We start from the raw sequence: 72,089 nt of genomic DNA on the forward strand, positions 1-72,089 counted from the left end.
TTTTGGGGGCCCCTTTCTTGGTCTGTCTTTTAGATGAGAGGGTTCTAGATAGAGAAATTTCTTTATCACACCCTGATTTTACGAGCCAATTCTCATGCCTGCACCACAAACGGTGATATCAAGCTTTGCTTTAAGCCATTACCGGGCCTCTTGTTGGAGCATACTCCTGAATTCCTGTTTGGAGAACTGTAGGCGTTGAGTTGTACGTGTCCAGCATACTTTAGAAAAATAGATGTATACAGCAGGCAATTTTTCTTAGCTAGATACTTAAGAAACTGGCTTCAGCTTGCTAAAAATGGAACACATCACACAATTAGTATTTTCAGATGCAGTTGTGGGAAACTCAGTATCAGGAAGCAGATGGGGAGGGGGAGGGGGAGAAAGGGTATGAAGTGCTGTTTGTCTTGTGTGGACAAGCAAGAGAAAGAAGAGAAGGAGGGAGAGAGGGAGGAAGGGGAAGGAGGGAAGAAGGAGGGGAGGAAAGGAAAGAAGAGGGGGAGGAAAGGAGGAAGGAAGGAAGGAATTGGCTATCATTTTGACAATCATTGCATATGAGTATAAAAATAACGGAGATACACACAACTTCAGGCTCCTCTTACTTCTGGATATTTTGTCTCTAAATCTGCCACTTGAAAGGGAAGTAACGGTGTCAAAGGCTAGTCCATCTAAACACTGGTACACAGCGAATGGCATATATATGCTAGATGCCAACAGCAAAGAGATTTTCTTAAAAAGTAGAAGCAGCTTCAGTGTACAACTGCTAATAACAGAAGACTGTGAGGGAGAGAGGATTTGCTGCCCGTCTGCCAAGGACTGCTCTGGTTGATATGATAGCAGTTCCTGGACTTGGTAGTAGAGAAACACATCTCTGGGAATCAAAATAGAACCTAATTATGAGTGAAGCCCAGTAGATTTCCCCTGGTGACCTGGTCCCATTATTGGCGATGGCTGCCTCTTGCTATCCATTAGGACTTTGAAGAGCCAGCTGCATAATCAGGATTTCGTGAGCTCCAAAAATTATAAGATGTTTGGCATCTCTGCACTTACATCTTCCTGTAACAGCGTATTTTTATTGTTTGACGAAAGAAGGAGCACATTCATTTTAAGAAAAAGTGGTGAAAGCTTTTAGTGATCTGTGTGGTTATGTGTGCATACACACATGGCAAACTCCATTGCTGGAAAACTCTGGGCGGGGTGGTAGTAGCTACTCCCTGTTTCCTCCTGCTCACTTTTCTCATCTTGCTGCCAGTAGTAGTGTTCCTTCTCCCTTTTGAGCCCCTTTACTCCTCCTTTGGAAGAATGGAACATAAACAGAAGCTGACCACCCTGTCTCTTGGGGTGGGGGAAACCCTCCCCCCCCCGCCCCCAAGAAAGGGATGATTGACACACATAGGGGTAGGTGAGTTGGCGGCTATATTGTGAAGGTGGTCTTAAAGAGAACCCAAACAAGGCAGTATCAGGCAACTGGTGTCTAATCTTGCCAGCTCCAAAAGGCACTGGGATCAGACTGTTAAGACATCATCAACTGCAGCTGCTGTTTACCCTCAGCCCCTTCCTGCCTCTAGTCGTGGTGAGGTAGCCAGCACATGAAAAACCCAGGACAGCCCTGTTGCTGCACGGAAACCAACAAGCCCCCAGTTCAGCTCAAAGCCTCAAGTAGGCGCTCTAGCGCCAAATGCAAGCACCTGTTCCCTTCAAGCTTGCCGAGGTGCCTGGTCACAGCAGGTTTAAATGAAGGAGTTATTAGCCTGTGCGTTTTCTCCTGTCTGTGGACTAAAAGGCAGTCCATTGGCACTGTAATTCTAACAGCAGTGAGGATGACGGTGGTAGCCATGGAAGCTGCAGCAGCGGCAGTGGTGGTGCTGTGTGTAAATATTTATTGCAAACGTATTCTTCACCTAGGAAGTTCTTGGCAGGAATTTACAATGTAAGGGTTATAAACTCATAAATGTGTTTTGAACAGTGCCAGCTTTGCAGTCAAGAGAGGGCAGTACATGGCACTATTAACGATAACAAGAAGAAGAATTCTCTGATGGGAACTCTAATAAATGTAGTAGCATGCTGTAATAAAGAGCACTAGAAAATGGATGAGGTATAACAAAATTATTCATAAAGAGAAATGGAAAAGGATGTCATGCTGAGTGGTTACATGCAGTTATATAGACACTAACAAGGTTATCACTAGAAGCTGAGTGCTAGTACGTTCACATATGTTTTCTAACTAGCACAAAGAGAGACTGTTTTTATCTTGAAGAACAGGAGAGCCTGGAGTTAGAGGTGTGCTAAATCTTGCTACTGATTTTTAATAATTCAGAGCCAAATAGCAATAATGGTTCATGTAGGGTCAGTTTAATGAACAAAGCAACCTCATTTCAGGTTGTTTGATGGAAGGTTCTCTGCCGAGTTGCTAACTGGTATACTTTACAGCTATCTCCAGGGTTCTTTTTGATATGATATTATCCTCCTCCCATACTGCGCTTTCTATACACCAAAATATAATGTGATGCCACGAGCTAGGATGAAAACACTCAAAGAATTTTCAAATGAACCCACGGCTCTTGTTCTGCAGCCTCAGTAATGCTAGAAAAGCAGCGAGCTGCCCGCTCACTGAGCTGTCAAGTAAAGTTTTGTAGGAACCACAGTAATTCAAAGAGTTAGCTAGCAAGACTTCTGACAATGCCTTGGAGCTGGGGAGGAACATTTACCCACAGTATTTTCATTATCTGATTCTAATCACCATGAAGCCAGCCACAGATTTTTGTGATGTTAAGTGGGTAGGCTGATTGTAATCAATTCAATGACTACATTGATAAGCAACCATTTATTGACTTGCAGAACCTTGTATTCTTTGAATTTTCCTTTCACAATAAATTTAAGTGGTGCTTTTATTACACCAATGTGTTTTAATTTCAACACTTGGGAAGAAGTTTTAACTTAGAGATGTGAGGCATTCAGACTTTTTTTTTTAGATCAAACTCATACCAAGACACAGCTAGGAGTATTGGTGGCAAAGCCTTAAGCCAATAAAAATCATTGCAAGTATTTTTCTAACTGAAATTGACCCTTGGGGATTCTCCTTTAAGATTCCATTTTAATGGAAACTGGGAGCCAACTGTATAAGAAAGGAGGCCAGAAAACGCACCCCCAGCAGAATTCCTTGCACTGTGCTGCAGCTTTGGCAATGCTACATTCTAGACTGGCTTGTCTCAGTCCCTCTCCTCTCCTGAGGCCCACATGCTCTTTGGTATAGCAGTATTCAGTGTTTCAGCTTCCAGAATAGTTCCTTCTTTGCTCTGCTCTTCTCTGCCATCTTACAATCGATACTCACACATTTTGAAAATTCTCAGGAAGCAGACACACAGATGTGAGTGAGCAGACTCCCTCTGGGGCCTGGTCCTTGAGAACTTTGTACCATGAGGGCTTCCCTGAGGACTGGCGCCCCCTAGATGTCATCCAGGGCCACACAATACTCAGTTCGACTCTACCCCTCTGACCTGTGGTTCCTAATGAACTTGAAGTGTGCTCCATCCCATCCCAGGGCCGCTTGCCCTGGTTTTATCTAGTAGGGCAATAGGCCTGGAACAGAGACACGAATCTCACTTCCAGAATGTAAATTCTATCATTGTGTGTACACTGATCCTCCAAGGTAAGCCACTGACCCAGGGAGGGTTGGGTTTCTTGGAGACTTTTCACACCAAAAGTATGAAAAACTAAAGCATTTATGAATTTTCACACTGAAGATACGAAGAGCTAAAGCATTTATGAATGGAGAGAATGGGGTCAGGCACTGGGTGTGGGATTCAAGTTGGAAACGGAGCATTTGTTTCTGAAATCTTGAGAACAAACCATCCTTTGCTTTCTGGAAAAGCCCTGCACATGACATACTGGAGAGTGTGTTGTGACCTTTGCTCCGTCAGTAGAGAAGGGGTTAATTTCTCCCAACGATCAGTAATTAAAACAATATTATACAGCTGGAAAATTTACAATTCACTAGCAAACGCACCTACTTCACCTAACCTGAGCCTTTTAACACCACAGAATATTTATTGTCAGTCCCATTTCATAGGTGGGAAAACCAAGGTTTATAAACCATGAGGCTTGTCTCCCAGATCCTGTGTGGGACAGTAGGAATGGAATTGAGACCTTCCCTAAGCCCATTGAGTTCTGCCTCAAAAATCATGTATACAATTGTCTCCATTTACATGTGGGGCATTTTCCAAGATCCCCAGTGAGGCCCAACACCATGAATAGTATCAAATCCTATGTATACTATGTTTTTTTTCTATATCTATACAGGTGTGATAAATTGTGTTATGCCCAGAAATGAACAATAACAAAAATATAACAGTTATAACAATACACTATAATAAAAGTCATGTGAGTGCTTTCTCTCTCTCTTTAAATATTCATTTAATATTTTCAGACTACATTTTGCCACAGGTAACTGAAACGTCAGACAATAAATAAGGGGAGACCACTGTGGATTTTTTGTGAGATATGAACTTTACTTAGCTACTTTCATAGCTGGCTTTGGAAATAAGAAGCAGACATGCATGGATGGGATATAGGTAGGTGAGCTTGGAAGGCAGCTGGCACACTGTGCCTTGACATCACATCGTGGAGGAGGGCCTGGGTGGATTTCCAGACCTGAGGGAGTTAGTGCACAGGGCCTCGTGGAAGGAGAAGACAGTGAATGCTCCCAATAGGAGAGAGGAGGGAGAGGAGAGAGGGGAGGGGCTCAGATAAGCTCCAAAGACCAACTCCTCTTTCCCAAGTTTGCCTTGGGGAGCAATAGGAGGAGAACCGATTAGTGCAGGCCTTAATGCTTCGTATGTGAAAGTGAATAAGACTTATTGAGGGGAGACTAATGCTAGCAAAGCCTTCGTTTCCAAGGAGTGATTAAAATTCTGCTTGCAAAGTTTTCTGATTCCCTATCTTCCTGGGTCATGCAGGACAACAATATGTGGGAGACCCATGATGCAAGTTCTCCTGGAAAGCCCGAGTCGACCAAATGAGTATCACAGGTAGAAAAAGTGGGAGACACCAGGAAATGTTCCAAAGACACTGCATCATTGTTACTGAGAGGAAATACTGCACCTAACTTCACAGTAACGGTGTGTGTGGTGGAAAATCAATTCTGAAAAATGGAAGCAGTGGCACTGTGGGGCCCTAGCTAGGCTTTAAAATAAACCTCCCGTAAGTAGGACATAATTATTTCCTTTGGTTTCCAAAACATTGGCTTTCAAAAGCAAGAAAAACATTTATTTAATGCAACTGACCCTAACCTGTTTACCAAATGTAGCCGTAGCCCTAGACGTGAAATTCTGGTTCTGGCACATGGGCAAATGGGCGATGTCTGTTCCAGGTGGAGGTCATCTCTTGCCGAGACTCACTGGGGAAGGAATTGCAAGGATAAGATCGCCAAAACCATGCATCCCTCATTCTCCATGCTGAATCCTCATCAGCCTTGCCAGCCACATTTTATCTATGAGACAGATTTATGTTCTAAAATGCAGAACACACTCATCAAATGAATTTATTTTGAATACTGAAGCCAAACTGGATTTTTTTCATTGCATCTGTGACTTTTTACATTGAATCTGGATATAATTTCATACCCACTTGCAGTCTGGAAAAAGATCTGTCCCACAAAGATGAAGTTTTTGGTGTACCGGTCTTCTGTGCACCCCTGTGAAGACTTCAGCCCTCCCATTTTAGGGAATCGACTTAAAATCTGCATATTCTCCAAGTCTGAGGGGGTGGCTTGCTAGTGTACTCATGTGAAGAGTTGTCACCCTCTCAAGAATTTTCGGCCTTTACACTTACTTTTACCTGGTGAAAGGAAAACAGAGGAGACATTCAATAAAAGGTTTTGGTTATACATGATGAGCCCAACAGTCACTTTGCAACCTAGGTTAAGTAGTGGAAACATAAAATGTAGGTATTTTGCTCAAGCAATGCATTTTGACATTGGCAATGAAGAACTACTTGGTACAGAAAACAAGTAAGTAAGGTAGTGTGATTTTTTAAAAAAAAATTATTATTTGAAAGGAGGAATTACAGAGAGCGAGAAGCAGAGGCAGAGAGAAAGAAGTCTTGCATCCACTGTTGCACTCCCCAAATGGCCGCAATGGCTAGAGAGGCTCTGGTCGGAAGCCAGGAACCAGGAGCTTCTTCTGGCCATCTTCTGATGCTTTCTCAAACACATTAGCAGAGAGCTGGATTGGAAGTGGAACAGTCAGGACTCAAACCAGTGTCCATATGGGATGCCAGGACTGCAGAGAGCAGCTTCACCCGCTACGCCACAGCGCTGGCCCCGGTATTGTGATTTTAATCTTAAAAGAAGCTTGGATTTTTTTTTCTGTTTTTGCCTTCACTATTGTAAATTACACATACACACACAAACACAGAGAGAAAAATATACAGCTCAATGATTTATCACAAAGTAAACAGCCCCGTGACCAACCCCCCTGGCTTAAAGAGTGTAATGCATATTAAGGTAATCCTTCTAATATTCATTAATTATTTCAGCAGATACTTCTAGTGTCTATTTGGTGCCAAGCACAGCCCCAGGCATACTTGCAGTAAAGTAGGAAAAACATACAAAAGCGAATAAATATGTAACATGTTGGTAGATAGGTGATTTGGGGAGAAGCAGAGCAGGCCAAGGGGCATGGGAGATTGTGCAAGATGGGTGGCTGACTTAGCTCTGGGGTGTCCCCAGGGAGTTGGTGAGCACGGGAGCCATTGTTCTTTGAATTTGTGACTCTGGTTGCTTTGCCCACCATACCAGCTCATAAACATGTGGTGATAGAATCAAGCATTCGTGATGGCACAGTCACAAAAACTAACAGAAAAGAGCAAAAAGAGAATTGGCAATTAGCTGGCTTTTTGAACAGCATGGCTCACAAATGGCATTTTGTCAGGACAAAGACAAAATGGCCATGAAATCTTAGCCAGGGTATTAGGCCAGGAAGTAGGAGTCATGTTTAGCCTCTTCCTTCTGAAATTATTGCTCTGAACTATGAGGTTACAAGTTCAAGAGAACTTACAACATAAATGCTGGACTATTAAATAGGGAGCAAACAAGGTTCGTCTAACCTGGCTTACTTTCCACTTTCTTCAGTCATAGGCTCAGGCCAATCGAGAATGTTATGGTGAAACTGTGAAACCCTAAAGGGATTATAGTGTGAGTAGGCTCTTTCTCTCTCCTTGGCCATCCTCTGAATTTTGTTCCTTTTTATATCCCTTTCAAGTTGAAATTCCAAGCCATACATACATATATACATACATATATATATATACACATATATATATATAATTGTCCCTCAATAAATGTGGCTTCATGATAGTGATTTTACTAAATTGATTTCCCATGTCCCTTTTAGTGACTCCTAATAATCCTCATAATTAAGCTAGATCAATAGTAACACAAGTGTGAAATTCAGCACTTAAAAAACTCGTGTAATCATTCATGTTGTCCGTCCATAAATATTAATTGCATTTCAGGCAGGGTGCTTAGATGTTGGGATTTTAGCCACAAATAAGACCAACATGGTCCTTGCTCTATGGATTATAAAAGTTAGCCACACACTATTGTCACTCTATCATCATCACCATCTTCTTCTTTTCCAACACCAGCATCATGACTGTCCTCACTAACACATATTGAGAGCTTCCTCAGTGCCAGGCACTCTTTTAGCATTTAACATATTTAACATGAATTACTTCCTTTAAGCTTATGCAATATTATAGAGGTAATAGCATCAGTCCTAATTTTCTTTTATTTAAGATTTATTTATTTGAAAGGCAGAGAGAGAGAGAGAGAGAGAGAGTAGCCTCCATTTACAAGTTCACTCCCTAAATGCCCAACTGCTCCAGGCAAAAGTCAGGAGCCAGAACTCCATCTGGTTTTCCCACAAGGGTGACAGGAACTCAAGCACTTGGCCCATCTTTTGCTGTTTTCCTATGTACATTAAGAGGAAAACAGATTGAAAACACAACAGTCAGAATTCAAACTGGCACTCTGACGTGGGACGCTGGTGACATAAGTGGACCCCTTCTTTTCTAGTCATTAAACTAAGACACCAAGAAATGGAGAGTTAGCTTCAATACTATGTTATACTTGTTACAAACCATGTATGGTGATTAAAACAATGCCCAAAAGCAGCTATCTGGTTACTGAAAGAGGATTGGGATGTCTTTTCTCCTATACACCCTCCTTCTGCTATTTAAGACAGAAGTCTTTAAATATTTTTGATTTCACTTTCACTTTTCTGACTTTCCATAGACAGAATGATTGGTGATGATGGTTAGAGTTGTTTGTATGCCTGATGTTTGGGGAGTTCTGCATTCAGATAGAGAAGGCAACACAGATTATGTGATGGGATTCAGAGTTGTCCACAATGAGGGGAAAGGGCAGAGATGTAAGCGAAGCAGCTCCTTGGGAATTTAAAGCCCTGTTTCATTTTCTGACCTTACTACATAGACTCTCACATCATCCAGGCCTGCCATTGGATAATAACTGTGTCCAGCAACCCCTGGGACCCAACCAATTTATCATCTACTCTGTTGGAGAGATTTTGTGGTTCCTTGCATCCTGTCTTGTGCTGTGGGGTCTAGCAACGCCGAAGGGTTGCTAATTGCCATGTTAAATTCTCCTGGCCTCAGCTCTTCTCTCCCTTGTGTCTCTCAATCTCTCAGTCCAATTGGAGATGTCTGTAGGAATTTATCTGCACGCCAGGAGCTCAAAAAGCATTTACTGCTACTTTGTCTATATCAGCAGAGGAGAAAGGTGGTTTCAGTCTGGGTGGCTGTGCTCTGCATTTTATGATGCTATTTCATAATAGGAAACTGTAATCTTCTTTCTGCAGTAAGATAAAAGGGAAAGGAATTCACAACAACTTGTGTTTGGGGAAACATTTTCTTGAATTTAGGGTTACCCATCAAGATAACAGTTATTACGAATGCCCTTATCTGATGTTGTCTAAATAAAGTCCATTAACCAACTTTACATTCCCCAGTCCAGTTGCTATAACTTTATTATAGCCGTCAATAGCTTGTTCAAAATAATAATTCTAGCATGGGTTTCTACTTCTTTGCTTACAGATACTCTGACATCTCCACAGAATTTCTGGATTTAAAACATTTGTGACATTGGGTGGAAGATTTAAAACATTAGCATGCAAACAAGAAACTTGAGGTGAGCTTCCTTATACAACATTTTAGATGTGTCCCACAAAAATATAGAATGAATGACTTTGGGTGAATTTTTGCCTCCACTTTCAAGTTTAAATATGTTTCTAGACAGCACCAAATGTGTTTGCATCATTTCCACACACCCATCATATAAACCTAGAGAAGCCTGTTGAACAATAGTTGGCAAGGACACCGTCACTGATCTTACCCTTGCATTGTACGATACTCGAGAATACAAAAAGTAAAGCAAAACAAAACAAAAACACCCTCTTCCTACAGCAGAATCAAGTGTGAAATGACACAATCTTTTAGGGAGAGTATGTTTGACATATATTTTATACAGAATGCGTCTTTTTCCCCCTCAAAAATCAAAGGGAAGAACAATGTTTTTGTCTCAATAACCAAGTACAAGATCAAGAACTTTTTATTCTCTGGACAGAAATAGGAGAGGTAGTTGGGTTCTGTCAAGTCTTATTATTATATGAGGGTAACTCAAAACATTCATAGAAAATGGAATTAAAAGATGAGCTTATTTTGGTGCAAAACATTCGAAATTCATGCATTGAAGGATTCTTCAAAAAGTTCACGAAAACACATTATGAAAAGAACTATTGGTAGACAAGAAAACTTGCAATTCTTGATTTTCTGCCCCCATGACCTTACTGAGCTGCCCCTGTATCAGTGGCAGTGCAGTGGCAGGTGTTTATGCCGGCACTGGTGTCCCGTGCAGGGAAGGTCTGTTCCAAACAGCAGGGAGTTACAGGACGCGTTCTGGCTCTTGGTGGGGCCCACCTGCTTCTTTGGTCTTCACATGGTTCTTATTTACACAAGCCAAGTGAGGGGGACTATTGTTCACAGTCATTGGGTAAATGGTGTAGGGGGTTAGAATTTTATTCCTGAGCAAGTCATATCTTGTTGCCTTCCCATGTTATGTACTCTTCTCCTTCAGACTGGATGAAACTCATGGTCTTTTCAGAGGCCACTGAACACTGCAGAAAGAACACCCACTTTGGAGTCAGAAATGCCGGAGTTGTGCTCCTGAATCTCCTGGTTCTGACATGAATAAAGTCTGAGATTATGGGCACATTATTTCAACTTCTGGAGATTCTGATACCTCATATGAAAAATGGAAACAAGTTGCCTATCAAGCAGAGTTATTTGTAAAAAAATTAATGGCCGGCGCCGCGGCTCACTAGGCTAATCCTCCACCTTGCGGCGCCGGCACACCGGGTTCTAGTCCCGGTCGGGGCGCCGGATTCTGTCCCGGTTGCCCCTCTTCCAGGCCAGCCCTCTGCTGTGGCCCGGGAGTACAGTGGAGGATGGCCCAGGTGCTTGGGCCCTGCACCCCATGGGAGACCAGGAAAAGCACCTGGCTCCTGGCTCCTGCCATCGGATCAGCGCGGTGCGCCGGCCGCATCGCGCTGGCCGCGGCGGCCATTGGAGGGTGAACCAACGGCAAAAGGAAGACCTTTCTCTCTGTCTCTCTCTCTCTCACTGTCCACTCTGCCTGTCAAAAAAAAAAAAATTAATTAAACCTTACAGATACAGTGTAGAGCGTCATATATCTTACAGACCCAATGTATATAACCCTATATATAGCTATATATAACCCAATATAAATCAACTAGGGACCCAATTATAATAATAAAAGGACATGAGGCCGGCGCCGTGGCTCAATAGGCTAATCCTCCACCTTGCGGCGCCGGCACACTGGGTTCTAGTCCCGGTTGGGGCGCCGGATTCTGTCCCGGTTGCCCCTCTTCCAGGCCAGCTCTCTGCTATGGCCAGGGAGTGCAGTGGAGGATGGCCCAGGCGCTTGGGCCCTGCACCCCATGGGAGACCAGGAAAAAGCACCTGGATCCTGGCTCCTGCCATCGGATCAGCGCGGTGCGCCGGCTGCAGCGGCGGCCATTGGAGGGTGAACCAACGGCAAAGGAAGACCTTTCTCTCTGTCTCTCTCTCTCACTGTCCACTCTGCCTGTCAAAAAAAAAAAAAAAAAATAATAATAATAATAAAAGGACATGGGGAGATAAATGAAAACATAGGGCATTATGATCTGGTATTTGTATTTTTCTTTTCACAGTGGTTGCAATGTCACCTTTGAAGAAAATATTACTTATCTAGTAAAAGAAGAATGAAACCAGGGCTGACACTGTGGTACAGGGGGTTAAAGCCCTGGCCCGCAGCACCAGCATCCCATATGGGTGCAGGTTCGAGTCCTGGCTGCTCTACTTCCGATCCAGCTCTCTGCTATTGCTTGGGAAAGCAGTAGAAGATGGCCCAAGTCCTTGGGCCCCTGCAGCCACGTGTGAGACCCAGAATAAGCTCCTAGGTCCTGGCTTTGAATTAGCTCAACTCTGGCCATTGCAACTATTTGTGGAGGAAACCAGTAGATGAAAGACCTCTCTCTCTCTCTCTCTCCCTCTCTCTCCACATCTCTCAGTAACTCTTTCAAATAAATAAAATAAATTAAAAAAAAAAGAAGAGTGAAACCAAAACCAAGATGAAACATCACTTCACACCTGTTTAGAATAGCTATTACCCAAAAGGCAGCAGATAAAAAGTGTTGGCAAACATGTGGAGAAAAAGGACTCTTTGTGTACTCTATTGGTGAGAATGCAAATTGGGGCCATCATTATGGAAAATTGTGGAAATTCATCCAAAAAAATTAAAAATAAAACTATCATGTGACCCAACAATATCATTTCTGATTTTATCAGTGGTCTTTTAAATGTTCATGAAACTGTACTATGAAAAAATTATGCATGGACTTCAAAATGTTTTGCACCAAAAATGTATCTTTTGATTCCCTTTCTTCACAAGATTTTTGTCTACTCAAAGGAAATAAATTCTGGATCTTGCAGAGACAGCTGCATCCCCATGTTCATTGTACCATTATAAAATAGTCAAGACAGGGAAACAACTTAAGTGGTTATTAGTAGAATGATGGAGAAAGAAAATCTGAAAATATATATACATATATATATATATATATACACATACATGGATATTATTCAACTTTAGAAACAAGGGAATGCTGCTTTTGTGACAACAGGGGTGAATTTGAAGGACATTTTGCTAAGCAAAATGAGCTACACACTGCATGCTTTCACTTCCATGTGGCTTCTAAATCTCATAGAAACAGAGAGTAATCGCATGGTTCGTGGTTGTCAGTGGTAGAGGAAGAGCAGGTTAGTAAGAAAGGAAGAGATAGTGGCCAAGGGCTACAGCGTTTCAGCAGTGCAAGATGAATGGGTTCCGGAGATCCAGTACACAGCGTGGGGACTGCGGCTAACAGTCTGTATTGTACACTTGAGATTTTCAAGGAAGGCTTTTCCAAAAGGGTAGATCTTAAACATTCTCACCACAAAAGAAAGGATGGGAGGAAGGAGGGAGGGTGGGAGAAGAGGAAAATAATAGTAACAATGTGAGGTGATAGATATATTAATTAGCTTGATTGCGGGGATTATTCCACAATGTTTGCATATATCAAAGCAATAAGCCAGGGATCGGCGATCGTGTTGTGGTAACATGTTAAGCTGCTGCCTGTGATGCCGGCTTCCCGTATTATCGCGGACTGGAGACAAGATCAGGGTGCTCCTCTTCCATTCCAACTCCCTGCTAATGTGTCTGGGAAAGCAGAGGAAGATGGCCAAGTCCTTGCGCCCCTGCACCCACGTGGGGAACCTGGAAGAAGTTCAGGGCTCCTGGCTTCGGCCTGGCCCAGCCCCGGTTGTTGAGGTCATTTTTGGAGTGAATCAGAGGATGGAGGATGTCTCTGTCTTTCCCTTTCTCTGTAACTCTGCTTTTCAAATAAATGAAAATAAATCTTTTAAAAATCATTAATCTGTGTACCTTAAATGTACACTATTTCTGTGTGTCAACTGTACCTCAATAATGCCGAAAACATTTTCTTTTTAAAATAAAAGGAATTGGTTTTCAGATGCTTTCCTCTTTACTAAGTAGTTTACATCTGTTTCCTGTTTCTCAGGTTCTTTGATGTAAACACTGAGTGGGCTAGTAGGAAAATTGAATCGCTGCGTGAGTCCAATTTTTTTTAAAAGATTTATTTATTTATTCGAAAGTCAGAGTTACAGAGAGAGGAGAGGCAGAGAGAGAGTGGTCTTCCATCCAATGGTTCACTCCCCAGATGGCCACAACAGCCCGAGCTGTGATAATCCAAAGCCAGGAGCCAGGAGCTTCTTCCAGGTCTCCCATGTGGGTGCAGGGGCCCAAGGCCTTGGGCCATCTTCTACTGCTTTTCCAGGCCACAGCAGAGAGCTGGACCAGAAGAGGAGCAGCCAGGACTAGAACCGGCACCCATATGGAATGTCAGCGCTTCAGGCCAGGGCGCTAACCTACTGAGCCACAGCACCGGCCCCAACAAGAGTCCAGTTGAAAAGTTTAATGTTGTCATTGAGTTTAACGTTCGTGTTTAAGGAACATTCTGAACACCAGTCAGCTGTGCGAGTTTTGTCATTTCACTCATGAAGCCACACTTCAAGTCCCTGTAACATGTAAGGTGAAGGCAGCCTGCAGTCTTAGCGTCCATTAGTTTCTGAGGCATTGTGATTCCACGGCCTGCTGGTGGGGAATATGTTCCTGAGCTCGCTGAACCCGGGAAAGGACCCTTTTTCCGGTCCCTTTCAGTTGTTTGGGGATCACAGAAATCACCTGTGGCTCACCCACTCATGGGCGCTGCCTTAGTCAGACTCTGGACAAAGCAGAGCCTCCAATTTATCTCCGTTTAATTGTTTCTGAGGATTGGTGTGCAGCAAGTCATTTACCTGGAATTATTTTGGTCAACAAAATTATAATATCATTCTACAATTCAACAACCCAGATTCAGCATGAAAATCGATGACAATGTGATGCAATGAACTTCCTTGGAACTTTCAGTGCTGTAGTTTGAGTGTATCATCCCCAAAATTCAAGGGTTGACTTATACTGGACTGTGTGATAGTGTTCTACACTACAAGGACCTCAAATAAAAGACTGCACGAAGCCTGTAGTTCGTTTGCCTTTCTGCCTTCTGCCATGTAGGACAGGGCGGTCCTCCCACAGCAATGAGGTACCATGCTGGAGGCAAAGAGCAGCCCTCCTCAGACAACCACACTTGCCCACAGCTTGATCTCAGACCTCCCAGCCTTAATTAATTCCTTCATTTTCTTTATAAATTATCCAGTCTCAGGCATTTTTTTTTCCTAATGGCACAGAGACATTGAATCTTGGTTATTTATTTTATTGGCTGTACTGCCCCAAATGTGTTAGCCTATCTATCCTCTGCTCTTTCATTTATAAAAAGAAGGCTCTAACTAGGCAATATCAGACTTTCTCCAATAACAATAATTATAAGAAAGGAGAGAATTAATCCAATATTATGATTATGAAGGAGGCTCCCAAGTCTGCCTAAATTAAAAATAAATAAAAAAATAAATAACAGCTTGTGTGACCCTGGGCACTTTCATTTTCTCAGCTGTAGAATGGAAGCGTGAGTTATATGGACATCAAAAGGCAGTTTCGAGAGTTAATTGAATAATATACATAAAGTGCAGGCCACAGCTCAAGAATGAATGTCGGCAGCAGGAGTGACAGTCGTGCCGGTGACCAGAACAAGCTCCTTAATTCAATTCTCACAGCCTGCAACCTTATAGGGAATGTCAGTACTTTATAGTAGAGGCAACTGAGATTCAAGATTAGTAATTTTTTTTTATTTGACAGGTAGAGCTACAGACCGTGAGAGAGACAGAGACAGAGAGAAAGGTCTTCCTTCTGTTGGTTCACCCCCTAAATGGCTGCAATGGCCAGCACTGCGCCGATCCGAAGCCAGGAGCCAGGTGCTTATCCTGGTCTCCCATGCGGGTGCAGGGTCCAAGCACTTGGGACATCCTCCACTGCACTCCCGGACCACAGCAGAGAGCTGGACTGGAAGAGGGGCAACCAGGACTAGAACCTGGTGCTCAAATGGGATGCCAGCGCCACAGGCGGAGGATTAACCAAGTGAGCCAAGGCACCAGCCCCAAGATTAATAATTTTTGAAAGGTCATTGGCTATAGAGGAGCATTCAGATTTTGAAATGAGTTCTGTCTCAGTTTAACCATATTATATATATGGCATATATATAGCAATATTACATATAGTATATTATCAGCTTCTATTATTCTATGTCAATACTATTTTGATTAGAATGATGCTTAATGAGTTAGTTACTCCACAACCTTTTGCTCCCAAATCTTTTTTTTTTATTTATTTATTTGACAGATAGAGTAAGACAGTGAGAGAGAGAGAGAGAGAGAGAGAGAGAGAGAAAGGTCTTCCTTCCGTTAGTTCACTCCCCAGATGGCCGCAATGGCTGGAGTTACGCCAATCCGAATCCAGGAGCCAGGTGCTTCCTCCTGGTCTCCCATGTGGGTGCAGGGCCCAAGCACTTGGGTCATCCTCCCCTGCCCTCCTGGACCACAGCAGAGAGCTGGACTAGAAGAGGAGCAACCTGGACTAGAACCTGGCACCCATATGGGATGCCGGCACCGCAGGTGGAGGATTAACCAAGTGAGCCACGGCGCCGGGCCCCCCAATCTCTTTATACATATAGCTAGCAAAGCATTCATCCTGTCTTATTACTTTGATTATTTTTTTAAACTTGTCTCTGACCCACAGCAGACAGGGAATTTGAATACAAGGATCATGGTTTACAAGGTTAAGAGATGGGAACCCTGGCAAAAAGGAAAAAAAGAAGTTTAAGAAAACATAGAGTCTATAGCAAGAAAACAAGACAAAAACACTTTCATCAGGCTAGTTGGGCTTTATGGAATGAAGACAAAAACAGAGAAGGGAGATAGCATTTCATCAGCACAATCCAGTAAACAGGCATTGAAGGACTGGTACTCTTTAGGCTTGAGGGAGGAAGTGGGTTTTATTTTCAGGTACTTCCTTCTGAAACAACTGCTCTCAGCTAGGGTTTTTCTGGTTCTTGCAAGACACATAATTGAAATTAATCAAAATTTTTATATGCAGAGTACTTTTCAACTTATATTCCTGACTTTTAAATTTTGGCCAAACAGAGATTGTTCTGTTTCAAAGACATTCTAGGAGAAACTCACTTACAGTTGATGTTTCATATTAAAATGTATACCATCCATCATCCTAATAGATTATCCGTGTGATTTGTCCATCACTTTATGAGAACAAAATGCCATCTTGTCTCCTTGATACTGCGTCTTAAAAAAAAAAAGGAGCAAAGAGAAGAAAAAGAAACACCGCATTATTCCTTTTTTAGTTTTTTTTTTTTTTTTTTTTACTTTGAAGTTTTTCATAGCACACAAGGTCTGGCATTGGGAGTAATTAGAGTAAACCATGCAGAAATCCCCACGGAAGCTGGCAGGTAGGATAATGTTTGCTGCATTAAAAACTTAAAAAGAGAGCACAGTGTTTTAGAGGACAAGTCGGTGACTAAATCCTACTGAGGAAGATTAAATGGGTGAATCTCTTTTACTCGTCTCCATCAAACTTGCCTGGCCGTATTCTCAGATGCAATCATAATTATGGGAAAATTTTGAGGGGGAATTTTTAGTAATTAACAAAGTTGCACCCATGACAGGAGCCAACAGCTTCTGAAGGTTACAACCAACACTGGTTGTACACTAGCTCCACCCCAGACCAAAGCTGAGCTGAACCCCCAGGCACCCGGAATGGGCCAGGCCTCTGCTCCTGACAATCCCCCTGGAGGCTGGAAGGTTCTGTCTACCATTTGAGGATGCCTGGCACACAGAGCCCTGTCATAAAGAAAATATTTTCTTCAAACAGAATTCTAATTGTCTTCGTTAATTTAGTTGGAATCAAATGTGTCACATGCATGACACTTCCATAATTCCTTCCTTATAGAGGAAAAATGATAAAAATTATGTAAAATTTAAAATACCATGAAAATAGGTTCCTGAATTTAGCAAACAAAAATGTCCCAAACATTGCATGGGACACAATTACAGTAAAAAAAATGATTCCTTGTTTACATCAAATTTAAATGTTACTGGCTATCATATGTCATCTGTCTACTCTATCCAAAAAGATGTTAAGTCACAACAAGTGGCCCCACATGTGAAGTGACACAGAGATAGAAACTACATTGGTCACCTAAAATAATATACTCTGAATGAATTCTAAAAATAGCTCCTTTGTTTAGAAAATAAAATGCTAAGTCAACCTTAATAATCTAACAGCCTCCGTTACAGACATTTTTATTACTTTCCTTAATGTACCTTTAATTCAGTGCAGTCAATGTTGTTGTTTGAAGAACGAGGTTTCTATTCAGGGAAAAGAGTCTGAAAGAAATCCGACTGCCTTTCAAAGTAAAAGTTGTGCTTCGTTTTTCATCCAAACAAGCGGAGTGGCTCTTTCACAAAATTTCCAGTACTGAAATGGACACAGCTAGCAAGACCGTCAGGAAGCTGTACAGAGTAGGTGACTCTGATAAGCCTTTCTCCCCAACTGAGACATCTCTCCATGTTCTACACAGGCAGCAGGTGCGGCCACAATCTGAACAGATGTTTCCACCTGTGGAAGTTGGGGTTGGAGTGTACATTTGCTGCCCTTGCCTTTTCCTTTGTGTCACTCACGGTGGTGATGTGTGCGCTCAAGCTGTTCAACTCCTTGGCCTGACTTTATGCCTCGATTTGGTAGAGCTGTGGGCTGTGGTGTGCTATTTCTTTCTTGCATATTTTTAGATGATTGTGAATAACTTTTTTCTTTTCTTTCTTTCTTTCCTCCTTTTTTTTTTTTTTTTTTTGGTCTTGCTGTTTTAAGGCTTCTGATTCAGACTTTCTGGTCACTGTTTTAGTGCATGAATTTATAGCAGATACACAGAGAGAAGGGAGTGGGTGGGAGAAACAGAAGAAGCATTATTTTTGAAAGGGTAAAAAAACCTCAGCTAAAGGCAGATGACCTTGCCCTTGTTCTGCTTTGACACAGGAAGTTGAACTGCCCCAGGAAGTCATTAACAGAACTGTTTTGTCAGGTCTTATTGTTTAATTAGATCACAACTTAGATCCCAATTCTAAAATCCTTTTGGCACATGCCATAATTCTCATTCCTGAGCATCAAATACTTTCTAACAGCTGCCTACATAAAGCAAAAACCAAGTAAATTCAATATTTGAACCAATTATATATGTGTGTGTATATATACTTAATAACAGACTCTTAGAGTAAAAACTTTCTAGTGGTCAATCACTCAAACCTTTTATGGAAGTAGTTGTACCCTGCAGCTCTCCAATGCTTAATTTAGCTATAAGGCTTACCTTGAATCCCCCAGGGGCTCTGCACCATATTTGGAGAACAGCAAGTCTTTGGTCTTTCCTGGTTTGAAGACGCTTCTTTGTGTTCATGCTTAGTAACTGACCCTTATCCATACACAAGTAGAATCAAAATTCTCAACTGCAAGCATTTGGCTCTAACAGCTCTGTTCCATCAGTACTGGGCTTTCTCAGGACAGACCACAAAAATGAATACACGCAAAAATACAAAAATTAGGAGCCAGAAAGAAAAAATGAATACATAATATCCATTTAACCAAGCTCAATGTGTTCTGTTAATGTTTTTCTTTGCATTTCTCTCTCCATTTCCTATGTCCATAGAGTTGTGGTTTAGTTTTTCCAAATGTCTTATTAGCTTTCAGTATTTTCCCAAAGTATGAAAGTATTACACAAATTGAATTAAGAGTTTGGAATAAGAATACTTTGGAAAGCTAACAGGGGATTTCAAAATGGTGGAATGGCAACAGGATTGTCCAAATCACACCAGGCAAAATTATTGTTTAATAAGGGTTGAAACTACATGCCTCAGACAAAGCCATGGAGAATTCACAGCAGAAAATCCAGCGAGAACAGTAGAGATTGTCCATGTCCATGCCAAAAGAGCAAATAAGAAAAAAAAAAAAAAAAAAAAAAAGAACAGGAGAGGGGGAATGGTGGAAGCTCCAACCTGGAGAGGAGAATGGAGGACCCAGCAGACCAGGTAAGAAGGGGAGGGGAATTCACGGATTTTCAGAGCTGTAGACTCACACCAGGGCATCCTGCAGCTACGATGAGAAGGGCTGGTCACACCAACAGAGGTAAACACTCTCCTCTACAGACATCCAGAGGAGAGCTACAAAGCTCCACAGGGGCCTTACTTTGGATACCTGCTCTATTCTGGAATACTGAAAAAAGCAACCAGGCCACACCCACCACATGACTCCTGGTACTCATTGAATATAGACATCCCACTAAGCCACACAAATGCCCAAAATCAAAGGAAAAAACTTAAATAAGGATAAGAAAGATACTATGAGTCCCCTAACGTAACCCTGCAACACTTCAATAGCAGAAGATGAAGATGAAGAGATTGAATATATCCCAGGAACAGAATTCAGAAAATTAATCATCAGACTACTTAGAAGCAACCAAAAGCAAATTCACAAACTAAATGGAATTTTTTCCAACAAAACTGAGATATTAAAGAGAAATCAGAATGAAATACTAGAAATGAAGAACTCTATAGTTCAAATAAAAATGCAGTGGAAAGTCTTAGCCACAGAGTAGATGAGACAGAAGAAAGAATATCAGAACTAGAAGACAATTTCAGGAAATTTTACAGTCAGACCTCCCCACCCCCAAAAAAGAAGAAGTTAGAAAACTAAAAGCCACTGTTGGAGATCCATAAGATGCTATCAAATGATTCAACATACAGGTGCTGGGAATTCCTGAAGGTGTAGAAAAAGAGAAAAGATTAGAAGGTCTTCTTAATGAAAGAATAACAGAAAACTTCCCCAATTTGGAGAAAGAAAAGGATATCCAAGTACAGGAAGCACATAGAACTCCCAATAGACATGATCAGAAAAGATCTTCAACATGACACATTGTAGTCAAACTCTCCACAGTAAAACATAAAGAAAAGATTCTAAAATGTACATGAGAGAAATGCCAGGTCACATTCAGAATGTGAATACTATATCTGCAAAGCTCTCATTTATAAACAAAAGTGAAATAAAGATCTTCAATAACAAACAGAAATTGAAAGAATGTGTAACCACCCATGCAGCCCTACAAAAAATGCTCAAGTATGTGCTACACACATAAACATGGTCATCACAATGAAAAGAGGTGAAGCCAGAAAATTACCCCATAAAAATACAAAGGTAACCCAAAGTAAAAAAAAAATAGGACTATTAAGGGAAATATGGAAGGGCAAAGTCATTACTGAAAAATAGTCACCCTGAAAGTAAATGGTCTGAACTCTCCAGTTAAAAGACACAGATTTGCTGAGTGGATTAAAAAAAGAAAGTCCATTTATTTGCTGCCTAAAAGAAACACACATCACCAACAAAGCTGCACAAGGACTGAAAGTGAAAGGAGGGAAAAGATAATCCATGTTAACAGAAACCAAAAAAGAGCTGGTGTAGCCATCCTAATATTGGGCAAAATAGACTTTAACACAAAAACTATTCCAAGAGATAAAGAAGAGCACTATATAATGATTAATGGAGCAATTCAACAGGAAAAAGTTACTATTATAAATGTATATACATCTAATTACAGGTACCTGGCTATTTGAAAGAATAGTTAATAAGGTCTAGCACTGTGGCACAGTAGGTTAATGCCCTGGCCTGAAGTGCCAGCATTCCTTATGGGCACTGGTTCGAGACCCAGCTGCTCCATTTCCCATCTAGCTCTCTGCTGTGGCCTGGGAAAGTAGTAGAGGATGGCCCAAGTCCTTAGGCTCCTGCACCTGTGTGGGAGACCCAGAAGAAGCTCCTGGCTCCTGACTTTGGATTGGCACAGCTCCGGCCATTGCAGCCAACTGGGGAGAGAGCCATCCTATGGAAGACCTTTCTTTCTCTCCCTCTAACTCTCCTCTCTCTGTGTAACTCTGACTTTCGAATAAATAAATAAGTCTTTTTTAAAAAAGGATAGTTAATGGGCTTAAAGGGAAACATAGACTCAAAAACAATAGTAATAGGGGACAGATCAACCAGACAAAAAATCAACAAGAAAACAACAGACTTAATTGACACTATAGACCAAATGGACCTATCAGATATCTACAGAGCTTTCCACCCTACAGCCAAAGAATACACATTTTTCTCACCAGTGCATGGAACTTTTCTCTAGGATTGACCACATGCTAGACCATAAGGCAACTTAAAGCAAATTCAAAAAAAATAAAAATCATACCATGGTTATTCTAGACCACAGTGGAATGAAGTTGGTAATCAACAATTCAGGGATCCCCAGAACATACGCAAACACATTGAGACTGAACAATATGCTCCTGAATGAAAAATGGGTCATCAAAGAAATCAAAAGATTTTTGGAAACAAAGAAAGTTGACAATTCAACATATCAAAATTTATGAGATACAGCAAAAGCAGTGTTAAGAGGAGAGTTTATAGCAATCGGAGCCTACATCAACAAACTGGAATGGCACCAAATAAATGAGCTATCAATGCACCTCAAAGACCTAGAAAAAACAACAGCAAACCAAATCTAGTAGGAGAAAATAAATATTTAAAATTAGAGAAGAAACTAACAAAATCAAAACCAGTAAAATAATACATAAGACACGAGATCAACAAAACGAAGAGCTGGTTTTTTGAAAAAGTAAACAGAATTGACACACCATTGGCCCAACCAACCAAAAAAAGGAGAAGACCTAAATTAATAAAAAGAGATATGAAAAAGGAAATGTAACAGCAGACACCACAGAAATAAAAAGAATCATCAGAAATTGTTATAAAGAACTGCATGCCTACAAAATGGGAAACCTAGAAGAAATGGATAAATTCTTGGGCAGATACAACCTACCTAAATTGAGTCATGAAGACGTAGGAAACTTAGACAGACAAATAACCAAGACAGAACTTGAATCAGTAGTAAAGACCCTCCCAACAAAGAAAAGCCCAGGACCAGATGGCTTCACAACTGAATTCCACCAAACATTTAAAGAACTAACTCCAATTATTCTTTTCAAGCTATTCAAAGCAATCAAAAGGGAGGGAATCCTCCCAAATTCTTTCTATGAAGCCAGCATCACCTTAATTCCTAAACCTGAAAAATATACAACAGAGAAAGAGAACTAGAAACCAATCTAATGATGAATATAGATGTAAAAATCCTCAACAAAACACTAGACAATCAAACACAACAACACATCAGAGAGATCATCCACCCAGACCAAGTGGGATTTATTTCTGGTACAAAGGGATGGTTCAACATTCACAAATCATTCAATGTGATACATCACGTTAAATTGAAGAACAAAAAGTGGATGATATCTCAACAGATGCAGAGAAAGCATTTGACAAAATACATCCTTGCATGATAAAAACTTTAAGCAAATTGAGTATAGAAGGAACATTTCTCAACACAATCAAGGCAATTTATGACAAACCCACAGGCAGGATCCTATTGGACAGGGAAATGTTGGAAGCATTTCCACTGGAATCTGGAACCAGACAAGGATGCCCACTCTCATCACTGCTTTTCAATATAGTCCTAGAAGTTCTAGCCAGAGCCACTGGACAAGAAAATAAAAATCAAAAGGGTAAAAATTAGGAAAGAGGAAGTCAAACTATCCCTATTTGCAGATGACATGATACTATACACAGGGAATCCAAAAGACTCCACTAAGCAATTATTGGAACTCATAGAAGAGTTTGGAAATGTAGCCAGATACAAAATCAACACACATAAACCAAGAGCCTTTGTATATGTAGACAAGGCTACAGCTGAGAAAGAGCTTCTAATATCAATCCCATTCACAATAGCTACAAAAATAAATCAAATACCTGGGAATAAGTTAAACCAAGGATCCAAGATCTCTACAATGAGAATTACAAAACATTAAAGAAAGAAATAGAGAAAGATACTGCAAATTGGTAAAACTTCCATGCTTATAGATTGGAAGAATCAATATCATCAAAATGTTCTTCTGAAAGCAATTTACAGATTCAATGTAATACAAATCAAAATATGAAAGACAATCTTCTCAGATGTAGAAAAAATGATGTTGAAATTCATATGGAAACACAGGAAACTCTGAATAGCTAAAGCTATCATACAACAAAAACAGATCCCTAGGCATCACAATACCATATTTTAAGATATACTACAGGCTGGCGCAGTGGCTCAATAGGCTAATCCTCTGCCTGCAGCGCTGGCACATCAGGTTCTAGTCCCGGTCGGGGCACCGGATTCTGTCCCAGTTGCCCCTCTTCCAGTCCAGCTCTCTGCTGTGGCCTGGGAGTGCAGTGGAGAATGGCTCAAGTCCTTGGGCCCTGCACCCCATGGGAGACCAGGAGAAGCACCTGGCTCCTGCCTTTGGATCAGCGTGGTGCGCCGGCTGCAGCATGCCGGCCGCAGCGGCCATTGGATGGTGAACCAATGGTAAAAGGAAGACCTTCCTCTCTGTCTCTCTCTCTCTCTCTCTCACTGTCCACTCTGCCTGTCAAAAAAAAAAAAAAAAGATATACTACAGGGCAGTTATAATCAAAATAGCCTAGTACTAGTACAAAAAGGGATGGGTAGACAAATGGAACAGAATAGAAACACCTGAAATCAATCCAAGCATCTATAACCAACTTATCTTTGACAAAGGAGCTAAAATCAACCCTTGGAGCAAGGGCAGTCTCTTCAACAAATGGGCTTGGAAAACTGGATCTCCACATGAAGAAGCAGAAACCTTTACCTGACACCTTGCACGAAAATCTACTCAAAATGGATTAAAGACCTAAATCTATAACCTGACACCACCAAATTATTAGAGAACTTGGGGGAAATCCTATAAGACATCAGCATAGACAAAGCACTTTTGGAAAAGACCCCAGAGGCACAGGCAATCAAAGCCAAAATCCGCAAATGAGATTATAGCAAACTGAAAAGTCTCTGTACTTCAAAAGAAACAATCAGCAAAGTGAAGAGACAACCAATGGAATGGTAGGAAATATTTGCAAACTATACAACTGATAAAGGATTAATAACCAAAATATACAAAAAGATCAAGAAACTCAACAACAACAAAACAAACAATCCAGTTAGGAAATGGGCAAAGGACTTAAACTTTCCTTTTTAAGAAAAGGAAATCCAAATGGCCAACAGACACATAAAAAATGCAAATCAAAATCACAGTGAGGTTTCACTTCACCCCAGTTAGAATGAATTTCATACAGAATTCAATAAACAGCAAATGCTGGTAAGGATGTGGGAAAAAAGGCACACTAATTCACTATTGGTGGGAATGTAAACTGGTACAGCCATTATGGAAGAAAATGCGGAGATACCTCAGAGGTCTGAATATAGACATGACCCAGCCATCCCACTTCTGGGAATCTACCCAAGCGAAATGAAATCAGAATATGGAAGAGTTATCTGTACCTCCATATTTATCACAGCTCAATTCACAATAGCAAAGACATGGAATCAACCCTAATGCCTGTCAACTGAAGGATGGAAAAAGAAATTATGGGATATGAACATCATAGAATAATATACAGCAGTAAAAACCACAAAAAGAAATCTGATCATCACAACAAAATGGATGAAATTGGAAAATATCATACTTAGTGAAATAAGCCAGCCCCAAAGGGACAAATTTTATATGTTTTCCCTGACATGGGATAACTAATAGAGCACCTAAAAGACAACATGTAGAAACAAAATTGACACTTAGAGAAGCAATGATTATGAACAGCTCTCCTCTTGATTGTTGAGGAAAGCTCTTATTCTATATCTTTGTTTATCTTTTCTTTTATCATATTTTTCTTATCTTTTTCTCTTTCATATGATTCATTGAATGCTATACTTAACATAGTTAATCATATACATATAAAGTTAATTGAAAATAAATCTTAGTAAAGAATAAGTGTGAGACTAAGAAAGGGAAGAAGAGGCGGGTGGGAGTGAGGGCAGGAGGGTGGGCACAGTGGGAAGAATCACCAAGATCATAAAGTTGTAATTGTGAAATGTATGAAGTATGCAACTGCAAAGCAGTATAGTCCTACATATATTCATATGGACCTACTTCTAAGGGTACAACCTAACAACTAGCCGTAAGACTCCAAAATCCCTTAAGTTGACTGATAAAAATAGCAGCTTAAGTGTTACAAAGATCAAATGAATAGGAACAAGTGGTAAAGTGATCTTATACATACGATCAAGAGTTAAAGTGATCACATTAATAGAACCAAGTGTTTGGAAACAAAAATAGAATTAAAAAGGAGTGAAGGTTCCATCATGGGAAGCAGTCCATACAGTGACTCATAGAATGACAATCACTTTAAGTTGCACTCTAACCTCAGAATTGGCCCTTAAGGCATTCCAGTCTGCCTGGAAAGCCCAGTGGGAGCATTTCAAGCATGGAAAGCCAAAGCACTCTGGGGAAAAAAAAAGTCTAACATAAGGGACTCCTGCAGTTGAGAACCCAGTGGAAAGAAGTTGCCACCAAAGAAGGAGGTGCTTTTCTCTGAAGGGAGGAAAGAACTTCCACTTTGCTTATGGCCTTGTTGAGCTACTGGATCCAAAAGGCTTCCATAGCTGAGTCAGCTCATGCCAAGAACCTTTGATGATCAACGATGTCATATATGAGTGTTATTTGTTAAATAAAAAAGAGTCACTGTGCACTAACTTCCCATGCAGAACCTCTGTCCACAAAAAATTGTATCATGAGACTTAATAATAAAACTTTTTCTCAAGAATCACTTCCTTGGGGCTGGTGCTGTGGCATATTGGGTAAAGCTGCCCACTGCAGTGCCAGCATCCCATATGGGTGCTGGTTCAACTTCTGGCTACTCCACTTCTGATCTATCTCTCTGATATGGCCTGGGAAAGCAGTGGAAGATGGTCTAAGTACTTGATCCCCTGCATCCGTATGGGGGACCTGAAAGAAGCTACTGGCTCCTGGCTTCGGATAGGTGCAGCTCCAGCCATTGTGGCCAATTGGAGAGTGAACCAGCAACCAGCAGACCTCTCTCTCTCTCTTTCTCTTTTTCTCTCTTTCTCTCTTTCTTTTTCTACCTCAGCCTCTTTATAACTCTGCCTTTCAAATAAAATAAATAAATCTTAAAAATGAATCACTAACCTTTAGTGTATTGTATGAAACATTGAATACTATGTTTCATAAGTATAGTCATGTCTAAGAGCTTACAAAAGATGCATCATCCTTGGGTTATTCTTTAAAGACAATTAAGTTTCAAAAAGGAAAGAAGGGAGAGGAAGTAAGGGAAAAGAAGAAGGGGGAAAAAAGCAAAAACATCTTCAAGAAGCAATAACAAAGAACAGCCCTTCTTTAGACTGTTGAGGAACAATTCTCTTAATTTTTTTTACTCCATTCTTACCCTTCCTTCCTTCCTTCCTTCCTTCCTTCCTTCCTTCCTTCCTTCCTTCCTTCCTTCCTTCCTTCCTCTCTTTCTCTCTTTCTCTCTTTTCTTTTCTTTCTGTTTTTTTTTTTCTTTCCCAGACCAAACACCAGAGGGGAGAGGTGGGGGGGGGGGGTGGAGAATCACTGGGAAGACAGGCATGGTGGGAAGAATTACTATGTTCCTAATGTTGAATTTACAATATACAAACAAATAAATAAATAAATCAAAAGAAAGGTAACAGTTCATATCATTGAGATCCATTGAGGTTTTTGGTACAAGTAATATTTATGCTTAGTTCTTTTTTTAAACTTTTAAAATTTATTTTTATTTTTTTAAATTTAACATATAGGGGCCATTGCCGTGGCTCACTTGGTTAATCCTCTGCCTGCAGTGCCAGCATCCCACATGGGTGCTGGGTTCTAGTCCTGGTTGCTCCTTTTCCAGTCCAGCTCTCTGCTGTGGCCCAGAAAGGCAGTGGAGGATGGCCCAAGTGCTTGGACCCTTGCACCCACGTGGGAGACCAGGAAGAAGCTCCTGGCTCCTGGCTTCAGATCTGTGCAGTGCCGGCCATAGCGGCCATTTGGGGAGTGAACCAGCGGACAGAAGACCTTTTTCTCTGTCTCTCTCTCTCTCTCTCTCACTGTCTATAACTCTACCTGTCAAATAAATAAATTTTAAAAAATAAATTTAAGGTATAAAAACTTCATAAAGTTCATAATAGAAATTTAGGAACATAGTAATTTTTTTCCACTCTACCAACCCTTCCACCCTTTTTTCTCTTTCTGCTCCTATTCCCATGCTTATTTTCTACTAAGATATATTTTCAATTAATTTTATACACATAAGATTAACCCTACACTAAAGAAAGAGTTCAACACAAAAACTGTGCCTCAGGAGTTGAGATAAAACTGTTCAAATAATAGAATCTCAAAGTGTCAATTTCACTCCTATAGATTCCCTTTTAGGTACTCTATTAGTTACCATGGATCAGGGAGAACATATGTGTTGCTGTGGATTCATTCTGAGAGGAGAAGCGCAGTGAGGGCAAGAGGCATGGAGTCACCACACAGATGCTGGGAGTTGGGTGAAAGCAGGCTAGAGGTGAGCAGCTTACAGACTTGTTTATTTCAGTTGGTGCAGCAGCTTATATAGCCAAGGCAGCCAATCCAGTCAAGGGGTGGTTTATGACGTAAGCAATCACTGCCTGTTGCCAGGCAGGCTCCTTTGCCAGGCGGTTTTCAAAGCCATTTCCTGAGTAACTGACACTCGCTCACCAGTGCCATCTTGGCATGGCCTTCTCATTCCACCACACATATGGTATGTGTCTTTTTCTGAAAGACAAGAATTCTAGTAGAAAAATGGACAGGGAGATCTTCCTTGGCTGAGGAAACATCTATGTATAGGGCCTGAGGGGAGTGGGGAAGGGGATTAAATTAATGAATCTCCAAGTATTAAAAAGAAAAGAACAGGTCATCAAAGAAGGAGGTACCTTTCTCTGAAGGGAGGAGAGAACTTCCACTTTGACTACGACCTTGTCTAAATATGATCAGAGTTGGTGAACTCAAAAGGCTTCCATAGCCTTGGCGACTCATGACAAGAGCCTAGGGTGATTCCTGATGCCATAAACAAGAGTGTCAATTTGTTAAGTCAACAACAGGAGTCACTGTGCACTTACTCTTCATGTAGGATCTTTGTCCTTAGTGTGCTGTACATTGAGATTTAATGCTATAACTAGTACTCAAACAGTATTTTTCACTTTATGTTTCTATGTGGGTGCAAACTGTTGAAATCTTTACTTAATATATGCTAAACTGATCTTCTGTATATAAAGAGAATTGAAAATGAATCTTGATGTGAATGGAAGGGGGGAGGGAGAGGGAAAGGGGAGGGTTGTGGGTGGGAGGGAAGTTATGGGGGGGGAAGCCATTGTAATCCATAAGCTGTACTTTGGAAATTTATATTCATTAAATAAAAGTTAAAAAAAAATAAGGTAAATTGTGAAAGTTAAGTGTTAAATAATAATGTAAAACAGAAAAGCAAGGATCAAATCATAAAGAACATTACACATTCCAAAAGTGTCTGGTCTTTATCTTAACAGGTTTTAAGAAGGATAATGACAGGATTGTTATTTTTGAATGACACTCTGACAACATGTGTACAATATAATGGACAGTGTGGGTGCAAAATAAAGCAAAGGAGAACAGTTTGGAAATTAGTTTTGTGATCTGAGCAAGAAATAGCGATGGAAGTAGCACTAATGTAAAAAGTAGGCAGATAGAGTTCATATACCTTGGTACTAGTTCAGTAGTGAAGGTGAAAGAGACAATGGAAAATGAGTCCTAATTTTTAGGTAGGGAAAACAGATGGTTTTAGGAATGATTCATTATTTTACTGAAAAACAAAATGCAAAAATGACAGTGTCTGTCTGCACAGGAAGTCAGTTCTCTCTTGGATATACTATGTTTGGGAATTCCTATTGTACATTCAGGTGCAGATATCCAATAAACTGATCAGGTCATAAAAATGGGATTCATCAGTCTAAACAAGGTAATGAAGTCTTGAGAAAAATGAGATCACGTAGGCTGGTTTTGAGTCAGAGAGTTCAGGATAGAATCCTAGAGAGGACCTACATTTGAGATGTGGAAAAAAAGAAAATTAAATCATGAATGCTGGTGACAGAGAATATACATAGAGTTAGGAATAAACCAAACAGTGGAGGAAATTGGCAAAAAGGGGAAGACAGAACTTCAAAAAGCACTTGGCGTTCGCAGAGAAGTCAGTGCCGGGCGGATCACTGCCTTCAGTGGTATGGCAGTCATTAGTGACCTTGTCAAAAGTGGTTTCATAGGAGTGATTGTTGTCGATGCCAGTTGTGATAAGGTTAATTTACTCGATTGTGCTCATTTGTGTCTTTCAAAGGATTTTCTCATTTAATCAAAGTTGTCATATTTATTAGCAGAAAATTTTGTATAATATTCTCTTCTTATCACTTTAGTCTTTATAGGATCCATGATGTCCCTAATGATCTAATGATGCTTTCTAGATCATTCAGGACGTTGCTAGTTTGTCTCTTTTTCCTTTTTTCTTCTTTTTTTAAAATAATTATTTATTTACTTGAGAATTAGAGGGAGAAAGAAAGAGAGAGAGAGAGAGAGAGAGAGAGAATTCCCGGTTGCTGGTTCACCCACAAATGTTCAAGATGACTTAGGCTGGGCCAGGCCAAAGTTGAAAGCTGGGAATCCCAAACAGGTCTCCTACATGGGTGGCAGAAACCTAATTACTTGAGTCACCACTGCATGTTAGACTCTACATTAGTAGGAAGCTGAAGTCAGGTGTCACAGCTGGGTAGGGAACCCAGGCACTCTGATGTGGGATCTGATGTGGGATACAGGCATCTTAACTGTTAGTCTACTGTTAGTCTACTGTTAGTCTAAATGTCTATTCCTCTTCTTTATCTTGGTAGCTATTAGTTTATCAGTTTTGTTGATTTTTTTTCAAAGAAGCAAGATTTGGTTTCACTGGTTCTACTCTTTTTCCATTTTTAATTTCTTATCTTCTTTATTATTTCCCTCCTTTAACTTATTTTGGGCCTATTTGCTCTTTGTTTTTAGTTTCTTAATATGCAGCTTAAATAATTGATCATGCAGTTTTCATTTTATCCAGTATAAAAATTGAAACTATGAAATTTTCCCCAAACTTTCACTAATGCCATGATTTTGACATGGATCTCACAAAGAAACAAGAATGAAAGAAACTAAATATGTGGGCAAACAAAAAGGCTTTTTTTAAAAAAATTCTTTAAAATATCATTTTTAGGTGTAGGCACTTGGTGCAGCAGACACGATGTTGCTTGGGACACTCACATCCCATGTTTGAGTGCCTGGTTAGAATCCAAGCTCTTCCTCTTATAATTCAGCTTCCTGCTGTTGCACACACTGGGAGGCAACAGGTAATGTGTTCCTGACACCCACATGGGAGATCTAGGTGGAGCTCCTGGTTGCTGGTTTTGGCCTACTCTAGCCCTGGTTGTAGAGGGCATTTCAGGAGTGCACCAATAGATGGAAGATCTCATCTATCTGTTTCTGTCTTTTAAATACAATGAAAATAAATCAATTAATTAGAATTGATTTAATACCACACAATAGTAACATATATAGTGGAAATTATGTTGATTTAAGGCTCTTACAAAAGAGAACAAAGTGATCTACCTTATTCCTCTGAGCTTGCAACTTTCCTGGTTTTGGTACTAAAAGTTCTGAATTATGAGAACTGCCCACCTGTGTCCTCACATTTGAGCACACAGTGGTGATTAGTCATTTGAAATGGAAAAGCACTTGCTATAACTTATAATGCAACCACTGAAAAACACCATAGCTGCTAAGTAAACAGTAGAGGCAAAATTGAATACTAAAAAATACTCAATTAATTCATGAAAAGGTAGGAAAATTTGGAGTTACTTTCTTTCTGGTTATTGAGCTGCATTTAACAGTTCCTGTCGTTCATATCTGCTGGCAACCAATATCCTCAGTTTTTTTTTTTCTTTTCTGCAAAACAATTCATTTCACTCCTCCTTCTTCAAGGATCTATTCATTGAGTACAGAATTATAGGTTGAGAATATTTTTTAAAAGATTTTATTTATTTGAGAGGTAGAATTACAGACAGAGAAAGGGAGAGACAGACAGAAAGGTCTGGTTCAAATGCTGGTTCATCTCACATGGTCACAAAGGCCAGAGCTGGGCCAATCTAAGCCAGGAGCCAGGAGCTTCTTCCACTGAGAATAGTTGTACATAGTTAGGATGAGCCTCAAAGCTGGATCTGAATGTTTTAATAAGGATGGTTTTAGATCACATATAATATAGGAAGAGAATATTCTATAAAGGAAACATGCTTAAAAATGCTTAGAGTGAAATAGGTTATGGTTAGGAGACTACAGGACATTTGGCAACTGTTACTTAATTCCCAGGCTCCCTGAAGGGTTCTCAGAGAAGGTCCTTACAGATTGAAGTTGGAGTTTAGAGGTACAGGTTCAGCACATGTCCAGGTCTCTGGCTGGTTGAAGGTGCTTGCAGCCTTCCTTTAATTGGTTAGCAATACTACGTTCTTTACGGAAGTTTGATGATGGCAACGTAGGCTTCAGTTAGGTGGTGATTATTTTTTGCTCAGGGCCTGTGGTTCCTAAAAAAGAAACCCCTCAAGACCAGACCCAACATCAAGATGTTACCTGTAGGTGAAACAGATGACTTTTTTTTAATAACACTTTCTGTTTTTATTTATTTTTTTTAACTTTTATTTAATGAATATAAATTTCCAAAGTACAGCTTATGGATTACAATGGCTTCCCCCCCATAACTTCCCTCCCACCCGCAACCCTCCCCTTTCCTGCTCCCTCTCCCCTTCCATTCACATCAAGATTCATTTTCATTTCTCTTTATATACAGATCAGTTTAGCATATATTAAGTAAAGATTTCAACAGTTTGCTCCCACACAGAAACATAAAGTGAAAAATACTGTTTGAGTACTAGTTATAGCATTAAATCTCAATGTACAGCACACTAAGGACAGAGATCCTACATGAGGAGTAAGTGCACAGTGACTCCTGTTGTTGACTTAACAAATTGACACTCTAAACAGATGATTTAAGAGTTCTGTGAACAGGGACCCTCTAGGGGAGGTTGCACCACTCCCTCAATTCAGTGAGTGAATTTTAGAGAAAACTGGGCAACAGAACCTTTAAGCTAAGAGAAGGAGGCTGGATGAACTTGGTAGATGAAGACCTGATGGTTTCTAGCATCTGATTCAGGGCACTGTGTAGCGGCCCTGTATTGAAAGCCACGGAAGTGTTCACAGAAGTGGACCAATGTGTAGGCAATATGTGGAGTGAACTGGGTGAGAGTTTATCAGATCAAAAAGGTTTCATGATCCAAGAAAGAGACACTGGTGGGCTGAACTGGAGTTGTGATGGCAGGAATGGAGAGGAAAAAATGGATTTGAAAAATAATAATAATTTCTCTCACTTCTGAGCATTTACTACATTCCAAGTTCAAAGTATGTTACATAACAGTAATTCATTTATGACCCTCACAGCTACTGATAATGCAGATACTACTGCTAGCCCAATTTATCGATGGGTACTGAATATGGCATAGTTAAGTAGTGGAGATTACATAGCCAATAAGCAGGAAAACCAAGACTCAGTCTCAAACAGCCTGCTTGCAATTCTATATTGTCAGTAACTACATTGTACTGTTTCAAGATAATTACTTGGTCTTATAGTCACCTACTTACATGTCTGACTGCCCTTCTTAAGTGGAAACTCCCAGAAAGCAAAGTCTATACCTTGCTCTTTATAATGTGTCCAGAACATACAGAAAGAAAATGGAGACAAGAGACCTACTGCCCTGAGAGCAGTCAAATAAAGAAAACAACGAAAAGACCATTTCTCAGGTGCTATGATCAAATAAGACAAAGTAAAATCAGGTAAGTCAGTTATTTGGACAGGATATCAGGGAAGTCTTCTCTGAGGATGAAGGAGCAGTAAGCTTGTTACCCAGTGGCTGGGGTGGCCTTGTTCTAGAAAGAGAATGGATGCTTGTCTGGCAAGAATAGTGAGGGAAAAAGGAAAGGGTGTATGATAACATCACAGAAGAATATGAAGCCAAATCCACTCCAAGAACAAGTCTTGTAAGAAATCTGCATTTCATTTCAGCACAATGAAAAGTCAGTGGAGGCTTTAAGGAGGGGATGGAGAAGATAGTAAGATCTGATTTAAATTTGAAAGGAGACACTGGAAAGTGAAAGGGAAGGGAGTGAAAATTAGAGAAGGCAAGCTTAGGATTTGAGGTATGGACAACTCCATAAGGACACAAAGTACTACCTGATGTGTTTGGGAATCACTGGAGTTTGAAGGTAGAAGAAATTTCAGGTCCCCATGCGAGGCTTTGGAGTGAAAAACTTTGAGAATGATCATTGTTGACGGCAAAGAGATGTGCTGATGCTACCCAGAGAGGGCTAGCTTTTTTCCATAAAGACTTAAGAAATGGAAGATTTTGGCATAGAATTGTGATGTGAATGTGAAGAAGATGACAGAGGAGGAAGAATTAAGAAATAGTTGGGCAAATCAGTGACGTACTCGTGTGCAAAAGGTAGAATAAAGTATTACAATGGGTATTAGGAGGATAAAGTATAGTTTCAGTTAAGCTAGGGAACTCAATGAAGTATTTCAGGAAAATGGTGAGTTTATGTGTGCAAACAAGACTAGTGTCTGCTAATACTAACTGATAGAATAAAAAAGGGAGAGAACGATCCAACATGAGAAGCGGGATACACAGCAGACTCATAGAATGGCAGAGGTCCTAAACAGCACTCTGGCCTCATAATCAGCCCTTAAGGCATGTGGATCTGGCTGAAAAACCCATGAGAGTATTTTAGGCATGGAAAGCCAAGACACTCTGGCAAAAAAATAAGAGAACCTAAATGAAAGATTTCTGTGAGTGAGGTCTCAGTAGAAAGAACGGGCCATCAAAGGAGGAGGTACCTTTCTCTGAAGGGAGGAGAGAGCTTCCACTTTGACTATGACCTTGTCTAAATAAGATCGGAGTTGGCAAACTCAAAAGGCTTCCATAGCCTTGGCAGCTCATGACAAGAGCCTAGGGAGATTACTGACGCCATAAACAAGAGTGTCAATTTATTAAGTCAACAACAGGAGTCATTGTATACTTACTCCCCATGTAGGATCTCTGCCCTTAATGTGTTGTACTAAGTGAATTAATGGTATAACTAGTACTCAAATAGTACTTTACACTTTGTGTTTCTGTGTGGATGTAATCTGTTGAAATCTTTACTTAGTATATACTAAATTGATCTTCTGTATATAAAAATAACTGAAAATGAATCTAGGTGTGAATGGAATGGGAGAGGGAGCAGGAGATGGGAGGGGTGCATATGGGAGGAAAGTTATTGGTGGGGGAAGCCATTCTAATCCATAAGCTGTACTTTGGAAATTTATATTTACTAAATAAAAGTTAAAAAAAAGAAAATGGTGAGTTTAGCAGAACTGCTAATAAGAGAGCAAGTGTTCCACCATCCACATCATTGAAGCATTGAGGAGAAGATGAATAACTTAGATACCTTGGCGGACTTAGAGTCTGTCCTTGCTCTCATAATATCTAGAATAAAGTCAATTTGCAATGAGACCATCTGACAGGTATGGACAGAATAAATAACCCCATCCCATTTGTAAAATCATGATGAAGACTGGGTCTCCCTGTTTGAAGATGGAGAGGGGGGTGAGCAGAAGATAAGACATCTTAATTAATTCAAACGGTTTTAATGCAATGTGGGGAGTGAGAGACAGAGAGATACACAAGGAAACAAAGGAAGGATGAAATTAGAGGATGGTGAAACTTGCCAAAAAGAAAGAGGCTAGGCCAGGAACAAGCATAAGATGCTGGATTTCAGTGTACAATACCCTAATACAGCTGGACTTCAGTGAATGAACTGAATGCATTTCCTTGTCCATTATTTTGGTAATCTGGCCAAAAATCATGTGGGTTTGTAAAAAGATAATAGATAACAAGCCAAAAGAATTAGGGCAATTTTCCTTTTTTTCTTTCATAGAATGAAACTTCTATGCATATGAGAAGCAACTGCTCCCACTAGGGAATAAAAGCCTCAGTGAACCCGTTAGCATCTAGGAAGAGCTTTGTCATATGGTTACCAAAGTGAGTCATTCCATTTTCAGTCTGTATGTTCATTCCATATCCACAGACACTGGCCTTAGGGACTGCGTGCATCTGCCGGAACACACAAATACTCTATGTGAATCAGAATTAAAAAGTATAGCAATGTCATCTAATAAGACAATAGGGAATCTCAGCCATTATAGCCCAATAGGAAAGCCTTTCCCAATAATGTTTCAATCACATTCCACAGGAAGTATATTGGGTGCTACTGTTCTATCTAGTGGGTTGGCTCATTGCTTCACAATTGTGGGCACACTGCGGCATTTTGGGGGTGGTCTGTTCCCTTACCCCCTCAGAGAAGAATTAACCCTGAACTCCCAGCCAGACATCCATCAGCTGACCCTCCTGGAGCTGTCATTTTTCCCCAACATGCCTGTTTGCTCCAATCAGACCACCCTGCTTACTATTCTGTGTATATGACTTGCTAATTTTAGTACATATTGCTCTGAATCATAGCATGTCAGAGCTGAAAAGGCTCTTAGAGATTTAGACAAGCTCTCCTCAATTTACACCTGAGGAAACACATTTCATTAGTCCTTCAAACCCTAGCCCAAAACTCACTTCCCACAGATTGCTTTCCCTGTTAAGTTGTAGCAGCTCTGGGAGCCCCTTCTTTAATTCTTTCTTTTTTTAAACTTCTTCAGCTATTATAATTTGTATTTTTCCAAGAAGAAAGCCTTGGATAAGTCAATGTGCCTTTCATGGCCTCCGTTTCCTTTGCTGTGACAAGAAAGAGCTGGATTTGATGATCTCTAAGGCCCTTCTTGAATAAACTTTTATTCTGAAATTCTCTGAAATCTCACTTTTAAAAAAAATAATTGTTCTTGGTCATATATGCAGACAATCCTTATTTTGTCTGGTACCAGGTTAATTCAAACTGGTGTATACTGTCCCTCACTTTGCTACCTTTCATGGTGTCTGAAGTCAAATGTCATTTATGAAAATATGCAAAGTGAAAAATTGGTGCCAGCAGTCATGTGTTTCAACTAACAATACACAGTGCAAGCAAGGGGTGCCTGTATTTTTTTTATTCCTCAGTAGTGATCATCAAATTTTTTTCTGCCTACTTAACTCATTCTCCAGATTCCTGTGAAGAACTAACCTTTCCTTCAGAATAAGCTATAATTCAAGAACATTGTCTTTTTTTGATCAAGGGCAAGTCCATGACCAGAAATAGGCCAGTTAGACATTCTGCCTAAAATTTATCCTTTGAGCCATGACATCACCAGGACTAGAAAGGACTGGAGTCCATGCTCTTGGCAGTGTTGTTTGCTAGTTCTTACTTTCTAGCTCCTATTAGAAGTAGTCTGGTTCTTATACTTTGCAAGAACTGATTCTTTGACATTTCTTCATATTCTGAGAATTACCCTGTATGTTTGTACTAACCCCCTTTTGTTATAGTTCTACAGAATCGCTTTGTGTTATAAGCAACAAAACAAGAAAACCGAGCTGATGCAATGTTTCTCATTTGGCTTGAACCAGCTCTCTTTCACTTCCTGTGACCTTCACAGGCCAATAGTATTCACTGATCACTCCTCTGATTTCTGAGTACTTGCTTGGTTCTTAACTGTCACGATCTGACTCTCACGTTTAAACTCCACATTTGAAAGTTATTTATTGCTACATATAAAGGTTTTGTTTTGATGACTACTCAACCTTCCAGACACTTCCTTGCATCATACGGCAGCATGGAAATCCTCGTTCATCCTTGTTCTGTTTATATTGCCCTGTACCAGTTTCCCCACTTGCTAGCAACACTTCCATTCTGCTTCCTAACTTCCCTTCTTCCGTTCGTTCCCTAAATGTAGCATCTCAGTGAAAACCAGTTCCTGGAAGGGGCCAGTGCCATGGTGCACTAGGTTAATCCTCCGCCTGCGACACCAGCATCCCATATGGGTGCCAGTTTCTAGTCCCAGCTGCTCCTCTTCCAGTCCAGCTCTCTGCTGTGGCCCAGGAAGGCAGTGGAGGATGGCCCAAGTGCTTGGACCCTGCACCTGCATGGGAGACCAGGAGGAAGCTCCTGGTTCCTGGATTCTGATCGGTGCAGCTCTGGCCATTGCGGCCATTTGGAGAGTGAACCAACCGAAGGAAGACCTTTCTCTCTCTCTCTCTCTCTCTCTCTCTCTGTCTGTAACTCTACCTGTGGAAAAAAAAGTTCCTGGAAAATAGAATTTAAGGTAAGTTTATTTTGGTGCCCAAAAATATTGAAATTCATAGATAATTTTTTCATGATGCATTTTTTTCCAAGAATTTTTTGAGGACTCCTCACATGTCTAGCCTCCTATTCCTAACACTGTATGTTCTACTGTGGCCTGTGTTTCTCAACCTAGATCTTTTCTCTCCCCACCACAGGGTACATGAGTCTTCAAAGCTAAGGATTCATTGGATGCATCTCCTTAGATTTCAAATGTTACTTGACACTTAGGGAAAAAACATAATATTAGGATGACCATATTTACTCTTAAGACAGTGTCACAAAATGATTCAGAGTATGGGCTCAGAGATCAGACAAGCATGGTTCCAAACTCTAACACTTGGGTACTTAAGTGAACTTGGGAACATTACTGAGCCTGTCTAAGCCGATACCCTCACTTCTGAGTGGGATAATAATGTCTACCTTACATGGCTGGCATAAGAATTTGATAAGAATATGCATGCAAAATGAAATGTGTCCAGTGAAGTTTAATTGCTCTAGATAATTGTTATTTATCTTTATAAATAATGACCAGAACTTTATCTCTAACCCTAGGCATCTTCTCAAGCCCATAAATTACAATGATCTTGTTCTGCTTATTCATTGTACTCTGTTATTTAAACTGCTGCTACTTCTCCTACAAAAGGTATTGACTTCAGACTTTTTTATTCTTACCAACAGCAGCACTATTCTGTCTGATATTTAGGCATAATCCTGTGACATTTTTATCTAAATCACCACCCCCATCCAATCTTTTTACTGAATGCAGATCTTGCTTCTGTAATGTCTCACTGGAATAACTACCTCCCAACCTTTCTGTTGTTGCTTGTGTTACAGTGGACAAATTTACACTGATATACTATTACAACTCCAAATATATCATTTACTTTACTTATTTATTTGGTTTTTTGAGAGACAGAGTAGAGAGTGTATTCCCATCTACTTGTTTAATCCCTGAATGCCTACAATCCTTAGCACTGGGTTTGGCCAAGGCTGAAAACCAGGAACTCAAAACAGGTTTCCCACGTGAGTGGCAGTAGTCCAATTCTTGAGTCATCACAGATTCCCTCCTAGGGTCTTCATTAGCAGGCAGCTAGAACTTGAATCCAGGCACCCTGGCATGGTATGCCAGTGTCTGAATTACTAGGCCAAACACTCATCCCCATAGGTTTTGATGAATGTGTAATGACATGTATTCATAGAGTGTCATATAGAACAGTTTCACTGTCCTAAAAATCCACTATGTCCCATTTATTTATTTCTTCATCTTTGCTAACCCCTGGCAATCACTAATCTTTCTAGTGTCTTTATAGATTGCTTTTTTCAGAATGTCATACCATAAGTAACCTTTTCAAACCAGCTGCTTCTACTTAGCAATATGCATTAACGTGTCCTTCAGGCTTCAAAGCCCCTTTCTTTTTAGCATTGAATAATCCTCCATTGTCTGGATGTAACACAGTCAATGCATCTATTCACCAATATATTGAAGGACATCTTGGGTGCTTCTAAAGTTTACTAATTATGAATAAAACTGCTACAATCATCTGTGTTCAGATTTCTGTGTGGACACAGTTTGTAAGTTATTTGAGTAAATACCAAGGAGTGTGATTATGGATCATATGGTAAGGGTGTATTTACTTTTGTAGGAAACTGCCAAACTGTCTTCCAAAGTAACTACAGCCATTTCTTATTCCTACTAGAAATGACCGAGAGTTTCTAGTGTTCCACACACTTTGGTGTTGTCACTGCTTTGGATTTTTATTATTCTAATAGGGTGCCCTGGTGTCTCATGTCAACTTGCAAAGCCCTAATGACACACAAAATTGAGGATATCTTCAAAGGCATATTTGCCATCTACCTCTTCTTTGCTCAGGTGTTTGTTCAGATCTTTTAACCATTTTTAACTAGATTGTTTGAGAGTTCTTGGTATATTTTGGATAATAGTCTTTTATTAGATGGATTCCCTGAAAATATTTTTTCCTAATTTATGGCTTGTCTTCTCATTCTCTTAACATTGTTTTCCACAGAGCAGAAGTTTTTAATTTTAATGAAGTATACTTTATTTCTCCTCGGACTGTGCCTTCAGAGCTCTGTCTCAAAAGTTATGCCCATTGTTATCTAGATTTTCCCACATGTTATCTTTAAGAAGATTAGTATTCAACATTTTACATTTAGGTCTATGACTTATTTTTTTTTAAAAAAGATTTACTTATTAATTGAAAAGGAGAGAGAGAGAAATCTTCCATCCACTGGTTTAATCCCAAATGCCTATAACAGCCAGGAATAGGCCAAGCTGAAGCCAGGAGTCAGGAACTCATCAGGATCTTCCAAATGGGTGGCAGCAGACCAGGTACTTGGGCCACCATTCACTACCTCCACAGGCATTAGCCAGAAGCTGCACCAGGGCAGCCGGGCCTCAAACCAGGCACTCTGAAATAGGATGCAGGTGTCCCAAGTGCTGGCTTCACCTGCTGTGCCACAATGCCATGTGGCCCGTGTTTCATTTTAAGTGATTTGTCTATGCCATATATACGCTCTATGTCTATATTTGTTTCTTATGAGGGTCTATGTTGAGCTGATTAAGCACCATTTGTTAAAAAGGCTTGATTTTAATTCCACAGACTTATTTGAGACTTCTGTCCTCTGGGACAAAATTAACTTCCTTTGTTTTAATGCACTAAGTTCATGATATTTGTTATAGTATCAAGAACAAACTAATGAAATTATATTTATCAGTTTGGGTTTTTGAGAGGATCAAATGAGAAAAACAATCATATAAAGTACCTACCACAGTAAGTTTACCACATTCCGAAAATTAAAAAAAAAAAAAAAAAAAAAACTAAGCAGAGCGGCAAATGGATTGAAGGGCCTTAAAGACATGTTTATTGTATGCTCCAAACAATAAAAAATGAAGGTGGTAGAGATCTTCCATCTGCTGGCTCATTTCCCAAGTGCCTGCAATAGCTCGGAATAGGGTAGGCTGACATCAGGAGCCTAGAAAGCAATCTGGGTCTCCCAAGTGGAGCACGGAGACCAAAGTACTTGAGCCATCACCAAATGCCTCTGAGGGTAGACATAAGCAAGAAGCTGGACTGTCAAACTGAACTGGGACTCCAACCCAAGGACTCTGATACAGCATGTGGGCATCCCAAGTGGCAGCCAGAAACTCACCCTTGATTATTTTTTAATTCACCAATTATTACCTTAACAGAAACACTCATGGCACCACTTGTAGCTCTGTGCTCTGACTTCAGAGTGGCCTAAAGTCTAGCATAATGGCTGTAACCTCTCAACTTTCCAAAGAAGTGTATGCCACAGGGCTCCTCTCTAGAAGAGAGGTCAGAAACCAAAGGCCTGTTTCATAAAACGATGCACTTTCTAGAAGCATCTAGCAAAAGTAGTGTTCTGCCTTGTCCCTGAATTATTACAGCAGTTGATGCAAGTGTCTAGTGATGTCTGGTGGGTGTCCATCCCTTATGTGGGACAGCTAGGAAGAACACCGCACTCGAAAGAAAAAAGTCGTGGAGCAGTTGTGTTTGTCTGGGTCCACAGTTTATATGATTGATATTGGATACAGATCCTTTCTCTTTTGATACAATCACACTGACCAATTTTCTCTAATCTCAATTCTGTGCATACCTGCATATTACAGTGTTTTCTAGAAGACTCATTATCTTCATCACTGAATATTTATTGAGAGCCCACTGGGCACAGAGAACCGTATCAAGCATGTGATCAAGAGAGAGCCTATTTCCAGCCAAGTCCTTTTGTTTCCATCCTGTTCTGGGAGTAATAACATACCTAAGGAAAGTGGAATTCTACACATAATCAAACTTATTATCTGATGTGATCATTATTTTGATTGCTACTTATGATTTATAATAGAGGTCATTATTTTATTACATACTTTCTGTATATAATTAAGTTACTTTAAATGAAGACTTTCATTCAGCTCAAGTTAGTAAGAATAATGTATTTCTGATTTTCTCATCATAAACTGAAAAGAAATCGAGCCACAAAAAAGATATTATACTACTGAAACGTCTTTTTTTAAAAAAATTTAGCATGCATTGTATATATAAATGGGAAGATTGATGGTATTTAGTATGAGATAAATTTCATTGTTTCAAAAAATTATCAGAAATATGTCAAGGAAACTAAGTTCTTAGCATCCTATTGTGGAGCTTGAATTCTCTGATCATATTACAAGTTTTAAGTTTCAACAGGTAAAAAAGATCACTTGATTATGGCTACATGTATATTTTGTGAGACAAAAGGGCCAAATTGATAAAGAAAAAAAGAAAAATCAGTGCCTTTCAAAGCAGAATTTCGTGTTTTTCGTTGTTAGCGAGTTGGTTTATGTGTCAGGCAAACTTTGATCTTAAAATATCTTTCAGAGGCATGATTTCCTCCAGAGACAATTTTCTGCCTTGATATCCTCATAAGCGAAACAAGAATAAATATTTTGTTCCATAAAATATTCCTCCCGTGACTATTCATATCTCTCAAACTTGTCTTTGTAGAAAAGAAGTTGTGGCTGATTTTTTGGAGATGTTTTTAGCTTTTTTAAAAAGCTTCTCTCTTCCTTAAACATGATTCATTTTCTAATAACCTAAAACTTGGGAGAGGGGGAATATTCCCATAGCACATCGTCTTAATTTAATATCCAATGTCGATAGAAATTTCTTCTTGAGTTCAATCCCTGTGTTTCTCTGCTGTCTTCTGTAGTCTTGCCCTCCCTCTCTCTATGTGCCCTCCCTCCCCTTCTTCCTTCTTAATTTGGTACCTGGGTCATGTGCGTACATTGGGAAAATGTCAGCAGTCGCACACTGTTCCTTCTGACTGTGACCTGACAAGTGGAGGTGCCTCAGCCTTCTCTCCCAGCCACTTAGCATCCAAGCCATTTTGGTACATTCTGTGCACCCTCCAGACAACTCGTCTTCCTTATTGTGCCAGAATCTTCTTGGAAACCAAGCCGGATGAATTAGTCAAAAGCACATTCTCTCAGATCAGCAAAGAATAGTAACCTGGACTATGTTTGAGATACATTTAAACTGAATTTAAGATGAGAAGGTCTGAATGTGTTTCCCTTTTTGGTAGAGGGGTGTCAACTTACTTTTCTAATGGCTCTTATTTTTGTTATCAGAATCTCTGAATTAGCAGAGTCCTAATGAATTTGGCCATCAATATAAATTTGGTTATTTTTCCATCCTTAGATCTTTCTTAACTCTTGCATGGTGGTTAGAAGACATCTTGACTAACAGGCAGATAACTGGGTTTGGTAAGATCACTTTAACTTATCCACCCCAACAAGTCCAGGTCATCTTCTGGTTGGGGAGAATTCCACTGCAAGAGTCCATCTACAACCACTCACTCTGATTTCATCAAAGAATTTGTCTCCTACAGTTTGCCCCAAAGAGAGGCAACCAACATAACCACTACTAAAAAGCATTTATTTATAAGAACAGGTTCAGGGCCGGCACCACGGCTAATAGGCTAATCCTCTGCCTTGCAGCACCGGCACACTGGGTTCTAGTCCCGGTCGGGGCGCTGGATTCTGTCCCGGTTGTCCCTCTTCCAGGCCAGCTCTCTGCTGTGGCCCAGGAGTGAAGTGGAGGATGGCCCAGGTCCTTGGGCGCTGCACCCCATGGGAGACCAGGAGAAGCACCTGGCTCCTGCCTTTGGATCAGCACGGTGCGCTGGCCGCAGCACATCAGCCATGGCGGCCATTGGAAGGTGAACCAACGGCAAAGGAAGACCTTTCTCTTTGTCTCTCTTTCTCACTGTCCACTCTGCCTGTCAAAAAAAAAAAAAAAAAAAAAAAAAAACAAACAAACAAACAAAAAAAAAACACCAGGCTCATTACATAAAGGAAAATTTACACTATTTCTTTACAGGTTCTACATGCTAGCCGTAATGGGAATTTTCACCTATTTTATGGTCATATTTAGATGTAGTGTGATTTGCCTCCCAGGAAGTCCTTGATTTGTGATTGTAGGACTCAGTGGTAACCTGAGGATGTGCAAAAACAAATGGTCACCAAACCTTGCTCTCTCTTCACCTTCCTTGCATCCTCCACCATTCACTCTGTGAATGGACCAGTGAAATGGGCTGTTAGGCAAGTTGGAGGGTCAGATCCAAACTATTACTTTTTCTTATGCATATCTATACAGAGAAGGTATTACTGTCCTGAATTTATCTTACCCCAACATCCAAGCCCTAATTCTACCTACAAAAGATCTCAGAGAATTTCTACTCATGCAACTGAAAAAGAGATATTGACTGTTTCTCTTTTTTCAAGTTAAAATCTGCTCATTAGAGAAATGAACACACTATTTTAACTCTGGTGCTGATGTCCAGATGAAGCAGTCTATAAGCTGTATCTGACAGGTTGGTAGTTTTTACATATGCTTAGGCTTTATTTTTAAGCCAAATATTTAGAATTTCCTGAAGAAGATATACAGTAAGTTCTAGTTGATTTCCCACAGATAGACACACAGACACACACACAAAGACCTATTCTATTCCTGTTGTCCTGTGATATGTTAATACCAGCACTCCATCAGTGTCTATGCACACAGATTCCATGGGAATACATGTTCCTATAGACCTGGAATACATTTCTCTTCCTTTTGTTATTAGAACACGGTAAGAACAGTTAAGCACTTTTAAAGTACTGTGGCTTGTTGGGAATGAACAGTTGGGAATGAACATTGGGAATGACCCAGGCTGGGCTTTGTTCTCCCAGAATATTGGGTTGTGAGTCAAGAGCCTTAGATTGAAATTTGGGAATGACTTCACTTTAGTGCCAATAACCAAGAGGCAATGTTCAAGAACTTCTGGTTTAGGTTCCACAGATCCTGTTCTTAAAGCTCTCAAGATTTATTGTTAATCTCTTGCTTGAATTCAATAAGATACTCTAGATCTTTCTATTAGATCTTCCTGCCATCTGTTTTCTTAGATAACTAGCCGCAGTTGGTTCCTGAAGCTTGCAAAAAAAAAAAAAAAAGAAAGAAAAAGAAAAGAAAAAAACACTTTTTTGACTATATAACTAGTAGTCATTGTGAAGGAAATGAAGTTAAGATAGATATATAAGAATCTAGAATAAACACTGAAAACAATGAGGTTTTCCTAAGTCACTCTAAAGCAAGACATTTTAACAGGCAAGGCAAAAATGTGTGCCTTTCTTGTTGCCAGTGTGTGGCAAAATAAATGTGGACTAATTAACCAATGATTTTATTTCTCTAACCTGAACGCACTAGTTAGTACAGTGAAAAAAGCAGAAATAGGTAGCCAAAAGTTTTAAGATTCTAATTTTAAAAAAGAGAGGCTAAAAGTAGGTGGATCATTAACATAAAGAGTAACTCCATAAAAATGGATCTTTCTCTACTTAGCAAAACACAAGCCCTCCCCTCTACCTGTGTAATGTTTCCTGTGGGTTTTAAATATATATATTATATATATATACACACATATATTATGATTCTTAGAATGACATTTCTACAATTTGAATTTATTAATTTTCATCTACTTGAAAGGCACAGTAAAACAGAGCAAGCGAGTGAGTGAGAGAGAGAGAGAGAGAAATCATCTTCCATTCCCTGTTTCATACTCTAAAAGCCCACAATAGCCAGGGCCGGGCCAGACCAGACCAAGGTAAGGACTTCATACTTCACCTGGCAGGGACCCAAGCAATTGAGGCATCATCTGCTGCCTCCCAAGATGCATTAAAAGAAAGTCAACTTGGAGTAGAAGACCCAGGACTCATGCAAGAATCCCATGTAACTGCCTATGCCCCAAAGTCCAGTCCCTTACCCTGTTTTAATGTGCACATATCACAGTGACTTCTGAAGGTAGCAGCTTGCTTGGAGCCTTTAGGAAATAGGACATTAACTGCAACTTTTGCGAACGATATGGATCTGAATTGGCTTTTGGAACTTGACTGTTTATCTGGGAGGTATGGGTCACTTAATGGAAGATTCTGACTTGGGATGCTAGTTACTATAAAAGGCAAAATTGTATCATGAGAGAGCTGGAAAAACTCCTGTGGAAGCAACCTTTAAATCGTTCTTGCCAAAGAAATGAGAAGCTCTCTTTGGAGGATGCTTGGATATAAAACACTCATCAGACCCAAGGAACTCTAGGACTTTGTACATGGGACTGTGTTGGCAGAGCCTTAACTTGGCTTTGCTCCTGTTGCATTGTTTGAAAAGTGCAGAGGGTTCTTTTATGCAGAAGTAGGAAAAGAACAAAAATGTGTTTTAATTTATTTTTATGATAAATATGACTAAATCAAAATTTAAAGCTATGTATTTTTATTTTCAGTTTGATGCTCTTAATGCAAGACGAAGCCATTTAATAAGAGATTGAAATGAGCATTTGTTAACAATGAAGTCATTATTTTAATGAAACCTGATCAACTTTCCTGAATAATTTGGGATTTTTTTTAAACAACATATTTCAAGGCAGAAAAAAAAGGAAAAGACCATACGTTTGGCAGAAATGAAAAATGGTTACTATGGCAGCTTGATTTGGACATGGAAAACCTGTTTCAAGCTATTCATAAACCCAACTCTTGCAAACTATTTATTATGTACAATAAATTATATGAAACATGTAATGAAAAAATGAGAGTGACTTGTTTTAGAACCCCGAGAGTTAATGAAAACTGTTTGAGGAAGGAGGACTAAGATGTGGCTCCTGGTGTTCCCTGCTGAACTTGCTGAATGAATTTGTAGCCATTCCAAGAGGACGGCCCCCACTCTCTACTAGCTCAGTACAAATGTCTCAATCTGGAGTTTGCCCCAACCGCATGAACTGCACCATTTTTCAGAATTCAAACACGATGTGGTTAGCCTCTATTCTTCATGCGGGAGTGGACATCTCTTGTTACACACCCAAGATGAGACAGTGATGGAGATGGGAAGCAATGTATTTCCAACTCTTATGCTTAAAGTTACTTCTTCTGTATGAGTGCTTTAAAAACACATTAGGAATACATATATGTGTGTATGCATATGTGTGTGCTTCTTTGGTCCTATTTTATTTTGAATTACCACATAATAATTGTTCAAATATATGGGGACAAAGTTATGTTACATATATGTTGTATAAGGATCAAAGGGATATATTTTCAGTGGGACATGTATGCTTCTGAGAGTCCAGAGAAGTTTGCAATTCTATGACAAAAATATGTATTTTTGCATGTACTTGGCAAAAGATAAAAGTTAGATTTCCAATTATGAAGACATATATCTAATCGGTAATATAAAATGTATGTTTTCTCAACAATCATTAGATGCAATATTCAATCAGATGTTCAACAATTTTATATGAATAGTACACACCATGCCATGGAAACTTTAAGATGGGGGAATAGATTTGGATGGCAATTAGGGTAAGTGATGTGATGTGTATTGTTGTATTGATTTCAAAACACAAAGTTCTCTGGTTTGTTAAGTTGGAAAAGAAGTGAGGAACAGGTAGGCAGAGAAGTATTAAGGTCTGCTGAGCAGGACAATGTGTGCTGATGAAGGAGTGCTTAGCACGTGTTAAAGTATTATCCTATAAAAAGACACTGAAGAATTAAACCTGTGTGCACCAAGCTATTCAAAAAATGTGGGTGGCAAGAGAATGAGAATAAAATCCTACAGTTACTGAATCTGTGAAGTAGTCAAAATAAACTCTCTCTTTCTAAGCAAGATTAAACAGAGCTCTCTCCCTGGAGCCAGACTGCCTGGGTTGAAATGCCAGCTCTGCATCTACAAATGGTGCCATTCTCCATTTCTGCACAGGAAAAGAGGTGTGGATAGTGCCCTACTCAGCTGATAGGATTTTCAGGACAACTAAGTAGGTTTAAATTTGTAAAGCATTTAGAATCACAAAGTAAGCACTTTTTCAGTGGTTACTAAATAAAAATAAAAAATAAAATTGTTTCCCTAATTTCTCGAATGTCTTAAAGTAGCTTGAATCAGGAAAATTTTAGAATGAACTTCCTTATGGCATCTTTTATTCTAATTTGATTGTCAACAGCCGAATGGAGATCTAATTAATATACAATAAACTATGGAGTATATATTTAAAATGAAAATGTGATGCATTTTGCCATATATGTACACCAGTGAGACCATCACCACAGTCATGATAACGGACATATTCACACCCTTAAACCCTTAAAATTTTCCTCCTGCCCTATTGTAATCCCCCGTGTCCATTTCTGTTCCCCACATCCCACCCCTAGGCAATTTTCTTCATTATACACTAATTTTCACTGTCTACGATTTCATATAAATGAAATTACACAATCCGTATTCTTTTGGCTGGAGTGTCTGACTTGTCTCATGAAGCATAATTATGTTGAGATTTTGCATGATTTTTGCATGCATTACTTAGCTTACTCTTTTTGGTTGCTGAGTGGTAGTCCTCAATAATACCACTTGTATGTTTATACTAGTTTGTCATTTTCATTCACCCATTGACAGACTTGTGGGTTGTTTCCAGTTTGGGGCTATTACAAATAAAACCATGGTGAATGTTTATTACATATAAATTGAATATAACAAAGGTTTTCATCTTTCTTGGTAGATACATAAGAGATGAATGGTTGGGTCATCTATCAGTGTGCTTAACTTTTTAAGAAACTCTCTAACATCTCCCAAGTGATTATAGCATTAGCTATTGCCACCAGCAATGTTCCATTTTCTCACTTGGTAGGTTAATGTTTTAATATTAGACAATCTATAATGTGTTTAGAGATTTACAAATTGGTATTAATTTGAATTACTCTAATTATAAAAATGTTAAGCATATCTTCCTGTTTGTTTGCTATCTTCAGTAAGCTATCTGTCCAAATGTTTTTTGCACATATTTCATTGGATTTTGTGTTTCTCTATTACTAAATTTCAGTATTTCCCAGTTTGTATCATATTTTATTATCTTAACATTCTTTCAGATAGCAAAAGTTTTACTTATATAATTGATTATTTATTCTTCTATAGACTTTTTATTTAAGAAGATAAGAAAACCTTTGCCTAACATAGAAGACAAAATTTTCTCCTATGATTTTTTTTCTAGAACTTTCATTACTTTGAGTTTTAGATTTAAACGCACGCCCAATTTTGTAGTTACTGCTTCAGTAATGTGGGTGATGGAGTAAAGTTTAGTTTGGGACTTTTGGATATATAATTATTTCAATTCTATTTATTGAAAAGATAATTTCTTCATCGAATTACCTTTGTAATTTTTATAAAAAAATGACACATTTGTGTGGGTCTAATTTCTAAATGCTCTAGTCTGTCCCATTGGTAGATTTATCCTTGAAAGAACACCACACTGTCCTGTTACTTCTAATAATGTCTTGAACTTTATAATAAGTCTTGAAATTGGTAGTATAAGTTCTACTATTTTATTCTTATTCAAAGTTGTTCAGTCTTTTATAGGTTTATTACATTGCTTTATGAATTTTAGAATCAGCTTTAGAACCTCAATGATAAAAAATAACCTTTGAATTCTAATTAGGATAGTATGATATCTCTAGATATATTTGAGGATAATTGTCATCTTTTTAAAAACCATTTATTTTATTTATTTGAAAGACAGAGTTACAGAGAGAGGTAGAGACAAGGAGAGAGGTATTCCATCCACTGGTTCACTCCCCAAACGGCTGCAAAGGCCGGAGCTGAGCCAATCCAAAGCCAGGAGGCTCCTCTGGGTGTCCCACGTGGGTGCAGGGGCCCAAGGACTTGGACCACCCTCTGCTGCTTTCCCAGGCCATAGCAGAGAGCTAGATCAGAAGAGGAGCAGATGAGACTCGAACCCGCGCCCATACGGGATGTTGGAGCTGCAGGCCAGGGCTTTAACCTGCTGCACCACAGCACCAGCTCCGATTATGGACATCTTAACAATACTGTATATTCTGTGAATTCTTGGACCTATTTTTTCATTTATTTACATCTTTTTCAGCAATGTTTTCCAGTTTTCAATATGCATGTCATTCATATTTTTTAGGTATGTATATTACTAAGAATTCCATTTCATGCTTTTGTAAGTTATATAGATTTTTAATTTCCATTTCAATTGATGATTGCTTTATATAAAAACATAGTTATTTGTATATTGAGCTTGTATTTTGCTATTTTTCTAATTAGCTCATAGTCCCAAGGGATTTTATAAAAAAGCAATAATTTTATAGGTGAATAAGAAGTGTTTTACTGTTTTCATCCAATCTGGATGCCTTTACATTGCTTTTTCTTATCTTATTTCACAGTCTAGAGCCTTCAGTATAAATTATTTATTTGTTTCTGATTTTGTGGAAAAAGTTGTCTGGTCTTTCACCATAAAAATTCTTATGATATAAGAAGTAACTTTTTTATAGATGCCATTTAAAAGTTTAAGTTCCCACATATTCTTAGTTTACTGAGGTTTTTTTTTTTAATATTAGAAATGGATATTGGCTCTGTAAATTCTGTGTGGTTCAACTGAGATGATCCTATGATTCTTGCTTTTTTTTTTTTTTTTAATTTGTTAATATGGTGAATCACACTTACTGGTTTTCAAATGCTAAATCAATCTTATATCTTTATTTTAAAACCCACTTAGTCGTGGGCCAGTGCTGTGGCATAGTGGATAAGACAGTCACCTGCAGTGCCAGCATTGCATATAGGCACTGGTTCAAGTCTCGAATGCTCCATTTCCAATCTGGTTTTCTGTTATGGTCTGGGAAAGCAGTAGAAGATGGCCCAAATCCTTGGGCCCCTGTACCTTCATAGAAGACCTGGAAGAAGCTCCTGGCTCCTGGCTTTGGATCAGCTCAGCTCCAGCCATTGCAGCCATCTGGGGAGGGAAACAGCGGATGGAAAACCTCTCTCTCTCTCTCCCTCTCTCTCTCTCTCTCCCTCCCTCCGCCTCTCTGTAGCTCTGCTTTCAAATAAATAAATAAATAAATAAATCTTTCAAAAAATCCACTTAGTCATGAAAATCATTGGATTAAATTTACTAAAATGTGTAAAGCATTTTTGCAACTGTGTTGATGAAGTATATTGATCATACTTGTTTGCTTTTGTTAGTATTGGGTGTTGCTATTAGAATTATGCTGAATTCACGGAGTGAATTAGGAAATGTTCCCATCTTTTCAATGTTTTGACAGAGTTTGCATTGAATTTGCCTTATTTTTCTTTAATAATCTGCTAAAATTTTCTGGCTTATGAATTTTTTGTGGAAAATGTTTAAAATACAGAATAATTTCTTTAATTTATATAGGTCTATTTGGGTTACCTAAATTTTTTAGTGAACTTTCATAGTTTGTCACTTTGAAAAAAATTCATCTTTACTAAGTTGTCACATTTATTGAGACTAAGCTGTCACAATTTTTCCTTTTAGTTTCTTTAGAGAGAAGACATATCACTTCTCTCATTCATGATATCAGTAGTTTCTAGTTAGAAGTCTACAAACTTAGTGATTGCTCAAGCTATCAGAATTTAGTTGCATTGATTTTTTCTATTTATTAAAATATTTTATTGATTTCTACTCTGAGCTCCATTATTTCCTTTATTCTACCTATTTCATTTAGATATCATTTCTTAATGTCTTAAACTGAAACAACTGATTTTGACTATTCTTTCAAATTTATGTACTCAGGAGTAGAAATTTCTGTCTAAACATTACTTTCTCCACATTCCACAAATTTTAACATGTTGAATTTTCATATTCACTGTCTTCCAAATACTTTCTAACTTCCATTTTTATTTCTATTTAATATCTATGTGTTAAGTCTTGTGCTAATTAATCTCTAATATTTCTAGATTTTTTCTACAATTAACTTCTGTTTGCACTCTAATAAAAATACGCCTTTATGGCACTGAATGTCTTCAAGGTTACTAAGAATTATTGTATTACCTAAAATTGATTTATCTTACTAAATCCCAGGTGCACTTGAAAGAAACTGTACTCTGCTATTCTGAGGTGAGGTATATTGCAAATGTCAGCTAGGCCTAGCTGCTGGATGTGTTGTTCAAATCACATGTTTTTACTGCCTTTTAAGCTTATTTGTTCTATAAGTTATTAAAAGTATCAAAATTTCTAAATACAACTATGTATTTATTTTTTCTTGCAATTCTATGGATTTTGTGTTATACATATTAAAGCAATGTTAATAAATGCATGAAATTCAGGATCAATGTTGATTTCCCATTTATCAAATATCTTTTAACCATGTGGGCAATCATTGCTATAAAATCTGCTTTGTCTGATACTAATATGACTTAATTTTTTGTTTGTTTGTTTATGCTAATGCAGTGTGTCTACCTTTTTTCCATCCTTTATTCTTAACTTATTTGTGCCTTTGTAATTAAGATGTGTTCTTGTAGGCATAATCAAGTAATACACTTTTATCCAATATGATAATCTTTAGATCATTTATCTTTAATGTAATTATCTACATAATTTTAAGATTTATTTGTTTATTTGAGACGCAGAATTACAGACAGAGAAAGGGATAGAGAGAACAAGATCTTCCATCTGCTGGTTCATCCCCAAATGGTTGCAATGGCTGAAGCTGAGCTGGTCTGAAGCCAGGAGCCAAGAACCTGCTCTGGATCTCCCAGGAAGGCGCAGGGGTCCAAGCAGCACCTACCCCTCCTTGCTATTTCTTGAACATAAACACTTTTCTGTCTCCCATTGTATTTACTGTTCTTCTGCTTGTAATATTCTTCTGGCAAACATACCTGTGTTTCTTTCCTCTAAGCCATTCTTCGGTTATCATTTCCTACATGATATCTTTCTTTAATAATAATGGGGGACTTTGACATCTCACTTTCATCAGTGGACAGATATACTAGATAGAAAATCAACAAACATTATGGACCAAATGGACCTAATTGATATCTACAGAACCTCCCATCCCACAGTTGCAGGATACACATTCTTTTAATCAGTGCGTGTAACTTTCTCTAGGATACATTATATAGTAGGCCATAAAGCAAGTCTCACCAATATAAAAAAAAAAAATTGAAATCTTTCCAAGCATCTTTTCTGACCACAAGTGAATGAAGCTGTAAACCAACAACTCAAGAATATCTAGAACATATGCAAATACATGGAGACTGAACAACATGCTCCTGAATGAATAGTAGATCTTAGCAAAAATCAAGAGAAAAATAAAAAAAAAATTCTGGAAACAAATGAAGTGACAATATAATGGATCAAAACTCATGGAGTACAGCAAAAGCAGTGCTAACAGGGAAGTTTATGCAACTGGTGCCTACATTAAGAAATTGGAAAGGTACCATATAAATGAGCTAGCAATGTATCTCAGGGATCTAGAAAAAAACAGCAACAAACCAAACCCCAAAGTAATAGGAGAGAAGAAATCATTAAAATTAGAGAAGAAATAAAATTGAAATAAGCAAAAAAAGTTACAAAAGATCAGTGAAATGAAGAGCTTGGTTTTTGAAAAAATGAGCAAAATTGATATACCATGAGTCTTCTTTGGTTGTAGTACTTGAATCTTTCCCCCAGTTTTCTGGCTTTATTTAGCTCCTTTCTAGCTTCATTTTTTATTAATATGACTTGTAAAATTATACACAATACATTTTCTAATATGTCTTTAATTTTGTCTTTCTCCCATGAAAATGGTAGCTACATGTAGACAAAGAATTTTATCTGTTCTTTTCTGCTGCTTTATCCTTAACACTTAAAAACATTTGGCATAATAAAAATATTTATTAACTATAGCTGTTTAAATTTTTAAAGAATGATAATTTTTCCATCTTAAAAACCAGGCTTATAACCTGGAAATGGATGTTAAGATTCATTTAATATTTTCCATTTTTTTCTAGTGCTTTATGTTTTCATGTTATGCAATATCAGTACAAAAAGAATAGATTCAATGCAGTTCATAGATACAATTCCAAGAATATAATGATACTCCCTCTTTCACTCCCTCCCTGCCTCCTTCTCCCTCCCTTTTCCCTCCCTTCCTTCCCTCCTTCCTTCCTTCCTTTCTCCCTCCCTCCCTCCCTCGCTCCCTCCCTTCCTTCCTTCATTCCTTCCCTTCTTCCCTCCTTCCTTCATTCCTTCTTTCTCTCTTTCTACCTAAATTACATTTTTCCCTTTATAAATATCTTCTGGAAGCAGCACATTTCTTAATTAGGAGTCAAGAAGTTATTAGTATATCTAGGCACATAAAGTCCATGTCGTAAGTTTATATGGAGTAAAACAGCTTTCTTGGTGCCTTAACGTGCCCCAGATTCTGCACACAATCCTATAAACTGGACTGCCCAGCTTCCACTCGCACAGCAGAGCAGAAACTGCCACAAAGTCAGGAAAGAATGTTTTTATAAGAAAACTCCCTGGCACGGACAGAAACTACCTTGCTTATTTTCCACTGTATATCAGACTTTTCATTGAATCCTTCCTACATCTCTGTTGGGTGGGTCCCTGTGATCATTTCACAGATGAAGAGAATCATGTTAGAGAGTAATTGACTCTCAAATCAAGAGCTGGGATTTGAATGTGGCTTTCTTTTTCCCTCTAAGCCCCTTTCTTCTCACCTACGCTATGCTGCTTCACTGTAGCAAGAGTGGCAACCAATGGTCCACTAGTAAGGAAACAGCATAGCCTAGACACAAATATTCAGAGACAAATAGGACCCCCGACCATCCTGCATATCACAATCACTGTCGAGAACGCCATCTCTGGATAGCACCGCACAGTCATTAATGTTCATAATGATAAAACCAAGTCATCAAAAAAAGATTAATTACATTCCATCCACTCTGTTTAAGAAGGCAGGGAAGTGTGAAATCCATTTTAGAAAGATTTCCATCAAAAATGATTAAAATTTTCAGCTATCCAGAATGATTCATTCCCTGGGGTTTCCGCATAGCCAAATATGTAAATGAAAAAGCACAAATATTGCCCATTTCCCACAAAACAAAACAAATAAGCAAACTACAAAAAAAGGTGCAGAAAAGGCTCAGTGAATTGTGAATGCTGTATTCCTGAAGTATATAACAGGGTGTCTTCCTTAGAAGGTGAGCATCCCCCCTCCCCCTGCTTTTTTCAATAGCTTGTATCTGTCCTCATTGGTCAGGTGTCTATTTGAATGGTTGATACACCTGCCAAAATGGTTTTAATTATTTTGATGATTTCTTCTGCTGTACAATCTTTTAGGGAAGGGCAAATGTATTTCACACATTCCTGAGCACATAGTTGGAATGATTGAATCTGCTTTACCTGCAGCCTCCCAAAAGCCAACGTTAATTCAAATTTGAAAGAGGAGTTATTTAATAGTATACAATGAAATTGAATGCTACTTGATTTGAATTTCAGTTATAACAATATGAAACAAATGTGCTCCTCATCAGTCTAGTGCTTAGTATGGGTAAATGTTTAACAACATGTATTGAGAGAATTTTCTGCCTATCAGTAGAAAAACAGTTACACAAGCTCTTTTAAATTTTGGTGCATCTCACTGATGGAAAGATGTATATTTATGCCAAAACATTAGATGATAGATGCTGATGCGGAGATTCTTTCATGCTGTATCCTCCTCTCTTAGTATTCTTGCCACTTGTCTTAGATCGTTTCTGTTACTATAGCAAAATAACTGAGGCAGGATGGTTTTATAAACAAAGGAAGTCCATGGCACTACAGAAAGAAATGTATTTAGTTTCTTAGCTGGAGGATCAAAGGCATGGTTCTGGACTCAGCTTGAACCTGGTGAGGACACACTGTTGTGTCCTATCACATTGGATTGCCATCTGGTGGGAGCAGGTGCTGGCAGAGGGCTCACATCAAAAACCTGGAAGCCAGAGAGGCGTCAGTCCTGGGAAGAGTGGGGTCCCGCCTCTTCTCAAGCAGGCACCAGGCCTGCAACACCTGAGCCTCTGGGGGACACAGTCCAACAATCTTCAAACCGTACTAGCATCAAATGTGCACTCAATAAATAGATATCGATGAAATGAATGAATGAATAAATGAAACAAAATTAAGCCGGCGCCACGGCTCACTAGGCTAATCCTCCGCCTTGTGGCGCCGGCACACCGGGTTCTAGTCCCGGTCGGGGCGCCGGATTCTGTCCCAGTTGCCCCTCTTCCAGGCCAGCTCTCTGCTGTGGCCCAGGAGTGCAGTGGAGGATGGCCCAAGTGCTTGGGCCCTGCGCCCCATGGGAGACCAGGAGAAGTACCTGGCTCCTGCCATCGGATCAGCATGGTGCGCCGGCCACAGCACACCGGCCGCAGCGGCCATTGGAGGGTGAACCAATGGCAAAGGAAGACCTTTCTCTCTGTCTCTCTCTCTCACTGTCCACTCTGCCTGTCAAAAAAAAAAAAGAAACAAAATTAAAGAGAAAATAGTAAAACTCTGAGTATTGATATATTGATATGCCTAATATGATATAATTTGGGAGAAGAAGAATATACATTTAACTGGATAAGGAAATATTTGGAAGCTTAAGGTATTGTTAGCATAAGTTACTCTACTGAATGCAGGGGGACTTAGGAGGGTCACTTTTGATTTTATTTATTATTTAAATGCTCACAACACACATATGTTACTTTGTAATTAAGAAAATTCATGTTACAACTCTCAGAAAAATATTTTATTACATCAGATAGTCTGAAAATCAGAAATTCACTGAAGAAGTAAAAAACGAGTTATCAGTGGCCCATGATATAGAAGTTTGAACACAATAAATGTTGGTAGGGCCAGATACAATATTTCAGCTTTAAAAAGCTTTAACTTGGTAGGGAGTGTAGAAGTGTGAAAATTCACCAAAAAAGAAACCACCACAATTACAATGGGGAAGCATTTGGTGCAGGGATTAAGACATCACTTCGGGCACCCACATGCCATAGCAGAGTCCATGGTTCTAGGACTGGCTCTGCTTCCAATTCCAGCTTCCTGCTGAAGTGCCTCTTGGGAGGCAACAGATGATGGTTCAAGTACCTGTGACCTTGACACCCACATGGGAAATCCAGCTTCAGTTCTCAGCTCCTAGCTTCAGTCCGGCGTAGTCCTGGCTGTTGCCAAGGGATGGAAGATTCTCTCTCTCTCTCAACTAAGACAATAAATAAATAAATAAATAAATAAATAAATAAATAAATAATTTAAAATACAAAGTGGAAGATGGATGGGTAATAACTTCATAATGGAGTTTGTCTTCTTTTCTGGATTGTGGAAATGTTTTGAAACTAGATAAAAGCTACCTATTCATTACAAAACACTGTGAATGCTCCTGGGTGGGTCATCTTAAAGTAGTTAATTCTATGTTGTGTGAATTTCATTGTGTGTGTGTGTGTGTGTGTGTAGAAGCCAAGTATGGGGGTAATCCTAACAGATTAATTCCCAATATAAATAATAAGCAAAGGCTGATTCTAATCACTGGTGTGCAGTTCTTAGAAGACAAAAATCCTAGCATCTCTTCTACTGACAGGAACTTCCCCACTGATATTACCTCTCAGAGCAAGGGCACAACGAGGAAAGAATGAAATCTTGATCTCAGAATGCTCAGTGCTTCTCAGCCAAGCACAGCACTTGATCTGTGCTGCAGATACCACAAGGTTTTCACCACTGTGTCCTTAGCACTCAACATAGTGCCTGGCTTGGCAGATACTGGTTGGTGAAGGAAAGATGGTTTAGCAAGAGGATTAGCACTGGGATGATGCTGACCAGCGGAGGACTGAATGCAGGAGCTCACATCACCATCTCTAAATCAAAGCAAGCAACCATCTAACAATAATAGCTCACTGCCTTCCACCAGGGCCCTCTACCCACCCAGACATCCAGCAGTCAACTAAGAGGCTCCTGAAAAAATAATTCTCAGACTCTACCGCCAGACATTCTGGTCCAGAAGGTCTCTTGTAGGACCTGGAAAACTGTTGCATTAAAGGTTCGAGAATGATCCGATGCAGGTCACCTGTGGCTCACACTTTGAGAAACGAGCTCCAGGCTCCCCCTCTCGAAGTGCTGTCTTCCTTAATTTCTGGCAGGAATGGAGACTCAGGGCTGAGGATGGCCCAAGTCTTTTCACACAAGGAGAGAAGGAATAAGTAGACTAGATTCTTTGAATCTGTTTTCATTCAAAATCTGAGAACTTTGTGACAACCAAAATTGCCAGGGAATGTGGGGTTACTAGCATTGGAAGCATCCACGTGGTCAGAGAGACTGTCTCGGGGTGTGACACAGGTGCTTTAGCATGAGGAAGGATTTCAATTGTTTGGTTCCTGGGGTCCCTCCCAACTTAGATTCTCTGAGCAGAAGAGGCGGATGATGCGTGTGTGCTATGTATGCCCTGGTTTTGAAGCTGCGTTTTTTTCTTATTTGTGATTCGGGAGATATGTCTAACATTCTTTTCTTAAGGTTTCAAACTTCATTTCTAGTCTTATGAATATATTTAATGAGAGAACTGCATGCAAATAGGAGAATTTGAGAAACAAATATTTGACATAGAATAGTCTTGTGTTCGGGACCTATTTTTCACTTAGTTTTAAGAATTTTACTCTTTTCAGGTTTTAAAACTGATGGTTTTGTGGTGGAAAAAATTCACAAAATTCAGAAAAGAAGATAACATGAAGCCACCTAGCATTTTGCCACTGAGGGTAACCTCTATCAGTATTTCACTGTTCCTCTCCCCTTCCCACAGAAATTCACACACACACACACACACACACACATACACATATTATGGTGAGGATATCATTGCTCTTTTACATATCCTTTGAAATAATGCTCTTAATCAACTGTGCATTATTCTTTATAACAGAGAATGGATTAATGACTGACTAAAGTGGCCCTTGGGTCATTATTGACCAATGAAGAACCCATGTTGCCATCTTCAAATTGAAGCAAGTGAAAAAATAGGATTTTAAAAATTGGGGCTGGCCTCCTAGTGCAGTGGGTTAAGTCACTGCCTGCAATGCCAGCATCCCGACTGAGCTCCTGTTTGAGTCCTGGCCGCTCCACTTCCCATCCAACACCCTGCTAATGTACCTAAGAAATCAGTGGAAGATGGCCCAAATGCTTGTGCTCCTATTATCCACATGGGAGACTCAGATGGAGTTTCTGGCTCCTGGCTTAGGCTTGGCCCAGCCCAGGTTATTACAGCCATTTGGGGAGTGAACCAATGGATGGAAGATCTCTCTCTCTCTCTCTCTCTCTGTAATTGCCTTTCTTTCTTTTTATTTATTTATTTATTTTTTTGACAGGCAGAGTTAGACAGTGAAAGAGAGAGACAGAGAGAGTAATAGACAGTGAGAGAGAGACAGATAGAAAGTTCTTCCTTCTGTTGGTTCACTCCCCTAATGGTCGCTACGGCCAGCACTGTGCTGATCTGAAGGCAGGAGCCAGGTGCTTCTCCTGGTCTGTCATGTGGGTGCAGGGCCCAAGCACTTGGGCCATCCTCCACTGCACTCCTGGGCCACAACAGAGAACTGGACTGGAAGAGGAGCAACCAGGACTAGTACCCAGCGCCCCAACCAGGACTAGAACCCGGTGTGCTGACGCCGCAGGCGGAGGATTAGCCTAGTGAGCCACAGCGCTGGACTGTAATTACCTTTCAATTAAATAAACACATATTTAAAAAGTTAATTGGTTTCCTACCTTTGCAAATTTATATTATTTTATATTATAATAAATATGTAATGAAAATGCTTCCATATGGATACTTATGTATCTTTTACTATTTATTTACTTATCTGAAAGTCAGATTTGCAGAGAAGAGAGAGAAAGAGAGAGAGAGAGAGAGAGATCTTTCATCCACCAGTTCACTCCCCAGATGGCTGCAGTAACCCAGGCTAGGCCAGGCCAAAGCCAGAAACCAGGAAATTCATCCTGGTAAACCCTGTAAGGTGGCAGGGACCCAAGTATTGGGCCATCTCCTGTTGCTTTCCCAGGCACATCTGCAGGGAGATGGACCTAAAGTGGGGCATCCAGGACTTGAACCAATGTCCATATGGGATGCAGGTATCACAGGTGGCAGCTTAACCCACTGCATCACAATGCCAGCCCCACCTCTGTATCTTTAGAAGGATTCTCAGGTATGCAGAGCAGGGTTCAAGTTCTATGAACATTTGTGAACATTCCATGCATATTTTCAAAGTGCTTTCCCAGAAGATTGCATGGAAAGATGATTCCACTGACTATGAGTGAGAGATCATTCCCTGCACTGTGGCAAGCATGAGTGTTAACAATACACATGAAACAGAAAAATTTCCACCAAATTTAATGGGCAGAAATTTGAAATCTTTTTATTTGTTCTTTTTGTATCAGTAACCAGTGAATTTATATTTTTTGCAGATCTATATTACTCATATGTATTTTTTTCTTTTAATGTTCCAGGTTTAACATCTGTGGTGAGATTTCATCTTCAAAATTCTTACTGTTTCTTGGAGTGGGGAGTGGGAAGTGAATTGGAAAGGAGAACATTTAAAGAATGCAATTGCCACATCATTTTAATTTTTTTATCATTGAAATAAAAAAAATTGTGGCAGTATTTGGTATTTGCAGAGCTATGAAATGGAATTTTTTGTAAGAAAAATAATATTACAATAAATATGAAAGATTTTTAAATGCAGTAAGACTCAGTGAGTTAATAAATACCATATTTCACTACCCATACAAAAAGTTGTTTTCAATAAGTGAAAAGGTTTCAGTCAGAAATTCTAGATAGTGTTTTATTTTTATAATTTAAAAATCCCTCAAAATTAACAAAGTTTCTTCAACTTCTATAGCAATCAGAATATCCTACATAGATTATTTATGAATTCCTATGCTTTACTATGTAATATTTGTTGCCACCTAATAACTTTGGGATTCATCCATGAAACTACATTTCCTGTTTGGGTAACTGCCAACACGTTTTTGGTGGTGTCTGGCATGTGAATATGAGCCCATTCTATAAGGCATAATCATGAACTTCTGAATTCCACATATTATGTTTTAATTAAGTTTTCTTTACAATAAAATAAACCATTCATTAAAATAAGTAATATAAATATATTGCTCAATTTCAACATTCTCATAGTCTATTTTAAAAGGATAGTATTTTAGAGCAAGATTTAAATGAACACAACTTTCTATGTGCTATAATTTTGTCAATAAACTTTACAATAAATTTTACCTAAATCTCCTTTACTTAATCAGCCTTTGTTTTAGCAAATAAACCAATCTCTTCCTTTCATTCATTATGCTTTAGAGGTTGGAAATTCTCTGGATCGTTCTCAGTTTCCTAAACCAGCGCTATAGTCCTAGCTGAGCTTGAAGCTCATGGAGGAGACAGCGCCTTGCTTTCCCATTGGTATTCAGATCCTACTGCCTCACGTCCCTTTACTGTCTCGCACAAAGGAAAAATTGCTTTCTTTTCAATTATTTTCTTTCTCTGCTTTCACTGCAAGATTAGAAATGACAGAAGAATATTATGGCAACTTAAAAATGATTTCAACAAAACCATATTTTCCAATATTTTTGTTAGTCCCCTGTTAGTTTGTATATCAAGATATGTAGGTTATGATTCAAATGTGCACAAAGAAATGGTGCTACACATTTCCGTGATTAACTTAGCCTTTCAGGTCCTCTACCCAGCTGGATACTGGGAATACCAACTTCAACAGGACAAGAAGTCCCAGACTTGTGCATTGAAAGCAAAATCTTCTACGTAATTACTCACAGAATCTTCTTCGTGCTGTTTCTCTCCTCGCTTTCCTAATTCTCAAGATGGTTTCTGGGTCTACGGAAAAGCTTCCGGGGCTCCTAACGTAGATGGTCTGCACGCTTCCTTCCTATTTCTGCAGGTCTAAGATCCGCAAGGCAGTCTGGGCTCTGTCAGTCACCAGGCACCTGGCACTTGTGCCCTCTGAGCTGCTGCTCATACTACTCGCCTTTGGGGCATGGAGGTGGAAGTGGAAATAATGCCATCGCTGAAATTTATGTCTGGTGCTTTTAAAAGAACTGTCCTGTTCAGCTTTCATTAGTCTAGCTCAGCTCTTATGGATTCTTCAGAATCTCTGCTAAGTTTTCTTTCATCTGCTCTCAGCCTTATCTTGGTGATCTCGTTGATGGTCCACAGCTTTTGAAGTCAGCTGCTCTCTTGGGCTTCCTAAATTCAAAGGAGAACTGACAAACTCTTCTCTGCTGCCTTCTCTCTGCAGGTGTATACCAGGTTCCCTTTCCTCCTCTAGAGAGGTGGCCCCAGTGTCCAGGGGAGCTAGGAGTGAGGGCCCTTCTCAGCCCTCTCATGTCTCAGTAGGAGACATGATTGGGACGTCCTCAGGGACCTCCAACTCTCCTGAGCTGTTGCACTCTGAAACATTAACTATTGAGAATTCTTTTTCCAGATTTATCTAAGACCCACTTGCCTTTCCTCATACCTGTTGCTTTGTTCTTAGCCAAAAGCCAGGACCCTCAATTTGAATTCTTGCTTCCCTTCCCTTGAATTCTCTCAGAATCACTATCAGAACTATACCCTTTACTTTATTTTGGTTGAGGTTGAGGTTTCCCTACATAACATTCTTTTTCCTCTCGACATTAAAGCATATTTTCCTAACTCCAAGGCTTAATTTGGAAATGTAAATGGCTCTCAGAATTTAGACACACCCTTTCTGCTGCAACAAATCCTGAATCACAAGGATTTTTTTGTCTCACTACATACTGATTAAAGCAAACACAACAAAACAAAAAAAAGTTCTCTGAACAATGACTTTTTCCTCTTTGTATTCCTACTTTAATAACCCAAATCCTGCCTGAGATAATGGATGCCTCTGGCTGAATAGTGGGAGGGTCAATTAATTCATTTCAGAAAGTCTTATTCTTGTTATAATTGAAACTGATGATATTGATAAATTACTTTTATCTTCCAGTTGTTTCCAAATTCATTTCTTAGAAGAACCATTCCTTTTCTCCAGAATCTACTTTCAAAAACAGAGTATTTTAAAACAAAGATACGCTGTAGTTTATCTTCAGCTACACAATAGCTTCCAGGTAGAACTGTCCTCAAGACTTCATTGACAATCTGCCTTTTAAACAAGCTTCCATTCAATTCAACAATCATTAATTAACATATTTTTAACCAGCCTCTAATATTGTGCACTATTTAGTGTAGAGAGTTTTACAAAAGAAAAAGAGAAGATCTTCGGTCTGCAAATATAAGTATGTGTACAACATATGCTTGAAATAACAGAATACAATGGAAGACGGAATAATTGTGTGAACATGTGTGCCTTGCTTATAACAGGTGCTTGATACGCATTTGTGGTTCTATGTTTTCTGCAATACGGACAAAAAGGTACAGAATATCTGAGCAACCTGAAAATAATGTGAGTCAGGGAAGATACCAAGGAGGAAGGAAGGAAAAGATGGACTGAATCTCACATTTGGGGAAGAACTTGCACATGGGGCATGAGGAAAGCATCTATGCCAGGCAAGGAGAAAACACACAGAGAATGACTTGGAAAATAAGAATTGTGGGTTCAGAGGACAATTTTGCTATATTAATCTCTAAGTTGGCTGCACAGCACAAGTCAGTCTAGAAAAATGTATTTTTCAGAGCTTTGTTCTTGGCATTGCCTCCTTTGCTCCCCTACCCCCATATTTTCATAAAGCAAATGCTTTGTCATGTTCTTCCTCTTCATGTGATGAATGTTGGCTCGCTCCTCTGCTTCTGTTTGCTTGGTCACAGCTGTCCATGAAAGCCTTCCTTCCCCCAAATGGTCTGACTAAGTGAGGCTCATGACAAATAATAGGCAGCTCAAGGGGCAGTGCCGATGGGCTATAAGCGTTTGCCTGGAGTAAAACCATCCTTGCTACTAGTGAGGCTGACAAGAGTTTGTTTTTCTAATCTTTCAGCTAAATTTCCATTGCAATAAGAATAACTAAGAAAAAAAAAAGATGATGCTCTTTTATCTTTCCTCATTCCTTCCATTACCCAAAATAGAATTGGGAACAGGAGATGATATACTGCTGAAATTCTCTCCCAACCCACATCTCTGCTGAAACAAATTCGTCAAGGGTCCCAGGGACCTGAAAAGACTCATCTCAATGTCTGTTACGTTAACTTCATTCGCCTTGACCTGCCTGCCACTCTTGACACTTTACAAAGCCCTCTTAAAATGTATCTATCTTGGCTTCTAGAATATAGCACACTTCCGATTTGCTTTTTATCTCTCCAGAATATCCTTTTCCTGTATCACCTTGATCCCCCAACAGAGTTTTTCCTAAGAGACTGTCATCCAGCTTTTCTTTCCCTTCATTCTTCCTCTAGATACATCCTATTACCTTGAATATTATTTCTATGTAAACAGTATTGAATTTTGAAGTCCATGCATAAAAAGGATCTTCAAAAAGTTCATGAAAAATACGGATTATGAAAAAAAATTCTATATGAATTTCAAGATTAGTGTTGCATCAAAAGAGGCTTACCACTCATTTAATTTTTCACAAACTTTTTGAAGTTCCCTCACATACATACATGTTTACATTCATGCATATATATATATATATATACACGCACAAAGGTATTTGACACATTATTATATGTTTTACATATAAATAGGTATGTGTGTGTTATATATGTAGCCTTCAACTGGCTCTTGCACTGGAGTATAAATCCAAAATTTCTTAAGTTTGGTGAACATTGCGACTTAGATCCTCCCACCAACCACTTGAATTCAATATGATCAAAGCTGAAGTCCCCAATACCCTTCTCAGATCTCTTTCTCTTCATGTCTCTGTGCCTCTTTTTGGTAGTCAGGTGCCAGAGGTGGGGCTCATACAAGCTTCTGAGGGTTCTCTGAATGCATCCCTTCCCATTTCCAAAGTTGGTCATAGTGAGAGTATTTACACCACAGATAACGGCAAATGTAGAAAATTAGGACTTTATTTTCTTTGTTCCCTTTCTTTTTCTTCCGTCTCTCTTTCCTTTATTCCTAATATTTTCTGTTGTTGTTGGAAAGCTGATTTTTGAACATCTTCCAGGGCACCAGTGATTCATATCACCCTCTCAGTCACCCGAGTTTGAAATATGGGAGTAATTTTGCACTATTTTCTTTTCCCCACACCCTACATCCATTCGATGTCAAAGTCCTAATTTTCTGATGAGTCTAAACTTCACCACCTCCAAAGCTCTCTCAGTCCTTCGGTTTTTTCTAACCATCAGGGCAAATGCTGTTAAATTCATCTTTGTGAGAACCAGCTCTACTGTAGTCAAACATGCTCAGTGTTTCCTCTTCCTTAACAAAGTTAAGTGTCATCAATGTTTGGTCAAGATCAACCATAATCTTGCCCCCAATCCCACTCCAGTGTTCCTGTTACCTCAGGTTTCTGAACTCCTGGCTTGTGCCTGGATCCTAGAAAGTATTCGGGGTAATCTGGAGGATTACAGCAATTGGCCAAATAGGAGCCTTTTTGACTCTGTGCCTAATGTGGTCCTCCTGGACGTTCCCTTTGCCATTTTCACACACCCAAATCTTACTGATATGTCTAGGTTCAGCCCAGTGCCAACTAGTCCAGTCCAAAGATCTTTTTCCACCATCTGAGGACCCATCCAGAATGTTTTCTTTTACAGTTACATTTATCATTTAATGCCTTTATCTACACTTCCAGTAAATACCTTATTTTCTGTTTGTGAAAAGTGGGACAAGGCATGATGAGTCTCTTCTTGGGTACTACGGGTGTACAATCCTGTGTTTTGAGTAATTTGATACGTATTAACAGAGGATTTATGCAGTGTACATATAAGCCAAAGATCTTTACAGCATATTCTTTTTCAACAATATCTCATTTTGACATAACCTGTTACAATGCAAGAAGAAATAAAAATTTTATCTCACTTATAATATTACTTATTGAGGAATTGCGGCATGCTACTAAGATAAGGTTTATAGTGTGGAACTTTGTGTTTCCTACCTCTCTAACATTATTTCCCACCATGTATACTCTTGCTCTTTGCTTTCTAGGCATAGTTTATTTGGATGGGTGATTATCCAGTTAATATCCATCTTGCCTGGATATTAAAGGAAGGGCATTAAGAGATATTATACCAGACTGTAAGTTCCATGAAGATGAAGACCAGATTTATCTTATTCTCCAAAATAACCCCAATACCAAGTTATGCTAAACCTTATTTCTCTAAAGCAATGCACTAAAAATCGCTTCCTGGAATTTTGTCGACACTGGAAGTAGGATGACCACCATTCCTGGTATTCTTCAGTAAGTTTCTTTTCCAAAGTTTTTTTTCCCCCCCAAGATATAAAATCACTGTGCTGTAGATTAAAGACTTTTTCTGCAGGGCTTTATTGGTTTATTTATTTACAGAGTTTGACTATAGCTTGGCAGATAGCATCAGTAACCAAGCACAGAGAAAGACTAATCGGGCACTGTTTTAAAATTTACTGATGACCTCTTACAGCAGGGATGCTTTAACAGGGGCAGTTTCAGAAACATCGCTAAGTATTTTTCACCCTTGTTTATCTTGTACATGATGGCTGGCATCCTTAAGTGCACAAGGTTATGGTTAATGATCACGGGATATATTTCTCTTGTTCTCAATATATTTACCTTGCTCTAATTCTGAAGAATTTGTGTTTGCTTTTGTTTGCTTGTTTCTTACTATTAGACTGAGAGATTTTCCCCTTTTGTTTTATTCCCTGATCTGGAAATTGCTCCTCCAGCAAAAGCTAAGTATCTCTTCAAAATGTATGGACACAGACTGGTTGACAATACAAATTGTTAAACCATATGAATAGATATTGCAATCTAAAGAATATCACCATAGGCCAAGATCCAAAATGAGAAAAAGACATTTCTGAATCCCATGAAGGTAATAGATAACATGTCAGGGCTGAAGCAGAATTGGTGAACCAGCTATTAATATTCTCTCTCTAGAGATATATACCACTACACATAATTTTGCTTCTCAATATCTTTCTTTCAAAACAGCGTATGTTTGATTAAGTATTAGCTTTTGTCTGTCATTGATTGCTTCAGTGTTTGTTATACCTCGTTCTTTTATGATGCTTATGATGTAATCCCTGGCTACTGAACACACCTCTCCCACGTTGGGCTTTGAAGTGCTCCCTGCCTCGTGGGTAGCTAACAATTATTGGATTTGGGTTTATGGAAGCCTCCTTTAAAGGGAGGGTTCCAGAAAGTTTTTATTCTCCATTGATATTTAGTGTTAAAATGACATAGTATATCCCATTAACACATCTGACAATCTATTGCAAGACATCATGATCCTGAAATATGAACGGTAAAAAAAGCATCGTGTTAACTTCAGTCCCTCCATTTCTCTCTGCGTAATAGTCTCTCAGATTAGTGTGGCTGGCTGACTGTTGTTTAAACCGGTCAACGCAAATTAGACTTGTAATTTCCTTCGTAATAAGTCTGCTCTTGCTCACCTAATCTGTGGTTGGATATCATTCAGGCTTGTTTTTTTTTTTTTTTTTTTTTTGACAGGCAGAGTGGACAGTGAGAGAGAGAGACAGAGAGAGAAAGGTCTTCCTTTGCCGTTGGTTCACCCTCCAATGGCCGCCGCTGCAGCCGGCGCACCGCGCTGATCCTGGCAGGAGCCAGGAGCCAGGTGCTTTTCCTGGTCTCCCATGGGGTGCAGGGCCCAAGCACCTGGGCCATCCTCCACTGCACTCCCTGGCCATAGCAGAGAGCTGGCCTGGAAGAGGGGCAACCGGGACAGAATCCGGCGCCCCGACCGGGACTAGAACCCGGTGTGCCGGCGCCGCAAGGTGGAGGATTAGCCTATTGAGCCACGGCGCCGGCCCAGGCTTGTTTTGTGTTCCTATTAAGGACGAAGAAGTCAGAAGAGCAGTAAATAAGATCTACTATCATCTACTTCAGATATGGGTTTTAAATGATTCCTTTCTTTTTACATTAGTTTAAAATAAAACTTTTAAAGCACTGCCTGTCATCGTTGAGAGAGCTAAACCCCACATTTACTTTAACAAATTTCTTTGAAAATAAGTAAAACATCTAACAATATATCATGCTAGAGATTTTTCTTATTAATATAGAAATTGATCTCCATGGTTAATGACCAAACTCTAGGTTATGGTCAAACCAATACAGGAGAAACATATGTAAATTTATAAATGATGTGATTTATATTTTCATTGCAGGGAAAGTAATTTTTAAATTAAATGTCTTTTTGTCTTCTTAATGATGATAATAATAATGGCCAACTACAATGGACAGCATTATTGAGTGCTATCACCAGCTAAATTCTTAACATAAATTATCTTTAATCTTCACAGCAACCCTCAATATGTATTATTTCTTATTTTGCAAGTGAGGAAATGAACACTAAGAAAGGTTTTGTGACTTGCTCAGTGCTTCATGTTGTTAAGGTGCAGAGCTGAGCCAGGAAACCCTGTCTGCCTGGTTTTAGTGGCCATCACCTTCAAAGAGCTTGCTCGCTACCCTAACCTCCCTCTAGCTAGCTCTACCAATTTGGAAAGTATAAACTTTCTAGTGGAGTTTATATGCTCCCTAAATTCCCACATTTTTCTAGAAAGTTTTTGTCCTTAAATATATTTGTAAGTAGGACCTTAAGTACTGATCTTTATGAATTTTATTTCAACCTCTTAATGTTGCATCCAATGGTCCCAGGACCTCTGACCCACCCCTCAACTCCCATAGTCAGCATTAATATTCACCTTTTCAATTACCCATGTGTTTATACCTCAACTTCACTCAGATAAGCAAGTGCACCTGAAGTTCTTCAAGCCCAGCAGGAAGCTGGTCTCCTCTCCTCTTTTCAGCATCTCCCATGGTGTTTGGAATTAAATGAGTAGATATTTGGTAGCTAATTATTCCCTTACATAGACCATGGGATCCTTGACTGTTAAGACCACAGCTAACCTTTAAAAATATATTTATTTTATTTATTTGAAAGACAGAGTTACAGAGAGAGAGAGAGGTCTTCCATCCGCTGGTTCACTCCCCAAGTGACCGCAATGGTCAGAGCTGAGCTGAACTGAAGCTATGAGCTTCTTCTGGGTCTCTCATGTGGGTACAGGGACTCAAGGACTTGGGCCATCTTCTACTGTTTTCCCAGGCCATAGCAGAGAGCTGGATCAGAAGCAGAGTAGCCGGGACTCAAACTGGCAACCATATGGGATGCTGGCACTGCAAGCCAGGGCTTTAACCTGCTATACCATAGCACCAGTCCACATAGCTAACCTTTCTAACGCATCTGCATCACAGCCTAGTGAGGAAGAGTCACAGCCTACACAGGGTAAAATGAGATGAAGAGATGAATTAGTCATTCAAGCAACAAAATGGATTCAACTGGAAACCATTATCTTTAGTGAAATAAGCCAGTCCCAAGAAGACAAATACCATATGTTCTCTGTGATCTGTGGTAACTAATAGAGTACCAAAAGGGTAAACTATAGAGTGAAATTGACATGTTGAGATGCAATGATTTTGAACAGCTTTTGTTTCTACTGTTGAGGAACAGAGTTTTTGTATTGTTTTTCTTAGTACTATTTGGTGAACTCTTTACTTAGTGTAAGGTTAATCTTACGAGTATAAGGTTAAATGGAAATAGATCTTTGTAAAAAAATAAGAATAGGAATAGGAGAGGAGGAGGAAGAAGGGTGGGAGTGCGGACAGGAAGGAGGGTAGGGTGGGAAGAATCACTGTGTCCCTAAATTTGTATATATATGAAACGTCCATGTGGAGTTTCTATACCTTAAATAAAATTTTTAAAAATTAACTGATTGAATTCTTGAGCAGAAACAGGCAAAAGGGAATGGCATTCACCCCAAAGAGAATGAGAACAAGTAAAACATTTGGCCACCCATCTGGTCCTGTATGGAATTACTTGGACAGTAATACCAATACATTAAGTCAGTACTTAGGTTAAATTCCTGGCTCTTAGCTTCAGCCTTGCCTAACCCAGGCTTTTGTGGGCACCTTGGGACAGAGGATCTCTGTCTTCCTCCCTCTGTGTCACTCTGCTTTTCAAATAAAATAAATAATTAATTTTTTAAAGTACCAGTAGCAATAATGATAATTATCTCTCAATATATCATTATATCCCAGAAACTGTGTCAGTTCCTTTTTATATGACTACTATATTGTTTAATTCTTGGAAAATATGGATGTGATATAGGCAGGCAGAGAGGATCAAATGGATTACACTTGTAAGCTGAAGAACACACCTTCTTCCTGCTCCCTTTCTTAATCTCATGCCTTCACCTGATCTCGCCTGTGCACCCACTTGCCAATCAGACTATGTAACCACTCCCCTTTGGAAGTAAATAAAAGGCAAGTAAATAAAAGGCATGGTGAGCCCCTCCCTTGCTGTCCTAAGCCTACAGGCGCTCAGCCAGAAGGTTGCCTGCTCTCTGCTTTCCTGCCTTCATGCTTGCTCCACTTGGCTCCTGGCCTGCTCTCTGCCTGGTATGGACCTCACTTAGTTTCTGGACTTCTTTCTCCCCTAATTAAAGCCCTCATTTTCCTGTATATTTCTTTCACAGAATAAAACACTTAAAAACTTACCATGTTGTCTGGTCTATTTTGAACCGGTATTCAGAATTTTTCTCTGAACAGATGGCAAGAATCCCCAGGATTATTAATATCTACAATTTATTAATAAAGCTAGACAATATCAGGTAAATGTCTCCTTGTAGAGGTGAAGAACATGAAATTCAGAGAATGAAATTCACAGCCATGATTTGAACACAGGTTTGTCTTTTTTCGGTTTCATACTTTCCCCAGAATGCCGAATCTGGAATTTATCCAGGAAAATGAGAGGTTTCTGTGTCTTATAAAATGCCACTGATTCTTTCACACACTTTGTGTAATTACAGATTTACAGCAGTACAAAGAGTTTTTATAAACTATTTATATACTTAAAATATACTCCACACCAAACAAAAAGTACGTTGTTATTTTCATGGAATTATTAAGTGTACAACACAAGATTTGAAAGCCAAATAAGGTCAGTACTGGCCACACTGTTATTGCTAGGTCTGTTTTACAAAGAGGTGAGTGTGTGGGTGTGTTACCCACAATTTTAGAGGATGCAAATGCTTGAGCTTCGTTATTAGTTTCCATAGAGTTCCAGGTTTAACTAAAGAAGAAATCCTCCAAACATATAATTTATGTTGGAAGTTAGGGTTTTCCCTACCTGATGGAAGACAAGTTAGGCATCTCTGAAGTGTTGCATGCAGCATCAATTAAGGAGATATGTATTAGAAATGCGAGTAAAATCATTTGCTGTATTCCAAATAAAAGAAGGATATAAAAAGAAAAAGAAAAATACTAAGCACATATTCTCTTCTTCACCTAAGTTCACCCTGAAAGATGTCTCCTTTGTGGTTCTACTTATTACAAGCCCCAAAATTCAGTTTGTGTTTATTTAATTATTTGTCCATTTCAAAAATAAGCGTACCAGTAAGATGACTAATTTTTAAAAAGAAACCCAGTATATTTCAGAGGCTCTGCCAATGTGTAATGTCTTCTAACACCGGCCAAAAATAGCAATAGACTAATTTTGAAATAGCTGTTTTTCTCTGCAGAATTCTCAATGCGAGTCTCTCTTGCCCTCCTTTCTTGAATCCCCATCTCAAAACTCCCCACCCCGGAAAAGAAAAAAAAAAAAAAAAGGAAAAACAGATTACAGTAAATTTTGGCAAGACATTCTATTTGCATCATTTTCTTAGAAGTCACGTGCTTTGGATTTCCTCTTGTTTATGATATATTAAAATGCCTTCCAGATGTTTTTAATTATTTAAAAAAAAACAGTTTCAAGAAAACAGAGTAATCCATAATAAAATTTCCTCTTTTTTAAATGGCCAATAAATTAGTGTATTCCAGCTTATCAAACGACCCCATAATTCTGCTTCAAGAGGGTCAGGCATCAGGCTAGACAGCTAGATTTGGGCAGAGGTAGGGTTTTATCAAGAAACACTTTCAGTTCCTGTTTCCAATTGAGGCTGCTCCCTGCTTGGGCCTGCCCTGACGCAAAAGCCCATTGGCTAGAGTTGCTTAAATGTCCCACACAAATATAAACACCTCCACGGTGTTGAGAAGATGAAAGGGGCAACTTATTGATGTTGTATATGCTAACGGTTGGACGTGGGACAGGAAAGACAGCATTTTAACTGCTGGTATGCAATACTGAGCTGGGCTGCATGAAGAGGTTTTCATTTACTGATCTTGGCTGTGTGCCCAGACTGCCATAGTAGAATTTAGGGGAAAACACGGAAAGGAGGAGAACCACAGAATAGTTTTCGGCAACATCCATGAGGGGCAGAAGAGCAAATACATGTGAAGAGTGTGTTTCCAGAAATGAGAGGATTAGCTCTGGGGAACAGTTTTGAGCACCCAGCTCTCTTCCTGGCCCTCTCCATGTGTGCTTGAAGGTAACTGTTCATCCTAACATTGATTCAAAGGGAGCACAAGATTATCGTTCAGCTAAAAGAGAAGGGACAGGGCAGGACAAGAAGAAATGTTAGATCACTTTGCCTCATGTTGTTTTAAGCTTAGCTGAAAGATAAAAGTGGATTTTGTTTTTCTAACATCACTAAAAGAGAAAGAGCTTTGTGGATCATGGA

The 72,089-nt window shown here is 39.3% G+C and overlaps 2 long non-coding RNA genes across 4 annotated transcripts; one reads left to right on the forward strand and one right to left on the reverse strand.

Moving 5' to 3' along the window:
• Positions 1 to 5,511: 5,511 nt before the first annotated feature.
• Positions 5,512 to 27,699, reverse strand: LOC103350129 (uncharacterized). The gene is made up of 4 exons (XR_518205.4): positions 18,492 to 27,699; positions 17,455 to 18,023; positions 16,304 to 16,416; positions 5,512 to 5,832 (listed from the first exon to the last, which is right to left on the reverse strand). It is a non-coding gene; the product is annotated as an uncharacterized lncRNA (long non-coding RNA).
• Positions 27,700 to 27,827: 128 nt separating this feature from the next.
• LOC103350130 (uncharacterized) lies at positions 27,828 to 46,422 on the forward strand. 3 transcript variants are annotated; one of them, XR_007923559.2, is made up of 3 exons: positions 27,828 to 27,901; positions 32,946 to 33,063; positions 45,847 to 46,422. It is a non-coding gene; the product is annotated as an uncharacterized lncRNA (long non-coding RNA). The 3 variants fall into 3 exon arrangements; XR_011390146.1 differs by lacking the exon at positions 45,847 to 46,422 and adding an exon at positions 41,174 to 43,005; XR_011390145.1 differs by lacking the exon at positions 45,847 to 46,422 and adding an exon at positions 35,203 to 36,334.
• The last annotated feature ends 25,667 nt before the right edge of the window (positions 46,423 to 72,089 follow it).

The sequence above is a fragment of the Oryctolagus cuniculus genome, chromosome 7 (assembly GCF_964237555.1).
Source record: "Oryctolagus cuniculus chromosome 7, mOryCun1.1, whole genome shotgun sequence".
Classification (NCBI taxonomy): Eukaryota; Metazoa; Chordata; class Mammalia; order Lagomorpha; family Leporidae; genus Oryctolagus; species Oryctolagus cuniculus.